The sequence below is a fragment of the Chelmon rostratus genome, chromosome 8, assembly GCF_017976325.1.
Source record: "Chelmon rostratus isolate fCheRos1 chromosome 8, fCheRos1.pri, whole genome shotgun sequence".
NCBI classification, from domain to species: Eukaryota; Metazoa; Chordata; class Actinopteri; order Chaetodontiformes; family Chaetodontidae; genus Chelmon; species Chelmon rostratus.
In genome coordinates, this window is record NC_055665.1 from 21,007,471 (window position 1) to 21,079,559 (window position 72,089).

General features: G+C 42.3%; 1 protein-coding gene across 1 annotated transcript; it reads right to left on the reverse strand.

Moving 5' to 3' along the window:
* Positions 1-20,377: 20,377 nt before the first annotated feature.
* On the reverse strand, positions 20,378-25,140 carry irx1a (iroquois homeobox 1a). The gene is made up of 4 exons (XM_041942699.1): positions 24,673-25,140; positions 22,266-23,355; positions 21,856-21,931; positions 20,378-20,843 (listed from the first exon to the last, which is right to left on the reverse strand). Exons 1-4 carry the CDS (start codon positions 24,913-24,915, stop codon positions 20,768-20,770), a joined length of 1,485 nt encoding a protein of 494 aa, XP_041798633.1. The 5' UTR covers positions 24,916-25,140; the 3' UTR covers positions 20,378-20,767.
* Between the last annotated feature and the right edge of the window lie 46,949 nt (positions 25,141-72,089).

The window sequence follows — 72,089 nt, forward strand, 5'->3', positions numbered from 1 at the left end:
TGAGGATGGGAAATACTCTTTCAAACTGTAACCTATCTGGTGTCCTTCATACTTCACCCCTGATATCGTTTTGATCCTCTCAACCTTGATCTCATTGTCAGTCTCCACCCTTGTTGCCATTATTCACAAAATCTCCTCTTTGTATAAATATGTATGGAAAGCACTCCATGAAGGACATTATCGCTCTATGAGGAAACATGAGTGTAGAGCTCACAACATTCACTCAATGTATTGATCGCTTACTTGCCACTATAACGGTTGATATCCCACGGCAAAGCTTATTCTTCCTTATCCAGTGTGGAGGGCATCAAGGCAGATATGTGGCTTAAAGTGGCACAGAAACAGTGACAACCTCTCTGTTTTTGATGGCTTGTGCCAGTCACCGGGCTCCGAACTGAGAGACACGGCCGCTGTATTGAGTTTATTACTCTTAAAGCAGCCACCAATGATCACACCCTCCATAAGCCACGTACAAGACAGTCATGGTATTTTAAGCAGATTTCCTCTTAAAGGGGAGGAGAGGCGGATATTTCTCCTTTAAAGTGGTCTTATCACTCGGGCTGTCGACTCGCTGGAAAGCCTGACAGCTACAGCCCGCTGAGGCACCGAGTGGCCTCGCTGTGTCTTCTGCTGTTAACGATAGACAGGCGGGACAGCCGTGCTGCTCTGCTATTCTTCTCCTCATAACACAGAGTGGCACGGACCTTTTCGCCTGCTTATATATGGACATAATGCCCTTTTTCACTGTAAAACTGAAATTAAATAACATTGATACATTTATGAGCGCAGCAATGAGGAAAAGCAACATGTGCAGTATTTTTCAGGATGAGTAAAAAAAACGTGCCCCACCACAGACCCTCATGACTTGTGTGAAGATTTTGTGATGTGATTGATGGAGACACTATCTACTTTTCCCCAACACAGTGAAACAGTGTTTTATGTGTGTTAAAACTCTGGCCAAGTTTTGCCAAGAATCATTACCATATTTCAAAACGTGTACCGTATATAATGTTTTACTCTATAAATGTTTTGTTCTTATCCTAAATTATATTTTCGCCTCCTGAACATGACGCTTCCCACCACCTTTACTTTGAAAAGCTGCCCGTGAGTCGCCACGTTTATCATTATGCTAATTCAGGCCTGTTATTTATGCGTAAGTGAATTCTCTTGTCTCAGCCTGGGGTCAATGTTCAGTTAAAGGCCTCAGCCATGTGTAGTAAAGTAAACCAAGCCTTGGCGTTGTATACAGAGGGGCCTGTAATATTCATTATGCTTAACAACACACTGAGTTGAGAGTTAAGCTCTCCTCACATTCCAGGCCAGTTATTAGTCAGCATTATGGTTTATTTGTCCAGAGGTAAGATAAACCAGAATGCTCTCGGCCCCCTGCTCCGGACCTGCAACACTGACTGGTTTGTTTGAACAAAGGGAAGTGCTCTCTTATGACAAATAGTCCAATAACAGAAGATAATACATACATGGCCTCAAAACCAGATAATGCCACTGTCGAACTGTGACTGGAAGTAATTTTTTCTTTCCTTTTTCTTTTTCTTTTTTTTTTTTTTTTAGCTGCACTTTGATGTTGTGTTTTTTGGCATTGGTAACAGGGCATTTATCACTGTGCTAACCAAGGACGAACTGTATCTGTGAAACTCGAGATCCCGACACAGGAGTGAGTTTGTTGTCTGGGAAATATTTGAAAGGTTTGACATTTTGGAAATGAGATAGCACTTACGAAGTTACGTGTGTCACCGCAGCTTTCCTTTAAACAAGCTGTGCCTTAAAGATATTCAGATCCATCATGTACTGCACACATCTCCCACTCTTAAACTGCCAACAGAGAAGGTTTTTGTTTTAACTTACCATTAAGAGGTAAATGTTGATTGCACAAAGTAACGCTGATAGAATAATGACACCATCTGCATTCAGATCGGTTCCCTATAAGCTTTGCTTTCACTTTGAAATTCTGTCTGCCACCGGGTACAATCTCCTGGGAAAATGAAGGCTGACTGGCGATCCAGTCCGGCTGAATGAGTGAACTCACACTTTCTCTCCTAATGTTTTCTTCTATTCCCCCCCACCCCAACTCCTAGTAGTTACTGTTTGCACAAAGCGATACTCAAACTGTGTTATTACTCCATATAAATTTATGACAATTTACCTCCTCACTGAATATGCTCCTGCGGTGTGTCCTGTGTTTTTTGTAGTTGCTGTGCTTTGAGGAAAACGGAAAGTGACCAGGTGCGACAGCGGCACCGACAGTAACGCCACTTGGAGACGCTAGGGGGGGTTGAAAAGTTGCCTGTTTCCACTTTAACTTCATGGATTTAAATTTGTTGGCAGTGGCTGGGTCCGCTGCGCTGTCTGAAAAGCGTTGTCTTCAATACGAAACCACATGTTCTTAAACTTAAAGCCACCCATACGCCAACTTTTGGCTTTGCTTGAAACAGCATATGACAGTTTCTCTGTAAGTGGGCTCCTTCTCCTGCCACATGAATACACTTAACTAATCAGAGCATGCAGTCACAGTCACATTACGTACATGTAACCTCAGTGGCTCAAATTTGTCTCGTAAGAAGTTAAATTTATAAGTGTTTATGCTGCAATATCCTGCCAGTGGTCATCTCGGCTTCAAGAAAGGTGTTTTTTTAAGCCTGCGACCTCATTGGAATAGTGTGTCGCTCTGGGGCTGTGATTCAGTTTTTACTCTTGAGTGACTGCAGTGATCACTTTGTATGAGCACTGTTATATTTATTTAATATTTCAATACAAAATCAGATATATGACATCTATCATGGAATTTGTAAGTAATGCCTTCAAAATGTGTGAATTCACTATGAGCCATTTTCACATGTAATCCCTGGATACCTACAGTAAATAAACAAGTTAAATGTAAGGTGTGACACACACATACACAAAGCCACATGGACCGTCAAACAAACCAAGCCACCCATGATTCCACCCGTTTGCTGAGTGTCTAAATGTTTTTAATTAGCCAGAAGTTGTGGTGTTCCCTCTGTGACTGCTTACTGCCTGCCCATTACAGTCACTTCCTGATGTGTCCTGAGGATGAACTTTGAGATAAACATGGATTGAAAAAAAAAAATGCATCTTCTTCTTAACCAAAACCAGCCCACAGTGAGGCGGCTCGTGGGCTGCCTGCTGCTGCACAGAACATTCCCATCACAATCATGTTCAATTGTCCCCTAATTGTCCTCCTCTCGCTCCCCAGAAGAAGTTGCTGACATGAGAAATTAGGCAATCAGGATGGCATTAGTGCATGAGCGGAGGACCGAGGCATGGTTATACTATAATGTATAGGCCCCATTGGGGGTGCAAATAAGCAGGAAAATACTCGCATCTCCCTTTGAAGTGATGGCTGCTCCCAAATTAAACTCTTAGTCACACTGCTATCAAAAGGATATGGTTGTTAGCAGTGCCCTGCTCTAATCTAAGCACACTTCTGGATCTTATTACAATGTGACTTCTGATTGATGCCCTTTAGGGTGGATCATTGTGAGTAAACATACATATTCCTGTCCTTTCCAGGAGTCTGTCACAGGAGAGTTGTGAAATTATGGGTTATTATTCCAGAATTAACACAGCTGCAGAACAGATATGGGATCACATTTTGGTCAATATTCAAGAAAGAAAAAACACACAAAAATACACGCACATTTTGTTCTTTGGTATTGTTTTGCTTTGATGCTAATGCATATTTAGGAACTACAAGGAAAAAAGGCATTGCCTCTATTCTGTCATTGTCCTCTGTTTGTCGTGTTAACATGTTCAAATTGAAATTAAGGTAGTTTAACTTAGCAGTTTCTTATGTGAGTTATTTGTATTGCTGATAGATGGTGTCATTTACTAAAATGTGTGCCCTCCATGACAGCAGTATGAAGGAAGCTAAACGGCACTCATAAAGTAAATGTATAATAAATCAAGTTACCGTAATTACAGAACTATTACAACACCTCCAGAGAAAAATGGTTTTGAGGTAATAACATGACAGAGAAACTGTATCCAAATAAACTGGGTCAGGTATAGCACTATGTGGCACAAGAAAAAAAAAAGAGGAGAAAAGTTCCCTCAAACCTCATGGGGGATTCAATGAGATTACCCCCCAAAAAGATTGAATTAGTTTGGCGAACAGAAGGAAGAAATGCTAGAAACTAATGGCAAATAACAAGCCTGTGACAATTCATCAGGCAACTTCACAGAGGGGAGGGCTTCAGTGGAATGCCTGAGACGGGACCTTTCCCCTGTGCTATGTTATTCTAACAAACAATGTCAATGAGATGGCATCCTACCTCTCACCAATTTGCATGGTTGTCAGAGGAGTGAAAGCCAGTTTAAAGGTACATCCTTTATGTGCCGGAGAAAGGATTAGGGCCAGCCCCACAAAGAGGCTTTGATTTTCTTGCAAATATGTATAAGAAGTTTGGCTGAGAAAAGTGAGTTTTCAAAGCTGCAACTTTTCCAAAGCATGAGATTTTCTTTTTGTCTTTGTGTGTGTGTGCGCGCGTGTGTGTGAGCTTGTGTGTGTTCAGAAAAGAAACTTTGGTGATGAACAAAGTTCACCCCCCTTGATTGAGAGTCCGTATAAACATAATATTACACAACGTTTCCAGATACTGTTGTAAACTTTAAATTGCAGGAAATAATGAAAGTGACCAAAAGAAAAAGTTTTAATTCAAACTGTCATTATGGAAGATAATTATGAAGTGATTATTTTAATCAGAAAATTATGGCCTGGAAATTATTTAATATTTTTAGATAGATTTTTTTTCCTTTTTTTTCTTTTACCTCCCGAAATGGGGACTCATCCTGTGAGACTTTCCATCCTGCTCCTTTTCTTTCTTTCTTTTTTTGTTTTTTGTTTTGTTTTGGGCCTCTGACTTAAAGCTCCTCACCACTCAGTTCAATGAGCGAAGCGCTGATCCCGCGTCAGCGCAAGAAGCGAGCCTGTGTGTGTGCGCCATATGCACTTAGCAATGAGGTTAGAGTGCAGCCCTCATTAGCATGTATAAACTCCCCGTGTCAAGAGGTCGCCTTTGACCCTAACACACAAAATCTTGCTCAAAACATGGCTGACACAAAGTGTATCCATGTGGGTGAGGGATGTGTGTCCTTAAGTAGCCTACGCAACATATAGGTTTAAATCCCTGCAACACCGGGCTACATAGCAACCAATAAAGACTGATATAAGCCACCTGCAGTGTAAAAAGTGTACCAGTATTTCTTGTGGTGCTGCACAAAAATAAACTGTGAAGAAGAAATCCTTTCATGACATCGCTAAACGTGCTGCGGCAAAATGGCCTCCTATGACCACTTATGGATGCATCTGCGCTCGCTTACGGCACACTTACAGAAATCCTTCACTGTCCAACAGTTGCCGCGCAACTTTAAGTCACTTAATCGATTGATGGCTACATGGCAGCAGGATTTCCAACAACTCCGGCTGACATTATGGGGTTTACACACACACACAAAAAAAAAAACACACTTCTTCATGCTTAAAAAAGATCACCGGAGAGGCGATGTCCCTTCGGTGGCAGTCCAGCACAATGTGTTCCAGTTCACTTTCATCATGTTGTACCAGCTGAACATGGTGTAGCTTTCAGCCCTGCCCTGTGGGAAACCAGCCTGCCTTTTCTCTCCCTGTGTGTGTGTGTGTGTGTGTGTGTGTGTGTGATGCTGTCGAGCTATGTTGTCCCAGGCTTTCAGCGGTGCAAACTCCCTGTCCTAGGGCCTCCAGCGTGGATTGGCCACAGAGACTCTGTGTGGCATGCTCGGATGAATGCTACCCTGATTCTCTACCAGAATGCCACCAATGCAACCCCTAAAGCACGTCTGTTGGACAGCGCTGGGCTGCCAAGAGGGGGCCACTTTCTACATTTCTTGTTCTACTTCTCCCTTTTTCGTTCTTTTCTTGTCTTTTTTTCCCCTCTCATTCTTTCTCTTTAAAGGCAAACAAAGCAAGTGTCGGCCTGAAAGCAGTGTGATGTGTCTCCAGCCCCCTCATTTTCTTTCACTGGTAAATTCTACCCCCCCTTTGCACTGTCTCCTTACTTTCTTTTGTCTCTCCTTCCATCCTTCCCTTTTTCTTTATGACCGTCACACAGTATAATTACACTCATATAAAAATGTAAATATGCCATAAAGCCTCACACTATATCTCTTACCCTCCCGTGGTTAATAAGCTATCAGCCCACATGGGAACCTTCCTCTTTAGGAGCACAGCGTAGGTCTTGTGAAAATGTTCTCCACTATGCATGTTTATAGGTCAAACCATGAAACTTGATCATATCCTCTAATAACAGTAATTGTTCTGTTTATATCACGTGTGAGAGAGTCAGCCCTGACACCAGCAGACTGGTGCAGCAGTAGTCAACCAGTAAATTGCTCCGCTGTAATTGTTTGATTACAGTTTACCGCCTGTGACACTGGGTAGTGTAATCGTACTTCATTGAGGTTTTACGCATTCATTTCTTTTTTCCCTTCCCCTTTCTGTCTTTACCCCTGAGTTCATGTCGAAACAGCTGTCTGGCATCTAATACGGTCCTCAATGACTCGTGTCAACAGGTTTACGAAAATAACAATGTCCTCATTGTTTAGACAGGCCACCGCTCCAGACGGTCTAAATCTTGACTTGTGGACGTTCTTGAATACTTTATGATATTAATTCTCTCCCTCAAGGTGACTTAGCACGACCTAATAACAAGTGCCCTTATTTTTGTAAATATACGTGACAAATTCTCACGTTAAACTCGATCCCGCTGCCTGTGCACGTTTTGCCTAGCACAATAAATCAGTGCACTAAATAATATAAATGGGAACAAGAATAATACACAAGAGGTTCTGCTCAGCGTCACGCGTAACGGGTGTAATCTAATTAGATGGATGTTTAATTCAAGTACTGGTCCTTGTCTACAGAGAGGGTTTTTTTTTTTCATAGTGTGAGTCCGATGGTCATTTCTGGCCTGGCTGCATTTCAAACCCTTATAGAGATCCATAAAGACCTGTATGTGCTTCATGTTAAACTCTACGGTCATTCTCATTTTTAGAATGAGACCAACCACAGCGTATGTTGCACCTGGCATTTAGTATTTGGCATTTTCTACAGTGGCCTTAAGCAGCTGTGGACATTTTGCCTGTTCACCAATTAATACGTACGGGCCAAATGTTACCAATCCCAGGGGAGGCAAATCTAAACAAAGTCCAGGTTTCCATTTTCAAGCAACCTTAGAGAAGAGGATGTGAAAGTTTGAATCAAATATCTTCTTTCAGATGTCTGGTTTGTTTACATTTGGTTTCCTCTTGTATTCCTTTGGGGAAGCTTGGAGATGGTAATAATGTCAAGGCGTGCTATGTCTTTAATGGCTCAGGCGAGGAGGAACTTGCCTCCAATGTCCATGTAAAACCAACACTGTGCTGTGGGTGTTTGTACGAGAGGCCCTAATCAATTCTGAAGCTGATACGTAGGTAAAATAAATGAGACTTCAAACAAAGTAAAGGAGTCCTCGAGGGATGGAAACAAGGCACAAAGGGAGACGCACTCTGTGTGACATACGCAATGTTTCATCTGCGAGGAACGCCAGTGAGCCGCGGCCTGTTTAACATAAACTCAGAGAGGTTGGATTTGTTTGGTGTCAAATGGAGTAAATAATTAGCTGATTCGGAGCAATGTGGAGTTCTTCACAAACCGAACCTCAAGGCCACAATAACATAAAGATATAAACACCTATGGCACTGGCTGGGAGGCAGGAATATGCTGGGAAACATGCGAGATGTGGTGAGGTTCAAGCGCTCCAAATAGTTTTTATTTACTTTCTGGTGATTCCCATTCACGATCTGTCCTCAGTCATTCTGCCAATGATAAGGTTGGTTACGTTTTTTTTGCTTTTGCAATTAAAAAAAAAAAAAAAGTAAAGAAAAGGTATCATCACCGGCAGGGGACAGGTGATGTGATGCCATTTGAATAAATCCCGCAATTAATTTGCTTTGTTGGACAAAAACACAATATGTCCATAACTCTTATTTAGGACATGAGATTTATGCAAACTTGAAATATTTGTGTCGGCAAGCATGAAGGAAGCCATCTGCAACTTTAAAAAAAAATAACATCCCAAGAGACTAACATTGATCTGATTGACTGACTTTTGTTAGTCACAGAAAATGTGCAGTCTGACCTCATACCCTGGCCTCTTTTCGACCTGTACACATGTTCGCCGCTGTTAATTTAATTCCTGTTAGGCTTAGGGTTAGAATGGCCAAGTCAGCTCCAGGGAAGCCACACACAGAAAAACCCATAACGCAATAGCACCGGTTCCACGTTTGTTACAACAGCATTTCCAAGCGTTTGCCAAAGCTGGTCTGAAACGCACTGCCTTCATGATCAGCGGTGAAATCAGTCCTCAGAAATGTCTGAACTAACCAAACATTATCTGTTGGTGATTATCTAGCACCACTGCTGAGGTAGTGCGATCCAGTGCACAGAAGTGGCCCCGGGGAACCCTCCCTTTTCTCGAGAACTAATGTTTACAATCATTTAGGGGCGTCCGTGGAAGGCATACAGGAGACACTGGCGTATGTTTGTCTCCGTTTTGAGGATTGTGGTTAAGCTGAAGCTCATCTGGCAACCTTATGGGCTGCTCATCCACTCTAAAGCTCCTGCCGCTCCTTCCTCCCTGTCCTCTCCCATTGTCACACTTCTTTTTTCCCCCACTTTTCTTTTTCTCCTTCCCTGTGATCTTGTGTTTATTTAATCCTTTTCTTCCTCTTATACTTTGTAATATCGCTTTGTTTCTGCGTCTGACTTTCTTCTCCCCCGTTCGGCGCCCTCAACACGTCCTCTCTGTTTTTGTGAAGCCGCTCGTCGTATCAGCTGTCTCTAGTCATACATGTCATCCACTGGTATTTGCTGATGGCTGAGTTTTAGTAGGTCTTTCATGTGTGCATCATGTGTAGCAATGGCTGGAATGGGATGTAGCTCGAGTAAATCAATTTGTCATATGAGTAAAATCTGCTGAGTGCGGAGGTTCACGAGCACGTTTTGTGGCTCATCTTCTGTTTTCTCTCCCGTCACACTCTCAGTTTGTTCCAAACGGCCCCAGAGATCCACTGCTGTAATAAATTTAGAGAAAAGAAGAATACCAACATTTGTCATATCTTTCTTTGAAACTGGGGTCAAACTTGCATTTACCCAAGGCTGACACATTACCTGAGCTGCTCTTTGAGTTAAGTTTAATCCCAGATTTACGTAACAAGTGTAATGCTCGACTGATGTAATGGTCTGACTCAGCACTGATGTCACTTCTAGAAGAAATACACGAGTGGAGCGATATTAAGTCTTTCATTCCAAATTGATACATTTCCCGTTTGGGAAAAAAATGACACCAACTCATGCAGAATGACTGCTGGCATCACTGCACTGTGTGCAATAAGCAGAAAGTGCAATAAGATGGTGATCTGAAATGAGTGCAGCAGAGAGCCGGGCTCCCTGAAGTTATTTAAAATGAACGGGTGCTGAAATGTATGTTAATTTATCATAGGCTGCGAACGCAGATACACGTCAAGGCAAGAAAACAGCACAACACAGCGTAAGAAAGTGGAGGAAACACAAGCAGGAACAGTCTGACGTTGAAAGAGTGCGTTGGAAAGTAAGGGAGCTGTGGTCGGGGTAGTGGGAAGGCAATCTACATCTGTTTTCAACTTCACAGAACTGGGATTCAGACTCGGCTCACACAAAGATGTTTTTTACGGCAAGTTATCATTTTTAGCTGAAGTTTTTCTAATTTAACCGTAACTAAAAACTTGGGGTTAGGGTGAACCAAAATTATTTCTGTTGCCTAAGTGTAACCCTGAACTTAACTCTTGCTGCTCAACAGCTTCGCGTCTAACTGTGTTAAAGTACTTGCATTTTAACCTGCTTCTGTCACAAACAGGTGAAATCGTTTGGCCAGTCCATCATATTGTCACATAATGTCCCAAACAACCAAAAACCTGGCTGCTGCTCATACATGCGTTGGCTATATCCCACAGTTCAGAAGCACTTTAAGCATCTCAAAGCCAGCCTCTGCTGGCTATTTCCATCAGTGGAATCTATCGTTTTGGTTTGACATTAAAAAATGAATTGTTTCTGACGTGAATGCCTTTCATTCTTTTCAGTTTCACCTGAAAATCGTGTCCTTCAGTGCGTCACCCTCGTGCAGTAATTGACTTGACACACACAAAAAACATGCAGAAAGTGTCGACTGGGTTAAAATCTGCTGCCTTCTGTTGCATTCAGGTGCTCTTCATAAGGTAGGAAAAATGGATACAATAATCAAAAACCAATTCATAGTTGTAGTGCCATATTGAACTACTGAATCTGAATTATCTTACATAGGAAACAGATCATATGCATGTATGTCACATTAAGTCACAAAGCTGTTATTACCAGTTGTTTTAAGCCTTCCCAGAAATTAAGTAAGAAAGATTAGGGTAACAGAAAACAGAAAAGTGCATTTGATGATTTTTAAATCCCACGTATTGCAGAGTGGAAAAAAAAGCCTGAATGTTAATTATTGTGACATAAGAACTGTTTGATCTCACTGCAGGACTTGGTAAACACTGCTAACACCAGCGCCAGGTAACACAGCAACGCTAACTGGCTAACACAAACACACAAGAGAAAACACAGCTGAGGAGGAAATGGCATCCTGGGGTCTTTTAGCTGGACCAGTGTGTTTATTTTCCTCCCATGGTGCACCGGGGCCAAGCTGCTTAACGTGAGGCCGGTGTTCCTGTGGGGCTCTGTATACTGTATGTGCATGTGCGTGTGTGTGTGGGTGTGTGTGTGGGTGTGTGTGTGTGTGTGTGTGTGTATGCATATGAGGTTGGTAGTATTATTATTATTCTAATGCATCGGCAATATGTGAATGCATGATTTTTTCTGATGCAAATGCACAGTCAAAGGCCTTGCTATTTAGCTTGTGTGTGGAAGTTACAAAGTATCTGAATGCTAAAGGAATCTTTTGTATTATTACAGTCAGTAAAGGGTGCACTGGGTCAACCTATAGCACATGAACCTATACTATAGTTGAGTAGGGGGAGCTAAACAGCTAGTTGAGTAGGGGGAGCAGAGAGTGAGCTTGGGGCCTGAGCGTTTGATAAACGTTTGGTTTTCCCCGTTGCCTCCGCCTGTGTCTGGATTATGAAGGGCAGATATACAGCACTTCAGAGTGTGCCAATTAACAGCCCCAGCAGCGGCCGCCACACAGGAGGGCCCCTCATAAAGACTCACCCTATGGTGTAAGCCCTGCCACTTCCAAGTGCTTTATCCGGGGCCGAGCCCATACACACAGCTGTTAAACTGGCAGGTTTTTAAGCAGCCCCAGCATCGCCGACAGGCCCAGGAGTTCATAAAGATTTTCTCAGCAAGCGCTTTCCCAAGGAAAGAGAGTGAGATGAGAGGAAGGGGACAGAGAGAGAGGGGAGGGTGAGCAAGGCGGCTGGGCAATCAAGGGGCAGACCTTGCTCAGAGACAAGATAGAGCCACCACGCTTCCTGCCTTCATCCCTCTCTCTGCCCCTCTATCTCTCCATCTCTCTTTCCGCTCTTGACTGCACTCTTCCCCCTCTTTTTTTTTCATGTGAAGAACCAGTGATTGCGATGGTGGGCAAGCCAACGACAGGCAGGGGGTGGCCTGCTGAGGACTTGGAAGTTGGGATAACTCCAATCGTCCAAGCCACTGCCACCCCTGCCTGCCACATACCAACTGCTGGCATTTGAACGGCTTTGATACATATTTTAAAGGCTGCAGTGCATCAGAACTGTACTAATCTTAGTTAAAAGGCGAAGCACCATATATCGTTTTTTTCCTGCATAGAGGCCCAGCGGCACACGCTGCAAATTGCTGGGATGGAAGGACACACAAGCTGTGCATGGATTGACAGGCTTATGAAATTTTTAAAATGGGGAGATATATACTCATTGGCCAATGTATACAGATTAAGCCAACAAAGAAGCCTCACTTTTTCAGTGAATGCACTGTATGCAAAAGTGGATTATTGGTATGATATTGCTCTATCCACAACAGGAATTGATTCGAAAAAAAAAAAAAGTTTTTAACTTTTCAACAAGGTGCAAGCAGTAATCTAGCAAACAACTTGCACATTCACTTTCATTTAATTACATTTTGTAAGGATTTTGTTGCCAGACACTTCTGAAGAGGCAAACCTTCAAATGAAACTTTTAGTATTTGGAAACCACGAAAAATAACATAAAACTAATCTACAATTTTATATTACACATATTTGAGATATCAGTGGCTGCGACTCTCAGCAGTAAGTGTACTCACTGCATGAAAGAGCGCAGCGTTCACTGCTGTTGTGACAGGGGAGAGATGTGGGCTGCAAGCTGACTAAACGGCACGCTAGATATTGTTTGACCAAGCCGTGTGAGTGTGTGTTGTGTGCGCGGCCACATGCAAACTGCATGTATGCACTGAGGTTCGCACACGTCCGTAAAGCGCATATTTGCGGGTATATACATTGTATGCATATCTAAGTGGCTGCATGCATTCGCGCGTGTGCATGTGCGCACTAGCAGCCAAGGGTCCGCCGCCATTGTTCCTGCAGAGTGAAGCAGAGATAAAGCAGTAGAAACTGGGCTGACCACATGCTAGACAGTATTGGCCACAGATGTGCCCAGACAGATCACAGAGAAAATGTGATGGCATTTCCTCAAGATGTGGATGTGTATTTTTAAACTTTGATGTGAACATGATTTGCCATGAAAAAATGCTTTGTTCGTGTGATTCACATGGTCTCAATAACAGAGCTCATACATATTGTATGCCTAGCCAGGACTTTTTTTTTTTGTCTCAGTGATAGTGTCTGTTGATCTCAGGACATTTAGCGGCATGCAGAATGAGCCTCCTGGAAAAGAAAAACGATGCACGTGTTTGAATATTACTTTGATGACAGGAATAACATGCTTAGCCTGTCAGAGGCTGAGACGGTTGGCATCACGGCTACAACAACTTTATGTGATATTCTTCACTTTGAGGTCATCTATGGCCACAGGTCCTTTGTGCTGATTCCTCTTTGAATACATTAGCCAAGAAGCAGTTAAAAGACATGATGTGATTTAATAAAATGTGATCAAACAAATGTTAACGTCTAAAGGCTGTCATACAGATGCGACATCTTAAGGCTGAGTGGATGGATATTTTTGTTGGCAGCCAACCAACATTTTTTGTTCTGTAATAGTGTTTTTTTCCCCATTGAAGACCATTTTGATATCCATGTTGACTTTATCTGAACTGTCACCTCTCTTGTGGCCACACTGAACATTTTCCTCTTCAAAGGTTGCCTATGTAAATTGGATGCATCTATTACTGAAGTTTAAGGAACCAGTTAGAAATCACAGAAATCTCTGTGGAACAAGAGTTGGTGCACTCTACGTTCCATGTTGAATTGTTCTAATGTCTTGACTGACTAACATTATTTTTAAATGCTGGCTTAAATTGGATCCAGACTCTTTTTTGGTGCTGCCCTTATTTCATTTCTTGCTTTAGGAATATATGCATCCTTATTAATGATTCACTACAAACAAATCATCAGCTGGACGTTTAGGAGAATAAAAACTCATCCTTTCTGACATAATTTACGTGACATGCATGAACCCCACCCTAGAGCTTGTTATGGCGGATAGCTCTGCAGTTAATATTTGACACAGTGATCTTCTGTTGAAACTCCCAGCATTCTGCGCCATGTGTCTTGGCTAACATTACACGGGGTACCGTACAGGGGAACGGCAGGCGTGAAGAAAGAGCCTCCGGTTCAGGCAGAGGGGAAAGGTATCACTGCAAGGTAGTCTGGCTGTTGACCGGCCCGCTCTGTTTAGTTCAGGTTTGCGTGCGTGTGAAGTGATAGTTCCAACACATTGTGTTCTTGTTCTGCTCTTCTTCTGTTTCAGCTCTGGCAGGTGACCCGCCATTGGATGTACTGGCTACTGTATACTAGGTGACAGCTTCTGACATTGTAATTGTCTGCTTTGGGCAAGGGGATGGAGGGTGTAATGCATCTTATGTTTCCTTTCAGTAGAAATTATTGATAACTCGAGCTGAGAGGTGGTGTTGGTATCACTAACCTGGTCTGAGCAAGTCTTGATTGATGTTCGTAATTTGGGTTTAAAGATATATTCTTGAACTATAGTTAAAATCATCTGGAAACAACTTATTATCAAATATCTGTTTCAGATGCTGTTTTAATAAAGCATCTACATATTTATTATGTCACTGGTAGTCTAAATGTAATCCTCAAAACTTACTCATGCAGACCTTATGTATTAGTAAAGAAAATAGCAACTTCATCACACAGTAGCAAGGTGCTGTTCCATCCCCACAAAACAAAATGGAAATACAGTCTGTGGAAGACGTCAGAGGGAAAAAAAAAAACTTCTGCACAATCAGGACAATGGTGTTTACGTCACATGTCAGATGGTTTACTCTAAACACTGACTTGACCCATCATGCCACAGACTTTGCAGATGTCACCTCCTTAAATGCAAAGTGAAATAATAATAATTTAACCAAACTCAAATAACACACAACTATTTTTTTGTTGTATTCGGGCTATATATAAAGAGCACGTATTGTACTTTTTACTCTCCATGCATTCTGAAAAAAATAGATAATTTGTACAACCTCAGGAAACACACATTCACACTCTACACATGGGCATTTTCCACCACAGTGAAAAGAAGGAAAACAAGTGCAACGGGTGCAGAAAGGGAGAGCTGGACAGAGAGAGAAAAGATTACGCATTAGCAGGGACGGAGATGGCGAGTTGCATTTGATATCACCTTCTGCGCTGCACATGTGCTGCGAGTGTTCAGAGACAGAGAGAGAGAGAGAAGCATCCTCTGCTAAATGGAAATTCCTGTGCTTCAGCCACAGCTGCAGTATGACACTTCAGATGGCCGCGCTTCCCTTTGTACAGCCCCCTGGAATTAGCCCAAACCACAATGGCATCACATCAGAAAAGACGGCAGGAAAATCAGACTTTATCTGTCGCTGTGGAAATATCTGTGCAGGGAGGAAAAGGGGGCACGAGGCCCTTGGCTTCCCTGCCGTGTCAACCTGCATTTTATTATTGAAAACACACACACACACACACACACACACAACCGTCTTCAAATAAGTGTCAGCTAACCCACTGTTATGATACCTGGCTTGGCACGGCACTGGAATGTAAACACTGGTACGCTTAACATTCTCCTTTTCTTATTGCTCTAATTTTGGAGGCAATAAAAACAATAATTTCAACAGATTGCTGTCAAAAGCAGGTAATCTCGTATGTATGACATGCTACAACTGTAAATTTCTTTTTGCTGCGGGAAACATAATGTCAAACTGAGGCAATACGACATCCGGACTGCAGAAACATTGTTCAAGTAGCGCCGGGAAGCAAACTCCCTGCTAACGAAGAGAAGCGCTATTGCAGAGAATAAAACTTTTCCGTCAAAATTGTGTTTCGGGGAGGGGATTTACTTCAAAGAGATCTCAACAACAGTGCTGTCTGTCTAATTTACGTTTTCAAGCACATGCCAAATGTAAAAACCCCAATTTTGAGGAGTGTGTAATTACAGGGAGAGAATGAATGACTATAAATACCCCCATCATTACTAGTCCCTCCTGAAGAACATGATCCATACTGAAGGATAATTAAGGCAAAATATTTCTGATCCTCCAACAGACTGTACCAGGAATGTGTGTGCGCGTACTCCTGCTTCTGTGTGTTCGTCGCTCATGGGTATCTGCTTTGTGTGTGTGTGAGAGAGGCAGTGTGAGCGTGCAGATGTATGTGCATGAGTGGGGGTGGGTGGGTGGGGGATCACAAGGCATTCTCCCCTAAATATAGTTCTGTTCTGGTAGAGCTGCTATGTACGGATACTCCAGGAGAAGTCAAGACAGACCGGCTTTAATTGGTTTGCAGAGTCATTAATGGAACAGAAGCACAACTCAAGTACAAGTGTGTGTGTGTGTGTGTCTGCACAAGAGCACTTATGTGTGTATATTGGACCCTGTCAATGCCCTTTAAACAACAACAGACACATGGAAATAACTTTGATCAACAAACATGTAGCAAACAAGAAGATAATAATGAACCTCCATGTTCAGCCGAGGTCTCTCAAAATAGAGCATTTCAACTAGGATACATCAGATTTGAGGATAATATTTCTAGATTAGGCCAGCTAATTAGTGCCCCAATATTTGGCACAGCGCTTTGACTGCGATCCAAATAAGCATATTGTCCTCATCGCATAGGAGTGAAAGAGCTTTTCTGTGTTCTTCGCTCAGAGTCAGAAAGAATGTTCAAGTGAGACAGAGGAAAAACTTTACTCGACGGCTCTCCCTGCCTCCCTTTGTTATCTTTCCTCTCTTTCTTGCCCGATCAAAACGTAAGAATGTCGCTTTGAGTGGCCAAATGAAAGAAAACCAGGCAAACATGAGCGAGAGACCGTGTTTATTTCGAGTGTATCTATGAGCCAGGCCAGGTTTCTGTGTCAGCAGGGGTCTGCATGGGTTGTTGAGTTGTTGTGAGTTCTTGCTGAACCGGCAGCGAGTCAGTCAACCAGCCAGTTGTCAGGCAAGTACCAGTTCCTTGTTGCTATTTGTGTTTGAGTGTAACCGTGCCGAGAGCCTCCCTCCCTCCGTTTTCCCTTTTCCGACCGAATCCTCCAACCTCTTCCTGTGGCAAGAATCGTGTCTTACAGCAGCCTATCGCTCCCGGAATGAAAAGCCCGTGACCAAGGCGTCCGTCCCTTTCACTGCCATTGTGTTGCTGAAACAAGGAGCAGGAGCAAAGTAGCCAGCTAAACGTGGTGGAGCAGGGTTCCACGGTGGCCCTGCTGTGGCCGCTGCTGCCGGGCTCCAGTGACTTGTTGTTGCTTGTTGTTGTGTGTTTCCCCCAGCTGGGGCCGGGGGCCAGGGGACGGCTTTTGTGCCGCCATCCGACCAGCGCTGCGCTCGTGAAGCTAGATAAATGGATTAAAGGGGTGCAGATATGGGCGGGCATCTTTGAGAAAAGACAACGGAGATGTTGGAGGGGAGCGGGGGCTGGAGGAGGAGGGCGAAGGGGATGGGAAGAGGCAAAGACGTTTGTGTTGTTGGACTACAAGGGGTCGAGTCGGTTGTAAGAATAGCCTGCTTCTGCCAAAAAAGACAAGACAGTGATAAACTTTCCTCCCCACGCAGTCACCTCTCTCCCCCTCGCTCTCCCTCACACACACACACACACACACAAACTGTCACCACGCACAATTCTCCAGGAAAATGAATGGATTGCCACAGTGTGACACGTCTCAGTTGCAGGGGGAGATGGTCCTTGTTCGCCAACAAAAGGCTGTGGTATTATGGGGGGCCACAGCCTGCGACAGAATGCTAAATTGTTTTAGGGTCAACAACTTATTGTCTTTGCATGAGCCACAATTTACATATCTCCCGAGTACGTCTCAGCACTCAGATGAACACAGCAGAACCTCCTCGAGCCTTTCAAAGACTTGCAGCCTTTTAAAGGTTGCTGGAAATACTTCTGATGAGTTTCTGTCTTTCTTCGAAAAACAGCAACTCTTTTTTTAGTCTCTTAATGAGTAAATGGATTTATGATAGAAATTATGGTAATTATTAATTTGAGCTATCTTGTCACTACAACCATTATAGTGCCATTACCATAATATAAGCATTGTTTACTGTCTAACAATGGCTGCGGTGTTTTAAGAAAGCAGATCATATTATGTATTTACCTCTGTAATCCCAGAGAGCATTATTCTTTAGCTCCATATTTACATTTAAGTCATTTATCTGCTCTTCTTCTTCCTCTTTTTTTTTTTTTTAATTTCATGGCCCTTATTTTCTCTCCCTCCCCTGCATCTTGGCCCAGGGCATGCGGGGAAGAAATGGCTGCAAGTGACAGCCTAATTATCAGCTCCAACTCCGCTCATTACCCATTAGACAATCCACTGTACATCCACTTACTAAATGAATAATTTTGTATATATTATGGAAACACAATATTATGGCCTGCAGCTAACGCCTTTGCGCTAACCTCACGCTGTTCCAGTACAAAAGAAATAAATGGGACACCGAGAGGTTATTTAATTTTAGCCCCAAAAGCCAGCTCATGAGAGGATGTCATGCGCAAATGGAGCGCGGAGGGAGGGAGGGTGGATGAGAAATTTACACACCTGCCTTTTTCCGCCGCAATATTACAGTCGTTATAGCGGAAAGCACGTGGTCGTCAGTTCGGGCTTCACGTGGCTTAATATCAGTCTAATTTCCACCGCGCGGTGTCTAATGGCGGCAGCTGGAGCGCGTTTCATCTCCGCACATTGTCCTGTTTTATACCCATGAGTTAGTGGCGCTACAAAAAAAAAAAAAAAAAAAAAAAAAAAAAGAAAAGAAAAAGAAAAGGAGATGAAAGAAAGCTGACTGCTCAGTTAATATTGACAGACATGTGAAGTGATCACAGTCAGATGAGGACTTTTTCACTCGGCTCTGCGGATTGTTCCTGTCTGAATATGTGCGCGTTCTGGTGCGTGAGGTGCTGTTAATGTAGGTGTAGGAGCGACCTCGCTCCGGTCAACAAAGCCTGCAGTGACCTTTGTTAATTTTTGCTCTGCTGCGTGACTGTTTAGCGAAAGGCCATTGAAGTGGCAGATTTATGCGCATGGACGTCCCCCCCTCTGTCACAGATATGCTCCAGTCAACGTTTACCAAGCATTTTAAAAAGGAAAGAAAGAAAAAAGCCCTTTTCTGTAATGCTCTACACTTGTGCAACCATTTGCATAACTATTTGTTGTAATAATTATTTATATGACCTAATTTAGAGGCGATGCAGACTTGATGTAGATGTAATGACATGTGCCTCCACACAGCAAATGCTTTATGGCAGATTACGATTTGAATTTGAAAGATGACTTTGGCCCCTAACGAAAAATAGCCATAATTTTCTTAATTCTTAATACTATTTTATGTGAACTCAGTGTCATAATATTCCCACAGATAAAGGGATTTCTACTTTCGCTATTTGTATTCTTCTGGAATGTGTGATGGCAGAATACACTGAGGTGCGCCGGGGTTTAAATCAAACTGTAAAGTATACTGCATTGTATGTGATAATGCAGTTATAGTGCACGTACTTCCGTGTGATTTATAGCTCCTCGCAGGGTGAAAGCTGTTTCGAGCTCAGGCAATATAGGACTCGCCTATAGAGGTCGCTGTGATATTGCAAAACAGATGTGCATAAGTCACTCCACAGGTTTAGGCCGCTCGAGTAATTCACCGTGTGGAACAGCTCACTTCGCAGCTCGCTGTCATTTACAGAAGAGCCCGGACGCAAACGGCGAGCGTTTCTCTCATTATACCGCAGTCGTTGTAGGACAGACTGAAAAAAAACGCATTTATGGAGTTGTTTTCAACCAGATAATAGCGTAAGAAAATAGTAAAGAGAAAAAAAAAAACACAGTCACATTTTTGCATGAGATCGTTAAAAAATGTTTTTTCTTTCCATATAATAATCCTGTTTAAAGGCTATAGGTAAATCAAAAGAAAACGAGAAGAAAAAGAAAATACAATGCTCACATCATCTCCCATCACAGCTAATTATTGCACTTCCCTCTTATTATGTTTAAACCCCATTAGGCTGCTGCGGTAAATCAATATTTGCTTTTGGTCACCGATTGAGGCGCAAAGACGCAAAGAAGCTGCTTTTATCGGCTAATGATCACTATCAGCCTCGGAACAGACAGGACCCCGAAAACACTGACCCTGCTCCACGAGGCCGACAATGTCAGCCCCCCCACCCCCTTAAAAAAAAAACAAAAAAAACCACCCCGAAAATATTAATAATTTATCTTCGAATCGACTTCTCTCTCTGACAGATTAGATTTTAACCATTTGATTTTGTTTGGACTGGGCGTTCCCATATTATTACTTAATGACCTTCCCAGCTGCTCCTGTCCATTTTCTGTCACCAGCAACCATCTGGACACTTATTAGCACCTCAATGCATCCACGCTGCTTTCCTCCCAAACTTGAATAAAATTAAGCCTGGTTGCACACTGCCAATATATTTTTTTTCCTCCCATTCCCACCCTTCTTGAAACTGGTAGTAGCCCTCCCTTTTCTTTCCAAAGAATTATTTGTCCTCCTACTACTAATTATAATTATCAGAATCATAGTAATAATAATAGTCATCATCATCATCATCGTAATTCTAATGATCTGAATCCACGTAGAAAAGAAATATAGGCTGAGGATGCTCTTGGGTTTTCTCTATAATTTCATTTAGTTTATTAGGCAAAATATACGATCTGGACAAATTCCTTCAACGCTTCCTATTTACAAATTTAAATCACGTGGTATTTACATTAAAGAAAAGACACCAAAAACACAAGATAGAGACAAACATAATAATAATTATAATTATAATAATTATAATAATAATAAAGTAAAAAGCCTACCAAAGTGTCCCAGCCTGCCTGGGCAAAGTGGAGAGAGAGAGTTACATTATAGGCGCGATTATAGGCTACACATCAATAGAGGAAGTAATCCATCCATCCACAGGATATTACCAAATTACGCCATTTGTTCTGTACCGACTGAATGCTACGCTGCATTATTATTTCTCACCGTCCTTTTTCGGGAGTGTAAAGTCTTTTTTTTTCTTTTCTTTTCTTTTTTTCTTTTTTTCAAGCACGAAAAAAAAAGTCTTGATCAAGCCGAGGAGAGCGCAGTGAGGACCCGTTGCGTGGCGTCTTGTGGACTCCTGGCGCTGGAAGGCAGAGAGGATCTGGATAAAGAATAATACAGAGAGGTGGATAAATACCCCCGCCGTGTTTGGACAGCGGGTTTCAATGTGCATCTTAAGTGTCTGGCTGAACAGTTTTGATTTGAAACAGGCTGCAGTCCCGTTTCCAACCCCCTCACATTCTATGATTAATAATAATAATAATAATAATAATAATAATAATAATAATAATAAGAAGAAGAATAAGAATAATAAGAATAAGAATAAGAATAAGAATAATAGCATGGTAAATTAATTATACAAATAATTTAACAACCTGAAAAAAAATTATTGTATGGGAAAATAAAATCCTCTTATGTAACAATTGTCACCTTTTAAAATTCACTTGTATGCTTTTTATTTCTATATGACTGCATAGCTCCCCATGCAACAGTCATATAGAAAGAAGGGGGCACTTTGTAATACTTGAAACAGAGGTAAACTCTCTTCCCCTTTTCGGTAAGAGCGCTCCCTTGGGCTCCGGGTCTCCCAGGGGTCTTTAGGGAAAGCACACAGCCCAGACAGAGCCCGTTTTACTCGGTGACTTGATAAGTAGCCACACTCTCCCCAGAGGGGAGGAATTAAAGGGGGTGTGGGATGGGAGTCAAGACCCCTGTCACTCGCAAAACAAACTGTGTTTTATTTATCTTTGTTTATTTTATTTTGTAGTGTTTTTATTGTTGTTTTATGTAGAAAAAAAGAAGAAGAAAAAAGCTGCCAGACACAAACTTTAAGCTTTATATCCTGCAATTTGTTATGTTTTGCATCCCATGTCATTGTGTTTATTTGTTGAATAATTACAGGAGGTAAAATTTCATCCTGATCTTCCGAATGTTCATGTTTGTGCTTAATTTTAGTTATGTTAAGTAGTGCTATTATAGATATATATTATAGATATATTTTAATCTAAGCAATAGTCATTGCATTCTGCATTTATAATTTATTATAAGGCTTTTCTTATGGCAGTGTGTTTCCAACAGTCGGGTAAAGCAAAACAGTAAAAAACTTGTCTCACCTGTCATGGATGGGACGAAAGGAAGACTTCAGCGTCTGTGATGGAGGCGAATCAGACCTTACACCATTTTCATGGTCTGAAAAGGAAATGAGCAAAAACACTCATGAGCCCTGCTGGATAAGTGGATAACGCATAGGCCTATATTTTTTGCTAACGTGTATGAACATATCTAACTAAAAATAAACCCGGTGTTGCTGTGCATCCAGTATGTGGACATTGTGCATTTAAGTGGAAACATATAGCCTACTCATGTCTGCATGTGTGTGCACACTGCTTTGCTATTCTAATTATACATCAAAAAGAAACACGCATTAGATGCACAGTTAATGTAATACACATAGGTTGTGTATAAAGTGCTTAGCGCCTGCATGTGACATTTGTGCGCGTGCACGCGTAGATCATCCCCTTACCTATGTGCTTGGGACTGTGGGTCTCTGACGGGGCCTTGCTGTCATTGCTGAGCGCTGCTGCAGCTGCTACCGGAGACACCACCACTGATGTCGGCTGCTGCTGCTGCTGGGACGGCAAGTGGTGGTTGTGGTGGTGGTGGTGATGGTGCTGGTTTACTCCCAGAAACGACCTCACATTCAGCAGGGAGTTCTGGCCCAGGAAAGCCCCGTTCGTCCAGTTGTGGAACTTTCCAATCTGGCAAGTGTACAGTCCATGACTGGGGAGGAAGGCCGGGTGGGTCTGGATCTGGTGGTGGGGTGCTGATGAGTGAGTGGTGGCCGCAGGGGCACAGGGGGACGTGGGTTTCTGAGATGAGCTATCGGGACTAGTAGCAGTCTCTGCTAAAGACCATATTTTAGGCTTATTGTTAGACGGGAGAGGAAAGCTCCCGGGTCTATCCGGGGACAAAACTCTGGTGTTGTTGTTGCCGTCCGAGTTCTCCTTACTCCCTGGGTGAACTGAAATTGTGCTCTTAGATTTGTCAAAGGCCTCATGGGCCTGCAGGGCGAAGGCCCGTCTTCTCTCCAAGCTGTCCAACTCTCCACCCGCACCGACACCACCCCTGTGGTCCCTGCTCCCCTCTGTTGATTTATCGTCATCATCCTCGTTGCTTTGATCCCCATCGTTGTCGTCGATTTTGTCTATGTCTATGCTCTCCAAATCAATCTCCTCCTCGTCTTCGTTTTTCTCCGCCTCGTCTCCGCTGCCGAACAAGTTACCGTCCCCGTCCTCTTTGCTCCTGCTTCCCCAGGTCACCTTGTTCTCCTTCTTGAGCCTCCTCCTGGCATTGGCAAACCAGGTGGAGACCTGCGTCAGCGTCATTTTGGTGATGATGGCCAGCATGATCTTCTCCCCCTTGGTCGGATATGGGTTCTTCCTGTGCTCATTGAGCCAGGCTTTCAGGGTGCTGGTGCTCTCCCGGGTGGCGTTTTTGGGCCTGGCCGGGTCCCCGTACTGAAACTGGCCGTATGGGTAGAAGGCCGGAGAGGTGTGTGCTGCGAAGCTGGCAGGATGGACACCAGGACTGTCCTTCAGCTCATACTGGGATCCCTTGAAAATAAAGGATAATGTTTTATAACAGTAGGACATTAAATGTGCGTAATTAGTTTGATACACTGGATTGTAAAATACTTTTTTTTTTTTAACAAAGTAGCTCAAATGCATTTTAGGAATTGCATATATCTGTAATTCAAACAGGTGAAAAAATCCAAGAGTCGCACCTGACTGAGCTTTCCACAACCATAGGCCTGCAGCACCTGCGCCTGCACAACTCCTCACTCAGAGGCAGGGACCTTTCATTAGCAAGCATGTTTCATACATGACAGTCCAATAACGGGACAAATGAAGTCAACAGCACGACAGAAAGTTCGTTGCATCATCGTGAAGGCGCATATGGCACGCAAATTGCCAGCTTTTTCACGTGTACCTGCCGAACGCCCCTCAACACTCCTCGAGTATGTCAGAGCAGTTGTGAAGGCCCGAGTTAAGTTCTCCCAGCGTGCCACACTAACACTTTTGTGCCGAGTTTAGTTCCCCGCCTCGCTTGTATTTGCTTTCGACACAACACTCAAACGCATCATCAGTTAACGCATATGCTTGGATTTTAGACAGCAGCTCTCATTTTGAAGCTTTGGCGTAATAGTCCCTGCCTGTGCCGGCCTGGTGCGCACACTGGCCAGCACAGTAACACACTGCGAGTTGATTATTTTCACTAGGTGTGAATTTTGGCCAATGAATATCTGATAATTCTTCACAAATAAAAATCCACGTGGCGTTCAAGCATGGCAGACAAAACAAAGCACTGCAGGATTAAAACTTATTATGTGTTTACAGACGAAGCTTTTGGTCTGTGGTGGAGATTATTTCTAAAGATGTGAGCAAAATAGTGTGGCCGGGAAAAGAAACCAGGAGAAACTTTTTCTTCAGGCCTACATGGTGCGGGCTGAAACGCACATCTCGGTAATGGCACGGTCTTTTTCTTCCGTCAGATGTATTTAAAATAACAATATGAGATATCCGTGCGGTTTGTGTGAATTACCTGTTTTGTTTACTTGTTTACTTTTATGGGTAAATTAAATAATTACGGGTCCGATTTTTTTTTTCCTTTTTTGTTTGTAGCAGCGAGTCAAACTTTTCACATTTGTAACTCAATCAGCCAAACAAGCCACAGAACTGAGAAAATTCCAGCAAATGTGGATCAATATTTAGCGATCGATATTTAAGAAAATCAGACGCATGCTGCATTTACATTTCTCCGCCTTTTTTTTGTTTTCGTTTTTTTTTTTTTTTTGACAGCCGTGAGGACGTCGAGCATAAACAATCGTCAGCGCACCGCCAAACAGAAACAAAACCCACCGTTCTTCTTACCATTTGTGAGAAAAGAGCCAAGTCCGCGCTGGTGTAAGGTAAGAAAGCGCTGTAGTTGTGTGCGTACGGGTTGGCGTACATGCCCAACACCGACGTGACCGCCGCTGCGGTGGCGGACGGACTTCCCCCGATTTCGGTGCTTCCTCCCCGGGACGACGGCGTAAGCACTCCCGGTCTCTCGCTCCCGTACACCGCCTGGGAGGCACTTAGGTACTGCGGGTAGCCTAGCTGGGGGAAAGACATCTCCACCGCCGAGTTGTCGCACGGCTGTATGCGTCCGACAAAACTGTGCGTAAAAAAAAGGTGTGCGAGAGAAAAAAGAAAAAGAAAAAAAGAACCCGCAGGACTAAAAGGGAAAGTGTTTAAGCCAAAGTCACAGCTACTACAGACATACACAGTGGTATGCAGTCAAAACAACCCGCTCTTAAATCTCGGCTTCCTCTCTTTTCTTGCGCAAAGTCCGCTGGATGTGATCTGATCAACAATTGCGCTCCGACTGACGCGCCTGGCCCTGAGGTCTCCAGGCTGATCTCTCAGATACAATTTGAAGTTGATGCTTTGATTGGCATCCCCTACTTGAGCCTGCAAGCTCCTCCTCGTTTGGAGCAATGTGGATAATGTGAATATAGAGTGAGCACATTGGCTGGGGCCTCTCTCTCTCTCTCTCTCTTTCCGTCTCTCCCCGCTCTGACTCTCTCTCTCTCTCTCTCCCTCTGACTCTCTCTCTCTGTCTCTCCCTCCCTCTCTCTCTCCCCGTGTTTGGACTTATTGTATGTTAAATGTTCAAGCATTAGAGTCCATTCACCGAAGGCTTTGATTGTTGTATGACAACCTGTCTACACGATTTTACAGCTGTCCGACACAGGGGGAAGTAAACCCGTCAGAAGAAGGAACTTACTTTGAATAGATTTAAATTGTAATTAAAGGGGGAAACGCCACTCCGCAGAGGAATTAGTGTTTGGTATCACGGGCTGCTGGTGCGTTTATTTAATTCATAGTGACTAATTTACTCTGAAAGTGTCTTCCTCCAAGTTGGATTTATTCTTTGTAGTGTTCTTCGTATCATGTCTTCCAAACTTATGTGCTTGTCAAATCGATATTATAGTTTAATTGGGTTTATTAGGATGAACCACGCTAAAAGAAATGTTTTAATAAGAATGACCATTTAAATGAATTATCGCGTTTTCAGCCATGTGACTGCGATATAAGTTTAAAGATTAAAAATCTAATTTCAAGACGCTTTTCCTTCAAAAGTCAGCGCAGTTACGCAAATCCATGCAAATCTCTCCATATAATTTATTAATTATGTATGTTTTTATTGACGTCTGTTTTGGTTTCCTTTGATTTATTCATAAAGGTTTAATCAGCCAAATTCTCCCTCTCTTTTTTTCCCCTCGCCCTCTTTCCATCTGCACGCGCGTGTGCGTCCGTCCGTCCGTGCGTGCGTGCGTGCGTACGTACGTGCGTGTGTGTGTATGTGTGGACTTAAACCGGATTGCTGTTGTCCTTTGTAACAACAGAGCCACTTCACGTTTCCTTGTTTTGGAGTGAAAAGGAATGAGGAAAAGCCAGGGAGACAACTCAAACACCGAGGCGTCAGGCTGGAAAGCCCGCGAGTCCCTGCGCGCGCCACAAAAATATTATCTACGCATATCCAGTCCCCAATTTTATTTAAGTGCCTTCACTTTTAGCACATTGACCAAAAAAAAAAAAAAAAAAGAAAGAAAGAAAGAAAGAAAGAAGAAAGAAAAGAAAGATGCAGAGAAATGTATCCGTCACCATACTGAAACCTGTTCACTATAACTGGTGAATTTGCATTTCTTAAACAAAAAAATAAAATAAAAAAACAACACTTAATTACCCTTCCACAAATTAATACTGTCTTTTCTCTTATAAAACTGGGTTTCCGAATATGTAATTCCGCAAGAATTGAGTTGAAGAAAAAAAACGAATGCTATAGCTTTTGGTCACCTCCTCTTGAACCGCTTATCCAATTTCCAGCTCAGAAAAAGAGACAGGGTCGGACTTTAACCTCTACTTTCTTCAGCTGTCCACTCCTGACGCAGCCGCGTGGAGGGGGGTGGTGTTCGTGTTTTAGCGCTTCTATTTTGATTTGATTTTGATTCTTATATCACCCACCTCCCGACTCAGCGGGGGGTATTCTGTAGATCTAGATTTAATGCCTTAACGACTGAAGCCCAAGAAGTCAGTAGATTTTGATCTGCGCCAGATGGCTCCGAGTGGATATTGCCGAGCGCCGAGGATCTGTTAAAAATATCTGAGGGGCACTGATGGTAATCTGGGTAACACATCAGAAAGGAGGGGAGGAATGGCAATTGTGATAACCCGCTGGAAATGTGTGCAGGGGGCTAAATATGATGGCTGTGGTGGGTTGGTGGAGGGGGGCCGGGAGTGAGGAGACAGAAAAATATCTCTAAATAGAAATCAACATGAGACATTAGAGAAAACAGAATAGGAAAGAAAAAAAACTCAATGGACTTGATGAGCAGTATTAAAACAAAGGAAGGCGGAGATTTCATAATAATGAGAAATAATAACCGGAATAAGCATGGTCGTGATTGCTACCTGAATTTTCCTTTTATCTCTTATGAAAACTTTTTTTTTTTGTGAAAAATAGAAGTTGACTCCTGGTAAACAGTGACACGTGTTGAGGGCAATAAACCATCACCGTTAACTGATTTATAGGGTCTTGTTAAACTCTCATTACCGCCGTAAGCTCTTCAGCTTCAACCCAGAGAGAGAGAGAGAGAGGGAGAGAGGAACTTCAGCTCCTCTCATCGTTCACCCCTCTTTAAAACTCCTCCACCACACGCTCGCATTGTGCTTCCTGGAAGCAGATGGGCTTTCACCATCTGCATCCGTCGCTGTCCGACGCGCACTGCGCGCACACGTGCGCGCGCACACTGGCCCACGTCATGACTTAACGATTTGTGAATACTCTCTGCCTTTGCAAATCCTCAGGCTGCTCATATTAGATAGTTTTATCATGTAAATCTACAGGAGGCTCTTCATAAGCTGTTCTGCTTTAATGGCCCCATTCTAATGAGTCACTCAGGTAGTGGATGAGTTCTTTTTATTTAACAGCCTGTTTTACGCATTTAAAATTTCCTGTCGCCAGCTTCTTCTTTACGTTTTAATTTTCTTGATGCACGCCTTCTGCAGAGAGAAAATGTGACCACATGTTGATATTGATTATGTGTTATGTGTGTATTGGTGGCTGGGCTACATCCACCCAACCTAAGATAGAGATCAAAGGGTAGTGAAGCCTCTCTGTCCAATCCAAATGTCAAATTCTCTTTATTGGCATGAATGTCACAACAGCAATACAGTCTAAACTTCAAGAGCCAATGAAACAAAAGAAATTAATACAAGACTTGCACAGTAGCATTAAAACTCAGTATCTCTCTCTCTCTCTCTCTCTCTGTGTGTGTGTGTGTGTGTGTGTGTTTGTGTGTATGCAGCTGGGTGGGTGTTTGCATTATATTGTGGTTGCATGTGTGTATTGTGTATGTGTGTGTGTGTGTGTGTGTGTGTGTGTGTGTGTACAACCTAAAATAATCATTAAAAAAACAAATAACACAAATAAACAAATAAATAGTAAACCCAGTAATAATTGGGATTATTGTCAGTTAGTTATCATTGGGTCTTGCTTTGACATACTAAATAAATGTTAACATATTTCAGTCATTAAGTTACATTTTGTTCAATAAATAAAATAATAAATACAGTGAATTAGGTATTCCAGTCAGAGGAAAAACATATGATGGTCTACTTATGAATTTAAGTTTGCATCATTTTAAGTAAGTTAAGTTGACTGTTTCAGGACAGATACTGCAGCAGTGCTTTATATATCCATATTCAAGTTTATGTTTTATAATTGTTGTCAAAGTTTGTAAAACTTTTTTTTTTTCAAGATGCTTGAGTGGTGGTCGCATGTGTAAACGAACATAAAATGTGCTGTTTTGGAGCGAATGATGCTGTAATATTTCTTTCATTGTGTTTTTTCCCTAAAAGTTAGATTTTCCTGTTTTCTGATTAAAACATGACCCACAATTAAAAAATGTGTCTCGTACTTGGATTATCAAATTTATGTCATTTATAATTTTCAAACTAAGATGTTAGTATGGGGTCATGGCTGCGTAGTCTTATAATTTAATCTAAATCTGTTTAATTTAAATCAATATATGCTTGAACTCGGGCCTTTAGAAAGTATGCCAGCACACAGACCTGAACCACTCCAGTCGAAGTCAAAGAGAGCGAACCTGCATTACAATAACACTGGTTATGTTGACTGTTGGCTACCACCGCAGAGGTCAAGGGTGCCTCTGTGAACTAATAACTGTGGTGAAAGATACTCCTTTCCTGCCTCTGGGAGTGCCAAAGTTGAGGAAAGGTTAAGAATCCGCAGAATGTCCCTTTTGTGCTTTTCTCGCAGATTATCAAATTAAGTGTTGAAACCAAAACTCCTTTTCCCCCTGAAGAGAGGAGATTAGATGAATGTCAGTGATATCAGCGGACCATCGCAACTGTTAGACCTCTTCCCTTCAACATCGCACACAAACATGTACACTCACGCACGGTTCCAACGTACTCCCTGAACTGCGTCAGAGCAACTCAGCTATTTAGCTGTGGGTTAGAGTCAGAGGACCACTGGTGTTACTGTGAGACATTTGATACGACAACTGCACCACACCTATAGGTAAGGAAACTAGGAATTTCCTGGATAATAAAAGAGGTCTATTCTGGGTATTAGAAGGTCAAGAAGTTTTGCACTTGACAGCTAAACACTTGGAGGGGTGGTGCTCCCCAGTTTTGATATGACAAAGAGCTTCTGAGATCAACTTGTTGCAACGCCGTTTCTCCAGTAAGTAATGTACATGTTGAGCCCTGCAACAGGTACGAGGTAATAAATAATTTGACTTCACATGACTAGAAGGGCCCTCTTCTTCAAAGAGACAAGCATTCCAATTCATGCACTTTTCATTCTTTTAAGTACACATCTCTGTGTTGATGAGCCCGTAATGCATCTCTTCATTATTGTATATACTGTATTTAAAGGGAAAGAGCATCATATGGCCTTTGCTTGCCCAAAATAAACTGAACTTATTCAAGATGGGATTCAAGGCAACCATGTGCAGTGCATAATTAAAAAGCAAGTCCTTGATAGGACTAACTACTACTAACCTGACTCTCTGAATGATTGTACTCCAGATTTGAGATTAAATAAACATCGAATGTGTTGTTGTTTTGATGCCTCCTTTCACTCTATTGGTAACCCTGTCCCTGAGATGACATTTATATGCTACCAGTTTGCTTTGCCAATTTTTTCAAGAAACACACAAAGCACTTGAACATCGGAGACTGGAGTTAACATTTAACCAAGTGCAGTGACAGTGCCAAAACATAACCATAAAAAACTTTTTTGTTGCTGGTATTGCAGAACAATAACAAACAAAAAATGAGTTGCATGGTGTTAGTGAACATTTAGCAGATCTGTGCAGCATCAACCTTTTATGGCTTGACAGATCTGTTTATTAACAATGTGTCCTCATTATGTGGGACACATGACATTTTGCTCAGTGTATTTTCTGTTGCAAATTCGTTGTGTGTCAATGTTTTGTTTTTTTTTTCTCTCTAGAGAGAGGGTTGGTCCGAGTGTGGGTGCATTCAAGGTAACTCCCACTCAGCAGAGTATATTGTCCTGCACTGTAATTCAATAATGATTGCTACTGCAGCAAGCACACTACTACCACCACTGCTACTGAAGCTAGAATGAATATATAAAAACGAGACCAAACACTCCGGTGTTACCTCATCACGGTTATCACGATTAAGTAACTGATCCAAATAAGTACCGCTTGCTACCACGTCGAGGCAAAGTTGTCGGGAAAACACAGCACTTCATCAATGTTGACAAGTTTCTTTTAACTCATTCTGGCTTCTAACTGCATACCATACAAAAGACAACAGCCAAGGATCTGACTTTTTTCCTCCCCAAGGGCATTCTCAGGGTGGGTAATGAACGGGTGGGCCCAGATTTTGATGTGGTTAGGGGCCAAGGGGAGAGAAATGTGAGAAGGGGTGTTAATTGTTTTGGCTCTTTGCTGGGGAAACATATCAACATTAGATCTAATGGAGGTTAAAGACTCTCATTGCCATAGGGGCTGGAGCTAATGAATAGCTATAGCTAGCCAAGGAGAGATAGAGGGAGAGAGAGATGCAGAGAGGGGGAAGAAAAAGAGGATGTAGCGTTTACTGGCCTTTTAAAGGTTTTAACTGCTTCAGCTGAGTGTTTCATTGCAATATTGACCTAAGAGGATTAACATAAAGAACTCATGAAAGTATTTTTTTTTATATTAAAAGCTCTTTTTTAAATTGTAAGCACAGCTATTTGCAGCTACAGTGAGTGACCTCAAGGACAACTTCAACCACGAGTTTGAGGAAGATTTCCCAATCTCCTAAATTGAAGTAACGTTGTCATTTTAATTTACCTTCGCTGAATGTGAACTCTTTGTATTTTCAAACCTGTTGCATTTAGTTCACAAATACTGTACAAGTCAGCATGCATTTGATCACAACAGCCACAACTGCAAGAGCCAATTAAGCATTTTGGCAATTCACAAACTAATTCCATTACTTGGTATTTAACTTCTCCATGAATAATCAACTGGATTCTAGTGAGCCAACAGGCTGCAAGCCACAGACTCCTGCTCTATACTGTATGTGCACATCTGCACAATTCAGTTGCAGATGTATGCAAAGTACAGTAAAGAGATGTACAAAAAAGACTTTGGACAAAGAGAACAGTGATATCAAAGTCCTCTTTTTGTCCTACATATAAATTTATGCTAAATCTCAATGAGGGAGACTCAAGCATTGGTTTGAAACGCTAGCTTAGAAATATTCATAAGAGTTAGTCTCCCATTTCAGATGTTTATTTGCTGCCTCAGAAATGGTGGAAAAAAAATGGGAGCATGCAAATCTGCTTTCAGATGATACAATTCCCACGTTTATTTATCAACAGAGTTAATTGAATTTTAAGGAAAGGGCCTTCTTGGGGAAAAAAGATTTTTGTACACTGAAGTATTCTTTTGAAATTACACCCTTTGATAGTGGTGTAAAGGATAGACTTATAGATAAAATGATCAACAGAAAGCATGACAAATGGAATTTTAATGAGGCCGTTTCTTTCATCTGTTATCATGTTGTGCTGCTTTCTGCTTTGGTGTGTCTTTGTACTAACTATTGATAGTAGTTGAAACCTGCTGTTTTTATGTTACTGGACATGCCTCCCCAGGATGCCTCGGCCTCTCACTCTTAACAACACTGCTATCACCTTGATCACTGATCAGACTGACTCTGTTTCAGTTGCTTTGGGGTTTAACTTCCTGGAGTGTTTAATTGGTTATGAACACACAAGCCTAAACCTAAAAAAAAAACAACTGAAGAGGAAAAAATAAGTCTGACTTTTCAGATATTGCTGTCATGGGAAGGTTGGGATGAGATGCTTTGTCCTTACGGTTATTTTAGGAAAAATATGCAACATGTACATATTGAGCTGTACTTCAGTGGACAACTAACTTTCACTGGACTGATTTATGCCACAGGATATTGTTTTTGACATCTGTCCTATTTGAATTCAGATTATCGATGTCATCATGGCTCCTGAGTAGGGTAACCACTGGTCCAACCCTCTAGCCTTGGGTGTTATGGGGTCACCGATGAAAACAGCAGTCTGTCAAATTCACTTATGCAGTAATGAGTTATAGACACAGTGATCTGGGAAGGGGAGAAGGGTGTTAGAGGGCAAACACAAACAAAAAAAAAACAAAAACAAAAAAAAAACAGGGTTCCAAAGGGGTTTACAGGCTATTGATGTATTAGATTGGCTCTTTGTGCCACAGATTAGATCTTTCCATTGCAGCTGAGCAGGGACAAACTACATGGAATCTTCTTTTTCTCTGTTTAGACAACCATGACAAACCTCGATATGAGCTGACAAAAGAATCAGGTTCAGTGCCACAGAGTACACAACCTTAGATAGATATACTATTTGGTGATGCTTTAGGCAGTGTCTTAGCTTAGAGAATTATTGTCACATAAGTTCGTCAGGAGAAATAAATGAACACGAGCCACATTGACTCAACAGTTTTATGTCTACCTGTGTATTTGTCCTCCCTTGTATTCAGCATAATGTGTTCGTCGTTCTGATGTCTCACTCAGAGCAAATAAAAATAGAAAAAAAATTCCAAAAGTTGATGCACACTTTGCACCAAACTGTTATATTTTGGTTAGTTTTCATTTGGCTCAGAAATGACCACAATGAAATGACCACATTGACCCGAACTGCACATTCTCTGTGTGTTTTGTGAACAACAAGATGAGCCGGTGTATTTTTCTGTGTCTCCAGGGTTGATTGGTTTGTTGTCTTGCACCTGCTCCTGATGACTGCCTGTAAAGGCCAGTTCCATATATGCGTGCAGTATATTATTCAGCAGCAATAGCTGATAGCCCGCTTCACGTGCAGGTGCTTTTTTTTGTTTTGCAATGGCTGATTCGTGCCAACGGCAGGTTGCACAGCGTTCCACAAAAACCAACTAATTCATGCATTAAATACAGTACTGTCAGTTGATTTGGTTTCCCAATCTGAACTTGTTTTTAACACTCTAATCCATAATTTAGTGATGCACATTCAAGACATTAAAGATGACAGAGCATCTCGTGCTGTGATTAAAATGTTTCATCCCCCTTGTTAGTGTGCAGTCACCAACCACCCCATTAACATGAATCTGACATGATAGACACGAGTCAAAAATAGTTTAGAAAACTTAGCTGCAAATGTGACTCAGGTTACATAATAATAATATTTTTTTTCCTCTTTCCAGCATAGTTTGAAAAATTAACCTAAACTATCCAAATTTTGAGTTTTTGTGTTTCATTTGTTCTGCTTTTCAAAACCTTTTTTTCATATTTCTGCCGTGCTTGTAACATATCTGACTGGGAAAAAAATGGCTGTCGACGGCATATACTGGGGAAAGGTTCACCTACACAAGGGCAAATTTAAAAAAACCCCACACCTTTAGAGGAACAAGGGTGCACTCTTCTATTTGAGGCGCGGTGCTGGTGTTACTCGGAGTGGGTGGCAGGTTGCGGCGCAGCTTTTTACATCACGCCCATGTTGAAGCATCATTGATCCCATCTGAAGAAGAAACCAATCTGGACAATGAAGTTCAATAACAACTGTCTCCCATCTCAAAAGGGGCCAGCTGATCTGGTGCAGTGTAATGCTTTAGCATTAGTGGCACTCAGCTGTTTCTGCCAAACATTGGCCCACACCATGAAATCTCTTGTTAAGAAGAGAGAAATAGTGTTCGGCTTGTAATTGAGCCACTTTATACCCCCCCCCCCTCCTCCTCCCTGCCCCTCTATCACTCTTGTTACCCCCTTTCCCACCTTCTTTCCTTCTGTCCCATCCTGCTCGTCAGTATTTGTTTTCCGCTCACCCCGTCTTCACACACACACACACGCGCACACACACACACAGACACACACTCCTTTTGTATGAGCAGCAGCACCCATCAAAATCTGGATCGATCCCCTGGTGTCATTGTGTGAGGAGGTTATTTATGTGGGCATCCAATCTGCACCTGCCGTTGTGTTTGAGCAAGAGGGGAACACGGGCAGAGTTTGTTAACAGTGAAAGGGGAAACATCAAAGCTGGGGGGGTGGAGAGAGAGAGAGAGAGAGAGAGAGAGAGAGAGAGAGAGGAGAGAGAGTAATGGAGGAGGGGGGGGCAGCCACCTCGGAGCCCCATGAGTACCCGCCAGCTCACTGCCTCGTCTCTCGTGAAATGAGCACTTTCACAGTCAGTTAGTCTTTAAGTAATAGATATATTGAGTTCATCCCTTGTAACGTTAGACAACTAATTTATTATTATTTTTTTCCTTTCCCCCCCACCCTTTGCAGCCCTCCCCTTCCCCTTGTCCCCTTCCATCTCGTCCCCCGCTTTCCCTCCGTGTCCCTTTTCCCTCCGTTCCCCATCAACACAGGATTATGAAGGTTAAATAAACTCTGTGAAAATGAATGAATATTGCCACCAACCTCCTCCCCTCCTACCCCTTCTGCAATCAAACCTGCACCACCACCACCACCCTCTTTCTCTCTACCCTCAACCCATGTTGCATAAAAAAAAAAAAAAAAAAACCTCCAGCCCAGGCTATCTGGCGGCAGAATGAATGATCCTATTTATGTTAATGCATACATGAACGTTACACAGGTTTTTCCCCTGATAAGGCGATAGGTTAATGAAATGCTCATTTCATTTTACCAGTTGTTTTCTCTGTGAAGTTCCGATAAGTAGCAAACCAATGAAGCTTGTAATTACAATCTTACAGAAACCCGGCCAATCTGTGTATAAATCTCACCATCCAATTACAAGATGTAATAATTTTGCAGTCAAGCTGGTAATGAGGTCTAATACTCATGCATGTGATAATCCCCCCTGGATGCTGACTCTATCAGATGTTAGCTTTGTAATTATATGAGCTTGAGAAAAAAAAAATCATTATTTCATGTTCAAGTAGAAAATGAGGTTGGTGGGAAGTTAATTTTCTCTATGCTCTGTGAAGCGTAGACAAGAATTTAATGATTTAATTACAGTTGTTAGCCCTTTTTTGCGAGAGGCTTAAATTGAGCTAAGCATTTTTCATAGCCCCCGACATCAAGAGTCGGGGAACATCAAAGATTTTGACAGCATACAAAGTGATGAGCAGGCCCAGTGGCCCTGAGATTTTTTTTTTTCTTTTTTCACTCTTCTTGGTAGCCAGAAAATACGGTTTCCTTTCCTCTCCGTTTGGTTCCCTTTCCCTTCCATTCCTTTCCTTTCCTTTTGGTCCCCGTCCTTTTCCTTTTTATCCTTTCCTTTTGGTCCGTCTCTTTTCCTTTTCCTTTCCCTTCCTCTTTCCTTTCTCTTTCCTCTCCCCATCGTCAGGGTAACCACAGCCCAGGGACACCAGACCTGCTGGATAAAAGCAACATCAACAAATATTAACCGCTCTGGCTTTCACCACCGGCAGCTAATCCACTGTATGTGAATTTGTCATATCAGATTACTATGACAGTCATGGTGCAGCGCAGAATGGAAAGCATCCTCCTGCATCCTCAAAAGGACAATATAGTTTTACTCCCCACCTTCTTTGAATTTCAAAACAGCCCATGAGTGGTGTCTGTAGTCCTCTGATTTCCATACAGCCTTTATATGAGAGAAAGAAACTGTAAATACATTCCTCAGAGTAATCCCTAGAAAGAGGAATGGCTGCTTTTGGCACTTTAAAAAAGTGCTTTGAGCAATGTAATTCAACTTCATAGTAACAGTAGCTACTTGGTTATGCAGGGTGGCAGTGCGGGTGTGTGTGTGTGTATTGCTGTCATCCATGCTTTTATCAGGTTTTTGGAACCTGGCATCTGGGGAGTTATTGATTCAGATTTTAATAACTTATTTAAAACTCTGAAACTTGACATGAGAAAATATTGAATTTATGAATAATTTCTGACAATGTAATCGTTTATTCTCCTATTTATTGACTCTTGAGATGTTTGTAAATCACAGACCATGATCCCAGGAAATGCAGTATTCATGTATGCATTTATGTGTACATTTTAGAAAATGTATGTAGTCGGTGTATGTTTGTTTGTCAGGTGCAGCTTGTTAGGAACGTTGCAAATACACCAATACACATCCCTGAGCAGCCAGAGCAATCGGCATAGGTTCAACAGTTTTGTTAGAGGTGAAACCCAACTACTTTTATCTTAGACTTTAATTTAAAGTTAAGTGTCCGTGTTCGATGTGGACCATCTCTTGTAATGTCTTCTTAAAAAGTTTTTGGTGTAAACTCCATTTAGCACTCTGGCAAAACACATCTCCCTGTCGTCGCTCCAGTTTTTAGAAAATCATGTCAGAGCTTCCTGAAATATTATATATGATGAATGAACACTTTACATCCTCAATCACAGCACTTTCAGGAAGTTAGCGTATTTATATTTTTAAGGTTTTGTAACTCTGGAAAGTAGATCAATCCTCCTCCTCTTTCTAAAACATGCACATATAATACCAATGTAAACATCTGTCTTACAGCTTCAAATACATGCAAAGGTTCGAGAGTGAACAAAGCAAAGTAAACAAACAAACAAGCATCATGAACTGTGACTACTCCTGCAATTTTGAAACAAAGACGGCAGCTTCAACAGATGCATCTGTTGAACCCTTTACTGTGTGGCCTACAAAAAGCCCAGAAATGGTTAAACATGCAAGTTTACCTGCAGATATTAAGTGTACTATCCTAAAACAGGAAGCAAACCAACACAACTTTACATTTGAGGAGCTGGAACTGGTGATTTTTCGAGAAATTAGCTTAAAATCCTCAATCGAGCTGTTGCTTGAAAAATCAATTAATTGACTAATGGTTTAGATTCTGGTTTTAGTCTGTTTTCTGCCACAGTGCATTCATAGCATTTGCTCATATTTACCCTGAAATGCTTCAAATGCATGGTCCTTTTCTACATATTTCATTTACATATTTAATCCATGATTTGGGGAGCTGCCTTTAAAATTGCACATTACACTTCCAGCCTTAGGATTCATAAAATAATAATAGCTTCCCTGATTCCTCACACCCCTCCCACCCCCCGTCCAGTAGTCTCAACCTCCTCTTTTGACCTTTTTTAATCCCCCCAGCCCTCTCACTCCTTTCTCCGTGCTTGGCCATGTCCTGTTAAACAAGGAACGTGTTGCGGTGTTGTGACCCACAATTGTGGGCAGCTTCACGGCAGGTTTTGCAGGCCTTTTTTCTGCTCTGGTGTCCAGTCTGCCTCCATCTGCCACTGCCTCACCACAGTCCCACTGGGGGAGATGGGGCTAATTCTGCAGTCAATTAGCAGAAGGGCCGCTTTTGTTCTCTCGCTGGCTCCCATGGGCCCTATCTGCTTCACTGCTCTCTCACTCTCGCTCCATTTCGATGGTTCTCACTTTCTGTCTCATTTATTTGTTCATGGTTCTCCATCTCTCTCTGGTTGTGTCATTTCTCTTTTTTCATTCGGCTCCGCTCTCTTCCTGTTCTCTCTCTTTGTACCTTGACTTTGTCCATCGCGTTCTCCTCATCTCTCTGTCTTTCCTGCTGGTCTCTCTGACATAGATTCTTTGAGGTATTGAGTGTCTGCTTGCCATATTTCTCCTCCCAGCCCACCCTTGCTAGGTGACCTTTGTGACATTGTTGGCCAAACGCTGTCTCTGGCAATCATGAGCCATAAAAAGAGATGGAATTATAGGCGAATTTTCCCAGACAGATTTTGATGCATTGTACCATAAACATTAGCCATCAGTCTAAATGACAAACAGTAAACAGTAGGTTACAAATTAACAACATGCAGTGTGTGTGTGTTTGTGTGCTTAATTTCCTCTGTTGTTTTGTTTTTCATACTATGAGTTATATATTATTCATATCACTTCAACATTATTCTCAGTATCTTCTTAAAGTATGCCCTGTTGAAAGTAAGTTTATGCTCTTACTCTGTCAAATAGGTTTAAATCATGCAAGCTGTCGTGCCGAGCTATAGAATGAATTTAGAAGCAGAGGAAAAGTAGGAATGGAGTTTAAAATGTGCATTTTGAGAGAACCCTTCATTGTTTTATTTTCAAAAATACTTGTTTTTTTCCTCTTTCACAAGAATTTTCTTTAAAAATTTCTTCCATTACTTTGATTAGGGGACATGTATGCATGTCTACCTCCTCTCCCTTCACTTGCTTCCATTAGAGAGAAAAGGAAGCATGATTGAAAAAATATCCACTATAAAATAGGGTGGAAATCATTCTTTTCCCTCTGTCTTTTGATCGATGCGGCACCCTGTGGGTCTTACCACGCTGTTGTCCCTGTGGCTCTACCTGGCCCTACTGAGCTGTACCTGTCTCAAGTTAATAAATCATTTTGGCATTATAAAATATTCAAAGGAGGGGGGGAGATCAGGCAAGGCCAGGTTAAAGAATTTCTTAAATTTTCATGGCATGACAGCCTGTTCCACATACGCTCCCCCTTCAGCTGCTCCGTGTTCAGGGTTGTGTGTGTGAGTGTGTGTGTGTTTGTGTGTGCGTGCGTGCTTATGCGTGCGTGTGTGTGTGTGTGTCTGGCTGGCTAAGGGTTGGGAGGATCTCCTGTGTCACTCTAATAGTCTAGAATTACACTTGTATCAGTGTCACTAGCATATGGGGTCTATGTATACCCTTAGGCCCATCACACTTCCTTCCACCTTCCACTGTCATGGCATTTAAAATGATACCATTTGGGCAAAGCTAGTTTTGACAGAAAAAGTGAAAAGCTGTGTGTTTCCCTCCTTAGCCCGACGACAGAGCTGCAGCCACCAGGGGCCCCTGCCACTGAGCAGCCAATCAAATGATATTTTACAGGATAATGATGGAAAGTAGGTTTTCCTCCCTCTCTCTCTCTCTCTCTCTCTCTCTCCCCTGATCTTTTCCCTCACCCTCTCTTTCTCCCCTCCCTGCATCCTATGCTGTGGGATGTAAGAATCCAATGGGGAGGATGACATCCTTAAAGCAATCATCATTATTCATATAGTATAGTGTAGTGTAATTGAGTGAGGTTTATATTCTATTCGTACCACCAGAGCAATGGTTTCAGGAGGAATTGCATCAGATTCTGTGTTGTTTTTTTTTGGTTTTTTTTTTTTTGGTAACATCTTTGTTAACAAGTGGTTACTGCAGTACTTCTCAGAGATAACTTGTCAGTCAAACTTTGTTGCTACTACTGTGTGCGTCTTTGGATCTTTAAATTTTCTTTCAGGGCTAACGCAGCTCTGTCATTCATTTCAATGAGGCTATATGCACAGAGGGTACAGGCGCAGCGCGTTCCGGCAAAAACACGCAGGGTGGTCTTGCAAAAAAGTTGAACCTGTCTCAATTTCTGCTGCAATGCAGTGCAGCAAAGCAAAGCGCTGGCGATATATTTGGCTAAATACTGTATGTTTATAATGTGAATGCTGTAAATTCTTTTGTTTATTCAGAAATAGTTGCAGCAGAGGATGAAATAATTGCCCCTGTGATGACTTTTCCGGGAGAAATCTTCCATCATAATGCAAACCTCTGTGCACAGTTTTGGTCAGCCTTCAAACTCATGACTCTATTACTCAAACCAGCCTTCCTGTATCATATTTAATCTGAGGCAATACTCCCCAAAGTAGCCCCTTGTGTTTTTTTAACTCTGATGTTTTTGGCCAGAACACCTTGTAAATCCAATTTTCTCAGTTTCATTAAATCTGTGTTTCTTTTGTTTGTTTAGCCACGGTGGCTATCAATGCTCATACCAGCCTTCTAGGTTATTTTCTCTTCTACCCACGATTAAACAAAAGCCTTCATTAACTGGGCGTACGGTATGTCGAATCGCTAATAAATCACTTGTGTGTCATATCATTTATCAGAGCCAGAGTTTAAGAAAATGGTCATTTCCTTCTGATTTTTTTTTAATCTCACCATTTTCTCCATACACAACACATATGATGAAAACAACAAACCCTCACAGATGATCACAACACTTCATTTGCCTTGTTCAAATCTGTCTTGTGTGTTGTGAGCACTCTGTGTTTGGAGATCAGGCAGTAAAACAAGAGTGCTGTGAAATGAATCATTCAGTTCTTGCTGTATCAAACAGCTGTAGAAGCCTGGAGTAAGTTAGCCCCACAAAGGTTAAACAGCACATGAAATAGTGATGAATCCATGGATAGAGGGGACCAATTAAAGCTTCCTGCACTGCCCCCCCCCCCCCCACGCCCTTTCCCCCGTTCCATTCATCCATCCATCTATCCATCCTTACATCCTCTCAAAGACAGACAGTGCTTTGGCTGGCTGTGTCGCTTAATTCCCTCTGGATAGAGACTTCACAGTTGGTAATGTGGGAACCTTGGCAGGTGAAAGGCTTGTTATGCTACCACATAAAGAACAGCAGAATGTGTAGGAGACAGTGTGGAAGAGAGGGTAAAAGCTAGGGAGGTTGGTTTGAAAAGGGCCCCCTTGGTGCAAACTGAAGCACTGACATTAGAGGTTTACAAGAGGCCAGGGTGCAGAAATAGCTGGGGCCACCCTTCCCTGTAACATAGAGCGTCTCAACATGAAATGCAATGCAGTGAGTGGGCTGCTAATTCTGCTCTATGCTTTCCTGTAAATGTTCAGATTTAAAGCTGTGAGAAAAACAGAGTTTCACCCTTAATAATACCTTAAATAAGACTAATGTCTGGTGGTCCAGGAGGCAGATGGAGAGGTGATGCTTGCAGCGGCAGAGCTAGCTGTTAGCATCAGAACGGCTCAGCTGCTCCTTCCCAGCAACAGGTGACTCTTACAAAGTCCTCTAAGTGAATTTGTTGAACTTAAGCAGGTTTATAACCTCCTTCTTCTTCACTGGTACCATATTTGTGACATCAAATCTCAACTAAGTTGATTTTCCTTACATCTAATACACGCTTGGTGACATTATGTTTAAGTATGACAAGTCAGCAGCGAAGTTATACTGGCCCTCACTGCTTTACTGACATTGGCAAACTCTCTCACACACACACACACACACACTTGCAATATTGATATGTTTGTCCTTTTTTTATCTCCTGATATCTCGTCACCCCCCTATATAGCTTGACCTTTCTGAAATCCCTTATAAATGGCAGTAATTGCGCATCAAACCTCCATGCATTCTTTCAACTCCAAACTCTCCACTATCCACCAGACACTCTCTGACACACACATGCCTGCACTAATGCATTCACACACACCCTCACACGCGAACACTTATATATAAATCTGTAATTGCATGTGCATATAAGCACACATGCATACATTCACACACAAGCTTGCAGGCCCCCTTTTCATGTATACACACACACACACACAAACATGGCTTGCTGGCCTGCTGATGGTGTAGGACTCATGTATTTTGATGATATGAAAGTTGACCACATTTACATGCAAATCGAAGTTCCAGATTAATAGGGTCCACGTATGAGGGCGAAGGAAGACTGCATGGTAATATGCTATTATGGCTTTTAAATACATTTACCGATGTTTTGACGCAGAATTAGCATGGTCCTAGCACAAGGAAATCATGTCGGTCTGATAGCAATTTGGTTTTCCAATTGGGAATACAATTTCATCAGGTTCAACTGTCCTTTCTAATAATGACTCAGGTTGTGCTCGCTAAATTGAAGATTCTTTTCCACACCTTTTTTTTTCTACTCCAACCTTGGTGGATGAAAGAACAAGCATTGTGTTAACAGAAGCTCTTGCAGCTCAGAAATTGCTGTTACCTAATACAGCCTCACTGGAGATAAGATATGTACAAGAAAAAAAAAACTGAATGACAAGTGTCTCTGCATTCATGAATGTGTATTAGGAGTTTCACGTTTAGAAAATCACTAAATTGCGATAAGTTCTTTCTTTCGTCACGGGGGAGAAAAGTCTGTGTTGTGATTGGGCTACAACGTAAAGGTGAAAGCGACTCCTTGGCACTGGCGACAGTCCTGTTCCTCTTTACAGCAAAAGAGTACATTTGCATATTCCACATAAAGCATAATCTAGTCCACACTCTGGTGACGGAGTAAATATGACTAGTCAAATCACTTCTTGTCAGCCACGGCAAAATGTCAATCATCCCTCACCCAAAATGGTCCTGACAGCTAAATACAGATCTCAATTTTTCCTGCAGAGAATTCATTACTTCAGAATAATAAATGGCAAAATAGATTGTTTAATCTTTGCATTTCTTTGCTCCATATTTTGTCCTCAGAATGATGAATTTCAATCCGAAGGCTGCCGACAAAACTCAGAGTTCTCGTTGTCGACAAATGATTCTGTAGCCTGACCTAAAAGGATAAACTGAATGCTCTCTGCTGTTATAAGCCTTGTTTATCAACTTTGAGTTTAATTAATGCATTCAACTGTATCATGGTTTGATTTCCTTTGAGCACATGCAAACATGAGAGACCTAAGGAAAGGGAAGCATAAAGGGAGGCACCCCCACCCACCCCTCCAAAAAATAAAAAAAATAAAAAAAACAGACATCATCCTCGGGTGTTAGACTTGTGATGTATTTCCTTTAAGTTTTCCCACTCAAGAAAAACAAATAATTAACAGCCCCATGGGACATAACACACAAATAGAATAATGTATTTGTGTCAGTCAAATGCTTTTCCATAGCTGGGCAAAGAAAACATAATAAATGAATATGAAATACATAAACAGAGCCCGGATACTATCCAATTAATAAATACCATTTTTATCGTGTCTTCTGGGGGCTAAAATGCTTTTGAAAAATCGCAGCATGCCTTTTGGCATCCTTGTCAATTTATGTAAACAGCCTGCAACCATTCTAGGGGCGAGGAGCACAAGGAGATCATAGATTATTAATGGAGTTTGAAAATAACAAAGGCTGTGTCAGCTGCATCCTGTGCACCGGTATCAATGGCACCCGGTTGCTAAATGGCACAGAATGGTTCCTTGTTGTACACCCCAGGTTCAGTATCAAGTATTCCTTGGAGTTAGTTATACTCCTTTAAAAGCTACGAAATAGGTGGTCTGACCAAGAAGTACAAGGGTTAAAATGGCCTTAGAATAATCTTTATCTGAGTCAGGCTCTGATGTGCTGAGGGTCTGCTAATAGGGGGTGGGGGAGTGGGTGCCGGACTCCTGGCTGAGTAGGCCAGAAATGTTAGGCCTTTGACATCGAGGATCGATTCCACTCTGAGAGGGCTGAGCGAGGGAGAGAGAAAGGAGGATTGTGGCGATGCGTGCCCCTTCTCATTAGCTGACCGCGGGGGAGCGGAGGCGTTAACTTGGCTTCTCCTTTGGGACTCCAAATGGGTCTAGGGCCACTGCTGATGGGGGGAAAGTTCACAACCACAAAACTGGGTCCAATATTGAGTTAAGCTAACTTTGTTTTTCCTCGTCAGACCAGCTGGCCTCCTAAGTACCTCGTGTAGAATGGCCCGGGAGACAAAGTGGTGATACATGAAACGAACACTGCCGCTATGCAAATGAACGCGCGCTCAAGAACACCAAGAAGTGCACACGTACACACGTCACCAAGAAAGAAAAAAAAACACAGACAACACCTCTTTAAGAACAAGACATCATAGCAGTTCAGTAAACGAGATTACTCTCTTTAGTTAATTAATCTCACACACCCTGTCATTAAACTACCAGGTAGCCGGGAAATGTTAGTCGACAAATAGGCCGCTTTGACTAGCACGGTTGAGATAAAGGGTTTAGATAATGAGGGACTAATCATCTGCATCAGTTAAGTCCACCAGGCCTAATTTCCCTAAAAACAAAATACCGTGCACATGGAACTAATCTCCACCGTTTATTTATTAATTTCCCATCCAGAGGTTCACTACCACACTAATAAGGCATACTCATACAGCCGTGCAAGCATGCACGCTAGCCCCCTCCTTTCACACACGTGGAGATTAAAAGGTGTTATGAGCCATGGACTGCAGAACAAAGAGGAAGAGATTCTGAGCAGATAAAGAGTGTACTCATAAGGAGATGCAGCTCTTAGGATAATGAGGCATTTGAGGCTTCGCTGAGGGAGCCTCTCCTTATTCCTCACCCTCTTCTTTCACCTTTCTGCTGATTTTGTGTGTCTCTTTGTCTCTATCTCTCCGCGCCCTCCACCCCCAACCCTGTTTTTTTATTTACACGCTGAAAGGAAATATGGGATGCCTCTATAATATGCATATCATATTTGTGCAAACATGAATGTGGATGTATGGTTGTATAGCTCTCTGTCTCGTTGCTCAGCTGTAAATGACGAGCACAACACTCTTTTCCTCTATAGAATAAAAAATTAATTGCGCTTTAACAGCTGTAGGTTGAGTTTGACGTCTTGCTGACTGACACCTGAAGCTCTCAACCCCCCACTGTAGCGTATAATGCTTATAACCAGCTGCAAATTAGACAGATTCTCATACATGCTTATATACTTGCAAATCTGTGTTGTCCGAGTTGTCCATTGTATTAGTAACCAATTATTTGCACTGGTAGCATAACTGTAAACCCAAGTTATAAAGCAGAGAGGCATTTGCCTGTCTCAAGTGCTCTAATTGGCTAAGCTTGTCGTCCTCTGAGGTCTGCTCCGTCTTTGTTAAACTGACGGATTTAAAGAGATAGAGGGTCGGAGGGAGCAAGATGGAGAAAGAGCAACAGCCCTCCACTGGAATGAGACGTCTACAGTCTATCTCAACACATTTTTTAAACTTTCATGGCCTCCTGTTTGGCCTCTTTGCCAGCTACGTCCCAGAGCACTCAACTGTCAACGTAAGAGAACACTCAAGATAGTGTTGGTCTTAAATAAATAATATGACATTAATTAGTGAAGACACAACAGTCCCTAAACATAGTGTACATCAGAGAAGAAAAGCAAGCAAGACCTGGGAAATGAACTAAGTGTTGTGTCGTTTGTTGGCAAGCATCGTCAGAGTTGAAGTGGACTTTTTTTTTTCCTTTATCAAAATGCATCTCACTTCATACATCAAATGAGTCGTGCAATCTCGTATTAAAATGCGTGCACGGGGCAGCTTATTCTGTGAAAGATGAGAGGGGTTTTCTCTAACTTGAAACAGATGTTATGCATCACAAGTCATACCTTGCGTCTTTAAAGAAGGGGATGGGGGATATTTAACTCTCAGAGCCTTTCTAATCCAGTTGTACAATGTGATGCAAGATAGTATTCCACAACATGGAGAAGAGAAGAGAAGAGAAGAACAAGCAGTAACACACAGCGCAAGCACCATAAGAGAGCTGGATGGACCACCAAAGGCCCAGAGACACAGCTAATATGACACCCAAAGGCCTAATCTTCTTAGTGGGGTGGGATAAATAAGAGTATCCATTACGGAATCAACCTTCATCCCAACCCTCTCTTCCCCATATTACGACCACTACTGCTCCGTCCCTCTTCCGTCTACTCGCCTCCATCCACCCACTCCCCGCCCTCCCTCTGCAGCCAGTGCTAGCATTGATAGCCAGCACTGAGACAATTGGCCGACTCGGGGCCCTAATCAGGTATTAGCCACTAAAGCTGTAAGGGAAGGCTGCTAATCTCCATACTCACTTCATATGTAGAGGCAAGGCCCCAGCAGCTTGCTTTCCTCTGGCACGAGCCGAGATCAAAGATGCCTGCTAGAAATCAGATTAGAGTAAAGAAGAGAGGACAGGGCGAGAGGGAGCAGGGTGCGAAGGCCACAGATCTCTCAAACCTCCCGCCACCTTGCCTCTTTTAAAAGCTTTTTGCATAATCAGGGAGGGGAGTAGGTGACTTTAGCCCCCCCAAAAGCCTCTTAGCTGAGATGAAACAAAAACATGAAGGGGTTGAAGGATAGGTAATGTGAAGGGAAATGTCCACAATGGCTTGCAGCTGTATAATCATGTTAATTTGTCATTTGAACTTACTACAATGACTCATTTAAATATGCAGTGAAGTGTTGTACAATGCAGAAGCAGAACTAAACAATGGAGGTTGTGTAGTATGAGTCAACCTGTTCTCATTCCCAGAGCGTCAAAAACTAGTTTCTGGCGAGACTCGAAGACTCTTGTAAACTTTTGTAATGACTGACATTCCCATTCACTGCACAAAGATATGTTTCTCGCTAACGTTAAAACACATTTTTATGCAGAAACTGTCGTAAAATACTGCATCTTCCACAGAGACAGCCGGAAATTTCTCCCACACAAAAGTATCTCACGAATTTAGCGTCATTCTTAAGACTGGGTTGTGTGATTTGAGGTTTCTGTTTTATCCGTCATACAAAAAATGAATAATTTAAGCAGTACATTAGAAAAAAGTGTTGTTGAGATTCCTTAATTTGATCTATAAATCAAACACGTCATACTGCTCTTAGCTTTCAAACCTCGTCTCTTGATCGTCCCGGTACCCACGTCCACCCAGCAGTGTGAGACAAGCCGGCTCATTTTACACCTGTTGTTGCTGAAAGTGAATGTGACTCTCATACATAGATTACTGTATGTCTCCTAACAAAGTCCCCACAGGCACATGTACAAATCTTGAATGTTGACCAATAGTAAACTGTCTTGGCAGTGCTGACCTCACAGGGAATGTACAGCCAGAGAGTCCAGAATAGAGGAAGCCATAATAGATTATTAACTGTACCATCCACATTTTCTAACCCTCCTTCTTAAGAGTCAGTGAACACTGTGAACCAACCAATCTATCCTGGAGTGCTGTTGCGTCAGCTGCAGTGCGTCAGCTGCCCCGCGAATAGGCAAATAGCTTCACTGACCAGGGCTTCAGAGAAGACAGCTTATCAGATCACATGGCTCCCACCGAAGGGCCACGCTGAGCAAGGAAAGACAACTTCACTGGGATGCTTGAAATCCAATTCTCAACTCAGGTAGTTTGTAGCTTCAAATAAAGAAATGCTTTCACTTCTATAACGTGTCATGTTTTTTCATTGGCCACTGCAGGGCACCGATTCACCTTGCTTTGACAATTTTTAAGGTTGCTAGTTTATACTCACACTTCACTCGGCCTCACACACACACACCCATGCGGTCTTGTAAAGTGCATGGCTATTGTTATTGACTGGAGAACATTGGGATCACACTTGTCCATGATGGATTCTGAGGTGGAGGTGGTCCTTTAATTGTGAAGGCAGCTGCCCGAGTGGAGCAGAAGGTGTCAGGGGAGTTCTGCTGTGTCGCCTCGCCTCTTGAGGATGGTCAAGGGCAAGCTGATGCTGGAACCCCACACACACCCAGACACACACATACACACACACATTAATTCTATGTATATTATTGATTTTGCACATATCAGTTATAGCTAGTTTCAGTTAATTGTGACAAAATGTAACTGTGGTTTGCAGTGGTAGGGTGATATTTGTGCATGCTGCTTCCTCTCTTTTTCTGCCATTTTATTTCCCTTCCATTTTCAGAATTAGGATAAACCCTCTTAAAATTCAGCATCTCATTTCCATGCACAGTTTATACAGTTTGGGCTTGCACAAAATTGACATGCACAGTATCTTTAAACCAACTGCATAACACAACATTAACTGCACAGAAATGAAAAGAGGCTGAAGCTCACCAATCTGCGCACAGCTCCTGCATTCTCCATGGGGGACAGCCTGTCCTTAGCGAAGCAGACAAATGTTAATTCCCTTCAGTGAGCACAGGTCTGACCTCCAGACTTCTTGAGGAGAGCACACACACATACACGCGCACACACACAGTCTTCTCTGAAGGTCACAGAGCAGATGACACCAGCCTGTTCCCTGTTTCACTTCGATTGGCCCATCTTTTCTCCTTCATTACCGCACACAGCTGTGAATAAGAGAGTCTGTGTGTGTATGTGTGTGTGTGTGTGTGTGTGTGTGTGTATGTCTGTTTCCCCGGTCTCTGAAATGGCTAAGTGCTGTTAGTGCAGTTTTTATCAGCGAGGCCACTGGCGAGGCTCAGGGGAACAGACCAGGGCTATCTCTCTCTGCCGGCCCTGAAAATTGATATTGAACACGGAGGAGGAGTAGGGGAGAAATCTCACATGCTGGTAGCAATTAGCTAAAAAGGGATTTGCAACTCTGTGATTCATCACACCAGAGATCGAAGTCATTTAAAGACATTGTTTTTTTTCTCCCCCTTTCCCTCACTCCTTCCTCACCTCCTCTCTGGCTGCGCCTCCTTTCGCCCACTTACAAGACAGTGTGAGATTTCCTATTTAAGGTTTATTTCTCCCCGCTGAAAACCTGCACTGTGCTGAAGCACAAGCAAGGTCTTTGATTTGACTTGCCATGTGTACATACCTAACACCAGGGTGCTAAACTGATGCAAGGCCGCTGTTGGTTTGCTTTCAGAGTTGGCAACGCAGCGTGACACACTGTCAACAGCATGGCGAGGGAAACACACCATCGCTGAAGGGAGGGGAAAGGCTACAGGATGAACAAATATCTAGCACAGACTCGAGGCTTCTTATGTATGGCATTCAGAGCCTGTTAAGCTTTGTTTACACTGTGTGCTTCACAAATACTCTGGCCAAACTTCCAACTTCAGGATATGAGGTTGAAGTAGTAAAGCACACGCTTGCCGCTGCATTGGCGAAGTTCATGTTACAGTGAGAAAGAAGAGGCGCATTCACCTCATTTTGTTATCTTAACAGCTTAATGTTTTGAGTGATGGAAAAAAGTCTATTTTGCCTATTCAAACACAGACTTAATGAAACTCACACACCCCGCACTGAGAGAATGTGCGCAATGCGGCCTCGTTTGGGCTCTGTGTTTATGCAAGTGGTGGGGATGAGGTCAAAAAAAGCCTCAGGGTAAGGGCAAAACTCATTGGACGGCAGGTATGTGTTTTTTCATTTGCACGACAATATTCGTGTTGCTTGAGAGAGAAAAGTGCAGCTTCTTAGAATAAAACGCTCATATATCCACGGCCTCTCCTGACAACTTCACATAAGTTTTCAAGTAATTTTAAAAATGTTTGTCAGTAAATTAAAGTATATTGATCAGGATTCTTGTGGAATTTTGTTTAATGTAATGGAAAAATCTGATCCGCTTTTGCAAGAGGAGCTTGTTACATGTACAAGAAATTGATTTTAAAAAGAAACAGTTGACATACATACACTGTTACATACAGTAAATAAAAAAAAAAACAATTTCAGGCGCTACAATGAAGATGCAAACATCATGCAGTGCATATGTTAAAATAAAGACATGTTTACTAAACATGCCAAAAGGTAAAGTGGTTATATATTGTGACAGCAGTTGAATGAACACATTCAAAGCCTTCTGATGGGGCTCTAAAGACACTGACAGAGACGGACATAAAAGCCTTCAGTGCCAAATTCAACAGCAGGTTTACTTGTTGTTGTGAACCTTGCACCTGTAGAGCTCGCATGTGTGCGAACAGTACTGCATAGTAACTGTAATTCCACGCTAATTCCATGAGAACATGATGTTAAAATGTTGAACAGTGACCGGTGTAAACTGATACAGACTGTAGAACAGATGCAGTAGTAGAAAGGACCTCAGTGGACAGTGGATGTGGGCAGTGTTAATGTGAAAGGATCCACTTCCAGATGTGACTCACGATGACGGGGTGAAATGGAAAGCATCCTCGCAGTGGCTGTTCTCTGAAGTCCAGCGCCGGCCCCAGCGCCATATGTTCTGTAGTGTACGGAACATATAGTGTAGTCTGGAGTGTGTCTCTGAGCGTGCAGTGTCCAAATGCCCCGGTAGGGTTAGTGTTGGCTGGACCGACGTGAACTTTTCTTCTAGTTAATCATAAATCCTTTTGAGTCAGGTGGTATGAAATGTGGCCTATTTATTAGACCAGGCCGTGAAAACGAGACGTGAGGCTCCAGTACAGTGTCTGCAGAGTTTGGAGGGACAAACATGATTCTGTTTCACCAGCTGGTACTTGGTTGGATGAAATCACTTAATAAGTAGATCACTGGTTATATTAGACAGCTTTTGTAAAGGAAAAAAAAAAAAAAAAAAAAAAAAATCACAAGTGAAAACTTCTTCTTCGCCGTAATCACAGCATGAGTTAAAAAAACAGTAACTCTGGTGTTTACCTCTCACACAACTTTCATTTTGAACTTAATTTGAAGAATTTCATGCTCTTACACAGATTAAGAAAACTCACAAAACCCATTAGACACGATCCGAAAAATATTTTTGAGACATCTTGGTGGTTTTATTTTTTTCTAAAATGACCGCCAATAAATTTTTTTTAGTAGAAAGCAAGGTACACATCCACACTGTTTCCCTAACCACAGGCCTCACCCAACACCAATCTCACTTACTCACTTCCCCACGCACATACACGTCCAATCCACAAAATGACACATTCCTCATAAAGCATATACAGGCAGCAGGGGAGCCTTACCCGGCCAGTAAACCTCTGCAGTTTAAAACCTGAGCTGCAGCCATTAATAGAGCTGGAGATGACGGATGAGTTCATATGCCATGCAAGCAGCCCTAGACAATGGCTTTAGCCTGATGACAGATTGCCTGACCGTAACCCAGTTTATGTTAAACTCATTCTTGCTGTTCAATTTCACAAGTGTAATTTTGTTGGGCTGTGCTGCATTGTCCTCGGCTGTGGGTGAGGTGTTGGGGTGTGCTCTCGAGCTCACAGTCCTACCTCCCGTAATGATTCCCCTGCTCTATTCTATTGTATTGTTTTCTGCATAATCAGGTTGGTAGTCAAGGGTTTGGGTGACACAGCCATCTGTCAAGTTCATTTGCTCGGCGAAATGCAAAGGAATAATGGCCGATCCTACGGGAGCCTATCTGTTATCAAATAGGAGAGGTGCCCCCTGTTCATGGCGCTGATCCACTGTACAGCGCAATGGGATCGTGTTAGCACGCACGCACACATAAATGCGAGTACTAGCAGATGTATGTGAGCTCGCACAAGCCCGTGCAGACACACAGGACACACACGGTATGTGCCTGCCACATACTGATTTGTACTGTTTTGCATGCCTGGCTTGATCAGCTCATCTTACTTTAGTATAGTCGTATAGGCATCCTGTGGTATGAAATCTATAATTCAGTTAACACTGTGAGCTGTTGTCCATCTGGAGCTCTGCGCCAGCTGTTTGTCTGAGGACTTGTGTGCTCAATGTGTATGTTTGTACGTGCACTGTGTGTGTGTGTGTGTGTGTGTGTGTGACGGGAGAGTGGCATGTGTTTGTTGGCGTCCAGTGCTTAGACACATGTAATAGTCATTTGCAGTTGTGTATGCATGCGTGTGTTGTGATGTCATGTCTGCTTACATACTGTATGCAGTACGCCTTTGTTGTCACTTTTAACCTGTTACCTTATTACCGTGGTAACCATGCATCTTTAATTGTGCGCTACACACACTGTTCCCATTGTAAACCCTTCTCCTTGTGGAGAAAAATAGGTTGTTTTATCGGGAAATACAGAATACAAAAATAAAAGCAAAACAGAAGAGTCCTTTAAACATACACTAACAACAACAACAAACATTAAAGCACCACTGCATCTTTTCATGCATCATGGCTGCAGAAGCTTCCTCCTTGTTTCCCGTGTTTAACATTACAGCAAATGGGAGCAAGCACGATTAAATGACTCATCAGTGGTCATTGTGAATCCTTACTGTTAAATTGAGATGAAGCTGAGAAGCAGATTACCGTTATTAACAGAAATACTACATGTAATGTCCAGGAAATCCATGTTAATCAGAACTGCCAGAACGATAAGGATTTTAATGAACAACACGTTAAAATCCCACAACGCTAATTATGATTCCCAGGAAAACTATAGGCAGCAATTCAACAATTCAGTTTAAGTCAGAGAGCTTGTTCTTAAAAAGTCAGCCCACATGTATTCAACAAATGATATAAGTATGCTTTCTGACATCTCTGTGGAGAGGAATTTAGAGTTTTAACGGCATAATTGCATGTTAGAACAAGAACACTTTAATCACTCCACAGCTTGATTCAGAAGTTGAAGCTACGCCAGACTTATGGTGCAAAAACTGTGTATAAAAACGCCTAGTTTGCTGTGAATGCTCGAGGCTGTAAAAAGTGAATAGCGTAGTCATGTCGACAAATGCCTTAGCAACAAGTGCTGTGTAGGTAAAACCATCAGAGGCAAAAAAATAAAGATCTTTCATGCGAAACAAAGACAAAAACAATGACAACAGTAACAACCTAAAACAGCATTTCACATTGTAAGGCAGACAGGAAGATTAAAGCAAAGTGTGTAGGTTTGAGATCACGTCAGTGTTTACTTCGACTGAGCGAGCAACCCCAGAGGAGCAACACGTGAAAGAAGCACAGAACCTGCACAGTACGCCCTCTGATCGGAGGGCAGCTTCTCGTCAGCACCTCGGCTCTGTTTGCTTTCTCTGGCAAAGTATTGATTCAACTCTGCTCTCTGAAGTCAGTGATCAGACGCAACCACCTCCAGTGTAGGCGCGTACAGCCGACGCTTGAGTGAGTGGTCACGTGAAAATAGTTAATGCAGTTATTTCGGCCGTGAGGAGTAAAAAATGAACGATGAGCTGCTTTTATAGAGCTGTATTTGGCAGGTCTGAAACGGTGCACACGATAATACACGGTGCTTTGCTTAAACACGCTTCATTCATAAAGTGTCATACAGGTGACTCCTTACATTGACAGCGAGCTGAGATTGTGATGATTGTTTTGCAAATGTACACATGTCACTTTCTCTTGTGGCATATGATATGCTTCCAAACACAGTCCAACCCCCTCCCCCAAAAGGAAATAATTGAATTAAGATAAAAGACACCCCCCTCAAAACTCACTTTCAGCAACATAGTTGTTTTTGGTAGCACGTTATGTTGCAGTTTGGTAATTTCTTCAAATAATATTCCAACAGCAATGCTCTGTTACTGCTAAATTTAGCTATAATTTCTCTTTGTATGCTCAGAAGCCTGTATTTGATGCTATTTTTATAAAGATCAACATTAAAATAAATTCACTGAATTTCAATGATGGTATCAAAAACAATAATTGCTCTCTGACTTAAAATGACACATGAACCCCTTTTCATTCGGATCTATCCTCGCTGTTTCTCTCTCTCTTCCCTCCATGTCTCTCTTTTCCACGCTCCCACTCGCTTTACTCTCCGCTCCCTCACCGAACCCATTATTCCGTAGCTTGTGTGAAAAGGGTAATCGCTCAAATCATTCAAAGGCAACTATCTGTGTGTGACACAGGGGAGCATAGCCATCATCACAAGCAGCCGCTAATGGCTCTCTCTGGATCCAGCAAAAATGCTCCGCAGCCCGGCCTAGCGCAGCGCAGGGCAGCAGGGCCAAATGCTGTGGGCACTACAGCGCTGCGGCCGGGGCCAAATTTTACCCTAATGAATTTGGACCTTGCCAGGTTATTGCAAAAGGCAGCCACGGCCATCCAATACCCTCCTAGATGATCTGAAGCGACTCCCGTGGCCGCCGTTCATGCCAGGGAGCCCAGTGCCATGTGGAAATGGAGGGAAGGGGCGGGGGGACTGTAGCTGTTTTTGTCTTTGGCACCCGTCTGCTCAGCTCAAGCTAGCGTTCATTCCTGCACACACAGACACACACACACACACACACACAGACACACACAGGGGCCTGCAAGCAAACGCAGGCATGCACGTGTCCACACTCACCGACGCACGCATGCATCTCGTACAGCCAAACAAAAGGGAACAATTTCACGTGCGCGAGCTCTCGTGCACATACACACACATCCAAACACTGCCGCACTAGCAGTAATGAAGCCTGAAGAGAATGGACGATATCCTATTATTTCCAGTGTTCAAATTTGGAGAGAATGTGTTTTTTCCCCCACAATGAACATATTGATTTTTGCCTCTGAATGGCTTGGAAGCTTTTGCGTATTGTATATTGAGCACTGCTTCAGTCCACATTGAAATGTACTCGTTTTTATGGGTTTGGGGAGCGATTTAAAAGGCTGTGAGATCTGGCTGGAAATCTTTCTGCAAGCACTAATTTTTGCATTCGTTTTCCTTGTTAAAAGCAGATTTTAAGCGGATGTATATTTAGAGACCAAATGTGTGCAACTACCCAATTGCTGAAAGCTAAACATCCACAGGCCTTACATAAAAGAAGAGTGCTGGTTGTTCTTCATTAGTGGGCCACCGTGACTTTATTAAAATGTATTAACCATGTACAAATTCCACCTCCTAATTTATTACAGCAATCTCGCTTTTTTCAGCCGAAATTATTTCTGTCTTTTATCTATCATCCACCTCCTCTTCCTTCCTCTGTAACCTATCTCCTTCCCTCCACAATCTCCTGTAACACACACTCTGCTCTTTTCTCCCTGCCTGTTTTCCTCTGTCCAATATGCTCAAGGCCCCCCAGCTGTGTTACAGGTAGCGAAAGTCTCCTTCAATTAGACATAATCATCACTCACGGTCAATGATTGCGCTAAAGGCTAACTTCCAGTCTATGAGGGGGCCTTCGCATCTAATGCACTGATTCAGCTTGTCTCGGCCAACTTCTCTGTCTGCTGAAACCAAAGCAATTTATTCGTCGCCCAAGGCTCTTTTGGCAACAGCCAGTTGAGCAAGCTAACAGAGAGACAGATAGAGAGACATGAGGAGAGGTGAGAGAGAGAGAGAGGGAGCATGAAGGAGGGGAAAGAGGACTCTCTCTTTTTCTCTCTCTGAGATACAATTTAATCAGAGACATCTGTGCGCAGGCAGGCAGCTTTTCCTTGGAGGAGACTTAAGCAGAGTCTTAGTTAGGGGGCTGTGTTTGAAGTGCCGGGGAATTATCACTTTCTTCCAATAACAGTGCCAGGGATGGAGAGAGAAAGAGAGAGCATAGAAAAACAGAAAATCTAGTTAATCTGCTTCATCCCGGTGTGCCGGGGTGTGCTCCGGACACATGAGAACCAAATCCAATCATCAGACAGGAAAGGCACACAGCTGACCAATCAAGTTACTACCTCGCTGGCCAAATAGACAAGGCCGGAGGAAATTAAATACTGTAGGTTTTAAAGCAGCGGGCGGAGCAGGGAATGTGTGTGTGTGTGTGTGTTAATGTGTTTGCTCATCGGTAATGCTTCAAAAAAGGTACGATGTCATCCTCGAGCATTACAGCTCAACAGTAGGCTACATTACAGGCAGGAGTAATAAATCCAAAAGGGTTCAGTGTAACACTAAACTATCAGATTACTAATAGTAGTCATACGCACCCCTTTAAATGTCCCATTTTATTTCCTGAAGTCGTTACTCAAGCCTGTGATCTTAATTGCCATGAGTCACAACTCAGAAATACAACGTGACGTTTCCTGTTGGTTCGTTGCTTCCTTTCCTTGAGCCGACACCCTGCTCGGAGTGGCCAAGCTGTGAAGAGACATAATTTGGGTGAAGTCTGAGAGGGAAGCGATAACCGCGTAAGAGCGGGGCGAGAAGGTTAAAAAGAAAGATAGTTCTTGCCGTCGCGTGCTTTGCTAAAGGGCAATAGCGGCGTGGGAGCTCTGTGTATGTGTGTGCACGTGCTTTTAGGCAGGAGGCGAGTGCACGTGTAACGTTCGTAATTGTCCTGTGTGCGTGCGTGTGTGTGTGTCGGTATCTTAAAATAGTCAAGTGATGGAAGCTCGACAGAGATAGAGACCTTGAGCAGTTTGAAGTCACAGTTCAACAAGGCTGAGTGTCGCCAGACAGCGCCGTCATCGCTGTCACATCAAAGGAACGGAGGCTTTTTTTAAAGCAGTGACTGCTCTTTGCCCTCTTTGATGAATCTTGTATGATAAACCTCGTGATAACTGTAAGAATTACGCACCCGATGCAAACTCAGCACCTACAGCAGCACAAAGATCCAAACATTGGGAATTTTCTTCTCTCGAGTGTGGTCTTTGACAGAGTTTGATCTCCGGTGTGGCAGTAACTGGCAAACAAAGAAAGCGCTACCCTCTGCCTTTAGGCCGTATGCAGGTAGCTTATGATCTCAATACCAAAGTACCACTGACTTAATGACAAACCAAACAGTTTTTACAAAGGTAAAGCGACAACTTAAACACCTTCCAGCATTTATACCAAGCTGAAAACGAGCAAAGCCGTGTAGGATGTAGAGTATAATCCTGTGAAAGTGAAGGCTGCGTGGGGACGCAGATGAGTTACAAAGTGAGTGGTAAATCAATCAGGCAGATTGTTACATTCGCTGGAATCATAACAGACACATGCCAAACAATGATGAGGTTCTCTGTCTGTCTCACACACACACACAAGTATACACACACACGGTCTGTGATTACAGCTTGGGAAAGTAGTAATTTAGTCCATGATTACAATCTATCAGGCTGCCTGGGGCCAGACTCTGAGAAGTGTCTGTCTAAATGACACTTTAATAAGACGCCGTCAAACACACAAAAGGTACAGGCACACATGCAGGCACACGCTCATGCAGGCTCACTGGTAGCCACGATACACACACGCACAAGCACACACACACACACACACACACACTCATGCACATTTCAGCATGCATACGCAATAATGTATGCAGGCATTAATGCCCTCACACAGAAATGAACAAACTTGCAGCAAAAGCATGTACACTTTACGCACTCTAGCATGCATGACTGCACACACACACACACACACACACACGCAGACACACACTCCAAAGATGGCATCTAGAGTGATTACTTTTATCACTCACAGTGTGTCAGCCATGCATCATTTCAGATGAACGCTCCTCTCTCTCTGTCTCCCTCTCTCGCTGCCTGACTCCGGATAAATGCAAATGAAGTTGTTGTGGAGCAGATCTCATGCAGCAAAATGAATAATGCCTCTTTGTTTTGTCGAATTTTTGTTTTTTCACGAGAGAGTTCCAGCCGTGTAAGCAAGGCGATTGAATTCTGTGTGTTCAACTGCCTTGATTAAATAAGTAGTTGTTACTTGAGCTACTTAACCTCTTTTGAGGAGCAAAGGTCATCTGCACTCTTCATCAAGAGTGAAGACATTCTGAAATGTTATTAATCATTGGTCTCAGTTCTTAGTTTGTGCTCACTGCTCATGTTGTTGCAGCTGAGTGTGAACATGGCGCTACATATAAATACCAAGAGATGCGTTTGCCACCGGGGCCTTTTCTGTATGCACTTAATTTTATGCTTAAAAGATGCACATCCAGTGGACCTCAGTAAACAAAAGGGAAAAAAAAAACTTTTTAAGTGAAAAAGCAAAACAAAACAAAACATCCGCAGCAATTACTGTGAAGGACAATTCATCAAGCAGCCATCGCAGATTTCAAAGGTGTTCCTTCGCCTACACCAGCACGTTTTACATATTTTACCTTGCCTAACAACCAGTTGTTTGATTTGTAATGTTAATGTGAGTCATTTCAATTCAATCACTCTTACACATAGCATAGCTGACAGTGCCAAAGAGGCATGCGGTTCAAAATCAGTGCTGCATTTCTTGTGTCTCGACGTGAATGGCACATATTCTCTGATTACTGAGTAAGAAACTTAAGAACAGAACACCTGAGCAAAGAAGTACATGAATAAGTTTCTAATGCCGGCAAAAATACAAGAACTTTCTTATCTTATCATGCAAGCCGTGTGTCCACTTTCTGTGCTTCAGTAAGGCTCCAGCAAGTGAAATCAATTCAACCTCAAGAAGTTCAAATATTTGCCCCAGAGGGATAGACACACCGAAACAGATCAAATGAAAACATGCTAATGACTAAAAGAATACACAAACACATGCAAAATAAAGTCAGGTTTGGTATGATTTAAGAATTTTTTCCCCCCTTGCAGCTGACATTTACAATGCCATAAATCAAACCTAATCTAAACCCCACAATTTATCAAGATGAAACTTTTTCGGTTCAGTATAAACACCTGTGTGAAGAAGTCTGACTCAGCTGGGAGCTTCAAACAGAAAGAAATGCAAATAACCATTCCCAAAATCCAACTTTTGTTTCACCCTACAGATGTGTAATCAACCTGGTAGTCTTTTTTTTTTTTCACGTCAGCAGGGCGGTGAAGTGATACTAGGCTTACTGAATCATTACTTGAGGCAACAAGCATTTGTCCTGACCCTCAGTGTGGCCAAACTCTGCGTTCAGGGAGGTTTTCTAGTTAATCAATTAAGGATCATGATAATAGTAATATTTTTAGATTTTTTAATAAAAATATTACAATATAACATCTTTCAAACCTACGGTAAGGTGCCTCACATGGATACATTTAGGACTACAAATGCTTACAAAGCAAGTAAAGTAAGGCAGATGAAAGTACAGGCATGGATACAGCACAACAGATAGATAAAATGTACAGTAATTGCACTCAGTTATCACAATGAAGCAACAGAAGCTAAAATAGAAAAAGTGTTTTGTTTTCATTTGGCTGGTACTGAGTAATTCAACTCGGACGTGTTTATAATGAATCTTAATCAACTTGAAATAGAATATAAATCACTCCGGATAAGTCAGGATGATCCATACTGTGAGGCACGGGTTTCCCATGAAGCACTCACACACACACGTCCTCTCTTTCCTCGCACACACACACACGCACACACACTCTGACGCAAGCGTTCCCACTCGGCGTGCGCACAGCTAAGAACACGTACAGTATACAGATGCACGCACACTCCTTCACCACGTACATTTTCCTTCTTCCACAGTCTTCTTCTGCTGTCAGCAGGATGCAGGGAGGCCTGGACTCTCTCTCTTTCTCTGTCTCTTTATCTCTCTCTCTCGCTTCTCCTCTGTGTCTCCCCACCGCTCAGATATTCATGGCCACATCTGGGACAGTTTAATGAGTTAATGCCAGTTAATTACTCACTCCGGTGCGGCTGACCGACCAAACTCTGCAGCTCTCTCTCTTTCTCACTCCCTCTCTCTCCTTCACCGCTGATTAATGGCAGAGAGAGAATAAGAGGAAGGGAAAGAGGAGCAATCAGCATCTACTGCCATCATCAACATTACTGGTGTCTGGCTGCATTAAGGCTGGCGGAGGGAAAAGGCTGGGGATCGTGTGTGTGCGTGTGTGTGTGTGTGTTTTGGGCTGCTGAGACAAAAGACTGTTAGGCCACTAATTGAATAGAGATGATTCCATTATCAAGCAGTTTGTTTGAGTGAGGAAGCCAGTTAGTTATCTCTGCTGTGGAAAAGACAGAGAGAGAAAGAGACACAGATGGCAGCACTTTCCTTTCCCTCGGCCTGCCCAGTGAAGAGAGAGAAAAAGGAAAAGAAAGTAGAAACTGAGAAACGAAACGAGTGAGGAAGACGGAGAGGTGTGCATGTGTCTGTGAAGGGGAAAGGTTTTGACATGCAGTAAAGCCAGTCTTCATTATGGGATCACTCACTGACCAAAACTAATCTCACCCATGGCTCATAGAGATCCATACACACACACACACGCACACACACTCATACACACACAAACACTGAGAGAGGAAGTGAGAGAGGTATCTACAGTTTCATCAGAAGTCAGTGTGGAAAGTACACATTCTCAAATCACACAAATTGATTAGTCATTATCATCTTAATTGCGTCTAAACTATAACAGCACCTGGCATAAAAGCACACAGTTCATTCTTATCTATTGCACTCTCATCACAGAGAGAAAAAAAACAAAAACAAAAACAAGGACCGCTATTAAAGTTCGGATGGAATTTTCCGCTACACTTAACAGACGCTTTTGGTATCTTGCGGTAACTCCGGTTCCTGCACGCACAAATGAAACTGTATTAAGATTTACGATAAGAAAACAAAAGACAGAGTGCAGGGGAGATGGATAAAACTTGCTTTGTTCCTTTCTATTTTTCTTGTCTTGCAATTTGTCTGTGGGCCCCAGACCCAATAATTTATCACCTTTGGTTTTACAGCCATCGATTTCACCCCTGGTGACCTCTTGCACCCAGCAGTAGCCTTTTAGTCTGTGTGTGTGTGTGTGTGTGTGTGTGTGTGTGTGTGTGTGTTTGTGTGTGTGTGTGTGTGTGTGTGTGTGTGTGTACATGTACCGTGTAGCCGACTGTGTTTAGCAATTGGTGCATGAGTATAGGAAGGTGTGTATGCATTTGTGTACAGATGCAAGTGTGTTGTGCAGGTTGTAGTGTGAACTATTCAGGGCACAGGCTGTTTTTCCTTTGAGCGCTGAAAGGTCAGTTGCAGTGTAAGAAGGATGGCCTGAGGTCAGAACAATACACCAGGAGACTCTCTCTGCACGTGTGTGTGTGTGTGTGTGTGTGTGTGTGTGTGTGTGTGTGTGTGTGTGTGTGTGAAAGAAAAGATAGAAAGATTGTAGTGATGCCTCTGCAGCATTATCCATCCAAAATGCACACAAGTACCTGCATATTTTTTTAAATCTTGCACTTTTAAAAAGAATTATGAATTCGTAGTGCATTTGTATGAAACAGCAAGCAAAGAAAGGTTAATTTATTAGACATACCATACCAGAGAGCAATAAGTGCATCCTCTAAGTACAAAAAACAAAGAAAAAACTCATTGATTTGCTTTGCAAAAACCAGGTTTATTTGAGCCGACAGACAGGATATATAGCACTTGGATGCCACCTTGATTATGTGACTTGTGGTCTGTGTGTATGTGTGTGTGTGTGTATGTGTAGGTATCTGTGCTGTGTGTTTTTGTACCCAGTGAGTGGTATGGGCTGAGTCATAGTTTGTTTGTTGTTGCAGCGGTTGCTACTCTCAATTTACTTGACGCTGGTGGGTTTATGGTTGGGGTTTAAAGTTGACACTCTCATTTTACCGCTGAGGAAAAGTTGCCGGGCTAAGAAAGGGGCGGGGAAATGAGCGAGACGGCGAGGTGGTGAGACTGGAGAAGAAGGACAGGAAAAGAAAGAGGCACATGGAAGTAAAGGGCTGGTGTCAGAGGCTGCAGCAGTGTCATTCAAATAATTGAATTTATGATCTTGCATTTTGGCTCATGACTTTGTGGTTTATTGTGTTGTTCACATCATGTTTCCTCTGTCTTCTGCGCACTTCCAAAATAGTTGAGTTGGCTTGCTGAGGCTCTGTACACACTGATATGAACCTGTAAGCAGGGACTGTAAATAACAGAAGTGACACCTCTTTTCTGTAGTTAATCTGTGCATGGCTAATTCATCCACTATAGAGTGTCATCAACTCAAGAGACCTCAAGCTGGTATGTATAATGTATATATAGCAAGTATAAAGTGCACAGTATCTGGGTGTGATGCCAGGCATGTTTGACAGGTGTTTGAATTTGTGGAAGCGTGGGTTTGTTTCTAGTGCACTGCTGCTTTAAGAGAGAGTGAGGACAAAGAGTAAGACAGAAAAGAGGCTGAAAAACAAAACAGACAAAGACAAAGAGAGTGGAAATTAATGACCCTTCATATATTGTCTCCTTTGTGCTTTGGGAGAACAAAAGAATGCCAAGTTAAAATACAATGTACAAAGAAAAATAGATGAAAACAGACGAGGAGGAAACTGCAATAACAAAAAGAGAGACCATGACCATAAATACAAGGTTGTAAATTCCACAAAACATTAGCTTCATTACATGGCAATTACTCGCTGCGAGTGACAAAACAGGAAATTTCACTCTGTCCTAGCTGTTTAGCCGTCCACCTCTCAGCACATATTTGCGTCTTCTGTTGGGGGAAGGTCAAGCCATTATTTCAAAATTAAACAAGCCTTGTGCCACTTAGGCCAGAGCACCAAAAGCTTTACTCACACTGTTGGAATATGCAAGCTGCATGACAAGGAGAGGCTGAACTCCCAAGAATGTGACACAGATCAGCGTCAGATTTAATGTTTTCATTTCATAATGACCTGAAATGCAATTTGTGGCCAGTCGGAGAACTCTTTTTCTCCCTGTAATGCTTTTGGATTGATTTGCATCAGATCGACAATCACTGCCTGCTCTTTCTCCCTCCTCAATTTTCTCTTTAAGTCTCTTCACTCTCCTTAATCTTCACTCCTCTGCTTATATACTTTATACTGTCTCTGTGCTACCTCCACATCATATTAGACTATTAGACTCAGTTAAAAAAAAGAAATCTGATATCTGGCCATTGTTAGAAAATAATCACCAGTTTTAAAAATATGGTGCAGCACAGGCGTTGCAGTCATGGAAAGCTTCATGCAGCCTTTTAACAAAACAATTAAAGCTCTGTTAGCAAGCTGTGAGCTGAAGTAGAGCGGCCCAGCAGTGACCTCTCCCCAATATTTATCAAAGATAAGCAGGGAGTGTCGGGATAAGACAGCAGTGAGCGTTCAGATCTGATACACTTGTTATTATGTTTAACGCTAATGCTATAACTCAATGATAAACACAAGTTGTACAATAGCTGCTTAAACACTGACACGGACAAGTGGCACTCTCTCTGCTCTTTGATGGTGAAACCGGCGCTTTGATGTGTCATGCTGTATATGTTGTGTGCAGGTGTACAGCAGCAAAGCCAAATGTCAACAGAAAAGCCAGACCAATGTCGATTCTGTATTTTCTAATGCAGCTATCAAGCGTGGATTAACAGTAGCGTTCAGAAGTTGTAAACTAACCTCATTCTGCAGCAGGCCTGGTTTGTGTGCTCAGCAGAGTTTCATTGGTCACTTTACGTAATAGTGTTAAAAAAGTGGAATTGAACTATGTTTACTCAAGTACAGTACCGAATTATGATTTTTAGATACTTGAGTTTTTCCATTGTCTACTACTTTCTACTCCACCACCTTTCAGAGGAAAATATTAAACCTTTTATTCCAGTATACTTATTTAATGGTTTTAGCTTCTACTTACTTTTTAATTAATAATACAAAATATAATAAACAAATGCAATTTATTATTACATACTAAGGTAATATTTGATTTTATTAATCTCTGGAGGCAATTTCCAAAGCTGCCCAGCAGTATATAAATTAATTAAACCTACCCCCATCTTCACCAGCTGCATCTGTAAAGGTTTGTGCACATTAATTAAAATCCAATAATATTGTATAATGTACATTATTCTGAACTGGACCATTCTGTATAGCGAGTACTTCTATTTTCGGCACCTTAAAGGGCCAGTGTGTAGGATTTTGGGGGATCTATGACAAAAGAGCTCCACCAGCTCCATCAGTGGTGGCTGGTGTGAGTAATGGAAAGTGTGAACTCATCATAGCGTCACCCACTGGCATGTGGACCTTTGAGTTTGGCATCATGGCCGTCACCATCTTTGTTTTGTTGGACCCAGAAGTGACGATATTCGGATGAGAGGATGGAGCTGCCATGGATACGCATTGCTACGCCCCCTATGCTGATTGAATATGAATATGTTACTTACACACTCTAAAGTATGCCCTGCTTTATTGTTTATTTTACTCTAAATGGGACTTGAAAGTAGTAATTTAGAGCCTGAACTCATAGTGATGAGTGCGGTCATTTTCTCATAAATTTGCGTACAGTCACTCTTTATTTTGTGGCCAGTGGAGTGCTGGCCATTAGACAGAATGCAGGTTTAAGCCACTTCCACGCTGGCTTCACTTTTCAGGCCCGGAAACTCTGTCCACTGTTGATGCAGTCCAGACCCACACATCAAGAGAGGGTTAATGATGGGTTGAACAAACAGCCGGCCTTCAGTTTGGAGATGTTAACTGACCATGAACAGATAGCTAATTGGCCCTCTAATTCTGAATAAAACCTGTGAGGTTTCTGAAGGGAGCTAGCCATGCAGCTAATAGCATGAAACAACTGGAAACTAGCTGAAAATGTATTCCTCATATTTTGAGGTTAGCTTCTTGCCCCCACTTCCACCCCCTGTGCCAAGCTACCACATCCTGGACCAAGCTTTTCACTGAACACAGAAAAGAACATTGATATCCTAAACATACATCTTTTCAGTTCATTTATTCCTGATCTAGGCTGTATACGACATAGATATAACATAATTTGGTATGGTTAAATTTGAATGATCTGACCAAACATTTGTCCCTTTTGGAACAATTAGAACCTCAGCTGTCTCTGAGCTGAAACATCTCTCCCTAACATGCCTGTTTCTCCTTATCCACAGACAGACTATGTAATTTATATAATTTTTTTATAAGGAATCATAGTTTTACATGGATTCACCTAATCTCTTTATTTTAATCAAAGCAGTCAGTGTCCACCATATTTTGAATCTTCCTCGGTTTCATATATATCTTCAAAGTGGTTTTGTAGCGTTGAGAAGGCCTCGTGACCACTAAGAATGATCACTTTTGAAAACAAGATAAAATAAAATGTCGGATGTATATGGCAGAAAAAAGTTAGATTTTTTTATTCTGACAAACACATTGCTTCACCTCAAAATATCCCCCGAAAACCTCTTTAATACACTCTGTAGCCTTCGGCTCAACACTTTTCAACAATTCCAAATGGGCTGAAGATGAAGGCGCTTGTTAGACATAAACAAAACCTGTTAATCCTGAACCCATGAGCTAATGTCAGGTGTTTTTGTCTGATTAATCAGAAAAGCAGACCTACCAGCTTCTACGTAAGCTGGCGGAAGGCATGTGGAATCCCCACTGCATGTAGGTTAAACAATACACTGTCAAATACTGAGACAAGATAATTATAGCTGTGAGACAGTGTGAACTCAGGGCACACACAGAGAGAACCCCTTATTAAGAGCTGCGTAATTAGGTGTCAAATAGCCGCGATGTGTGAATGCTGCCTTATCTGTCAACTTTGCCGCTTCCTGAAAGAACGGGGGAATTACATTTTTGGAAGACAAATCATTCAGAAAGCACCCCAGCTGCGGCAATAAAACCTTCAACCAAAGTCATTTGCCAATTTCTGTGGAAGCTTACGGTTAAATGCTGCTCAGGACTGCTTTCCAGTCTGGTTGGCCTTCAGGTTTTCTACTGTGCGTCATCAGTCAACATAAAGTATCCCTGACATCAACATTGTCAAAAGTAATCCACTAATCAATCACTTAATTCATTATTTTGGTGAATAATTGATCACATTTCACAACACACTTCTTCTCTGATGTTTTTTGAAACATGCCATTGGGGGAAAACCACGGGGCACTAATATATACATTGCTTTAATCAGGCTTTTGATCTTCAGTACAATTCTGCGATAAGTCAATTAAAACTAGGCCTGCCAAAAATGAATTATGCAATAAGTTTATTAAAACATTTATCAGCTAGGCTTATTATAAATGGATGACTTCCAATGGAAGACAGGCAGATGAGATGAACAAGTCATCAGATTGGCTTCTTCTCCATCTCTCTTATTCAACTTGGTTGTTTACCATTTTGCATGCAGATTGTTTTTGATTATGGAGTCCTATATAATCTGCTGTTTTTTGTCTTATTAAACTGCAGCCAGTTCAGCCGGCGAGTAGGCTGTGGTGGTTTCTGACATCATGAAATGGCAGCCAGAGATTTGAAAAGTCATCCTGTCCTTCATCGTCTGCTTTTATCTCCATTTATATATATATATATATATATATATATATATGTGTGTGTGTGTGTGTGTGTGTGTGTGTGTTTACTTATCAGTAACCGACAAATCCAGATTTGGCCCTAACAGACTGCGAGGCTTGGTTCTGTCCTTGGGGCATGTAGGGTGTCAGGGAGCACGCAAATGCCCCCCTGCCTTGAGGAATTGTCAGTGAAAATGCTACCACCAAATCAATCTCTCATGGGCCTCATGAGACATGGGTTTGGGTGTGAGAATAAACACGGGGAAGAAATATATAACACTAGACAGCTCTGACTGGGCTTTGGCTGGGCTCTGGTGCAGGTTGGGCAGTTGCATGATAAGACAGACCCTACTGCCAACCAGAACAATAATGGAACATGACGACAGATCCTTGAATCCCCCTAAATTAGTTTTGAAATCGATACTGTGCTGCAGGACTATTGTCACTACATTTGTTTTGATATTTCATATCTTAAACCATTTAGCTTTGCTTCTTGGTTCGTTCCCTATCTTCAATGTTTTGTCTTTTTGTTGATAAGAGGCAAAATTTAAAAAAAAAACCAAAGATGACTCCCCCAGCAAGCAACACATAGTCCTCAATGCTCAAGGTACAACAGAAATTTTTGGGGTTGGGGGCTGCTGGTACTTAATTAGAAGGTTCAAGTGAAGACAAAAAATAGAGGGGAAGACAAAAACAAAACGAAGGGACAATTATTTTGTAAGTGTTTTTCTCTGTCTCTGTTTATGTGATTCTTCTGGGCATTTTGGAACCTGTTGACACAGATTATTCAGGTGGAGGCCTGAGGGGCTGGCTGAGGGCGCTAAGCTGGGCCAGTGTGCACATCTCAGCGCTTCTCTGGAATGGCTGCCAGCTCCGTCTGCTCGGCTGTGATAATGGAGCCTCCATTCCCCTCTCTGTGTTGTGTGGAAATGTTTCCATTAGCCTTTGACAAGAAAAGTCCTCTCTGCAATTTAGTCCATCTTTTATGTCCATCTTGTTTCTTCCAGCATGCAGATTTTATGCCTGCCTCCCTTGCTTGCTAGTTTGCTGCCTGCTACACCCCTCAAGCGCTGCTGGAATGCTGGGGTGAGATAAAGAAAAGGCCCCGCTCTGAGCAGGTTCGAGTGTTTTGCTTTTTTATATCAATGACCTTTTTTTTGTGGGTTGTAAACACAAGGGATAAACTACGGTTTGACAGAGGCTATTCCAATTCAAATCCCGGCCTCTCTCAGTGGCCATTTAAAAACATGCGCTTTGACAGATGAGTTTAGTATGACAGAATCATAACACATTGCCGTTTGAATGGTATCCTTGTTTTCCAAATGCGCTCACGTCCATTGACACAAGCACATCTGGAAATTCTGATGTGACCTTTATTTGCATTACTAAGCTCATCAAATTTGAACAATAATTCACACATCCAGCTGAAACTAATGTGAAATATTTTGGCAAGCGGCTGAAATGAGTGTAATGCAAATCTCATGTCTTTTTGTAGCACAAATAGGAACGGCAGCCAAAAGACTAACAGCTAGGCAATAATTCAGTCAGATGTGGAACACACTTACAGCACAGTGGAGAGAGACAGCACGAGATGGAGAGGGAGAGAGAGAGATGTGAGGAGGCCATACAAAGGCTAAAGCCTTTTGGCCTGGCACAAGAATCTGGACCAGCTCTCCAATATGAGACAAATTGTGGACCTCAGTGCCTGTGAATGAAGTTGCTTACAGTGGATGGCTTCCTGAGCCTCCGTCTGTCTTCAAGAACTAGTGGAAATACTGTAAATGATTGTTAAAACCTAATGTCATATGAGATTGAGATTATACGTATGGTTTGGTGGCAAGGATGCTTGCAAATATGGATTTTGAACTTTCTAATAGAGCATGGAAAGTGCTGGAAAAGTGGTTCTGTGTTTGGCAGAGAACCTTTGGGTTGATGCCCATATGAGGATGTAGTTTGGTCTTCATGCTAACAGCTGCTGAGAAATCAGCAATTTTTCAGCCAGTTTTCCACCTTTATACCTGTAGTTAGTTACCTTCCTGTAGTTTTTAATAAACTGACGAGCTGTTGGGTCCTTTAAACACAGTCCTTGCTTGATTGTGATAACAGAGCACCCTTCTGCCATCGGTCTGTATAAAAATGTGTCCAACTGAGCATGAGATGTGTTTTCATACTGTTTAAGAAGCCAAGTGTAAGGTAGAGGATGCATCCAGTTGTGGCAGCTCAGCACTCTTGGATGAAAGCACAGAGTTAAGATCAGTGGGAATGAGTGATTCTCTAGAACAGAACAGAGAAAAGACCTGAGCCAGTACGTCTCAGTCCACGTTCTGTGCCTGAAACAGACCATGATAAGTGGCAGTACCACAGTTGCAGTTGATGTGAAGACTTGGATCAACAATTAGGGTGCAAAAATGACTCTCCTGGTCATCATGAATTTTGTGTGGATTTACCCCTATGCCATTTTTTTTCATGCAAACCTGTCCTGAGCTCAAACTTCTGATTAGGTATTGTGTGTATTTCTTCATCAGCATGCAGAATGTCCTCCATACATTTGCATTATGATACAAACGACTGAATTCCCGAGGCAAGCACACACAATACAGACATTACATGTCATCATAAGCACTCACGCTTTTATCCCTTCATGTTAAATACACTCAGCTGTTAGCCATTGATTTCCCCTCAAAAGGGAAGAGGACAGCACAGCGTGCAGCAGTCACTTCATCAGTACTCGACCCCAAATTCCAAAGGTTTCTCCCTGCTCATTGCTGATGCTTTGAAACTCAATACAGTTCACAGTTGTGTGTCAAATTATTAGCAGTGAGCTGTGGGAAGATTTGTGAAGGCACATTATGTCAAGAAATCCGCCTCAAATTACATATTGAATGTTAATCAATCACTGTGAGAAATGAGTGTAATTATAACACCCTTGTAAGGCTTCATTCAGGAAATGAAGTCACTACTACTACTACTACTACTACTGACCACTACTAATAATGTTTTTAATATGCTTGTCATTGTAGTATTGCTTGGTGGCTGTGGCTAAATTAAAATAAAATTAGCTTCAAGCAGGCTACGATTCATTCATACAATAGGTCTTCATTTTCATCTGTGACTAAACTGTACAGCAGTAATTGTCAGTTCATAAATTACTAATGCGACATGCAGCCAGTAGCAAGGACTGCAAGGCTGTGAGCCACAGTACTATTCCACCTCATGCAACAAACAAGAAATGCTCAACAGCACTAAATCTACTGATATGCCCTAATGTAACAAGTGTGCACCCATAATGAAATTAGCCCCCAATGGGAGGCCTGATTATTCAATTAGGGTCCCTGCTGGAAGATTTTAAAGAGCAGCCACTCTGCCTCAGTGGACAAATAAACATCAGCAGTGATGAACCTTTTGATGGTTTTGACTAAAGAACTTAAGGATCTTCACCAAACCAATCAAGAAAGTGTGTGAAGGTCCTGGTTGTATGGATGGAGGCTCTTTATTTAAATGTGTGTGCCTATGCATGCATTTGTGTGTGTCTATATGTATCTAGACCTAGCAGCAGGAAGCACTGGGTGATTGACAGACTTCTCTCATTTCCTCGAGGGCAAGGTTGCATGTACTGTTGCATCAGGTGACTGCAGCAGTGAGACTGAAGAGCATATGAAATCCATTAACCCTTGGTGTGATTATTTACCAGCCCTCTGAAACCCCAAATGAAGGTCACATATCTACAAATGCAGCCAGCATGTCCTATGCGCCATATCTCTCTGTATCACTAATGTTTGTGCATCATCCCTCATCAAAGGGAGTGTGATATCAATGTGGCTCAGAGCGCGTGATAAAATATGCAGGAATGAGAGTGACAAACATACAAAGCTGCCCCTGATTGTTGTGGTACATTAAAACTGCTTTCAACATGGGAAGTGAGCTCAGAATATCAGTTTACACGACTTTGAACAAATAAGTGGTCTCTGGGATTACATTAGCGAAGGGCTAAATTCTCAACACTACCTCAAGATGATTGAGGTAATATGCTGATTTACTGCTCTACCACAAATGCGCTTCTGTTGGGACTGTTGCAGGAAACGATTCTTAAAATTTGAAACTGGTCATTTACTGGCCATTTGTCATTGAAAACCAAAGTGTGTGAGAATTGTTCAAAGTTATCACGCCAGGGAACAGATGTGCTGCCTTTTCCGGTCTTGTGGAGCCTGCCCAGTCACACTTAATATAGATCCACTGTCACATACACTTCACAAGTGTTTGTGGGATAAGTGCTGGATTTCAGCAAGTGTTAAAAGCTTAATCCATCCAAATGTGTGAAACTGAGAAGTATTTTGTTCACACCAGAAGGAGTAAATTGACTGAGGTTTGGTGTCGAGCACTTCGCTCTGCCATGAGAGGTTGGGATCAATAGTGTGACCCTTCATAATGATTCAACTTTCAGCCAACTGTTTAGGAGAGGCCCACGTATACTGTAAACGGCTGAACTGACGTATTAGATTACCACGTGATGCGGTAAACAATGAACACTGTTCGATCACGATATGCCTGACTGACAGCAATGACTTTGAAACAAAAACTGCGATGGCGCTTGGCGGTTGCCGACCTAATTGTTGTGAGCATACTGTAGATTTACTGCTGTAAGCTCAGTTGATACAGTGGCTTCCATAGCTTGAATGAGCATCGCGATTGGAAGCACAGTACAGCATGGCCAAGGCGGCTGGGATTTCAACAGTAGGAGCATGTTTGCTGGAGAGTTTGTGGATTTGTCATTGGAATGGACCAGATCTCCATGTTCCAGACTCTATAACGCATCAATTTGATTCCAAATAACACTCCCGCACAGGCCCCCGTTCCTTATCAGCGAACATGTCCACGTCAGTCTCCAAGATTTAGCCACGGCTAAATTCCTCCGTATTTAGGCTGGCTGAATGATATGGACATCTACGCAGTTCCAATAGCTGCAGGCGGTGCCTCTTGAATAGCATTTTGTACATAAGCTTTAGCTTACTAGCCTAGGATACCAGGCCAATGCCTTATCCCTGTTAACAGAGACCCTTCTAAGACAGGATTAGTGGGGAAGATAGTCAGCGACAAGGGGGGACGGTCCATCTCCTGGGAAGCACCACCGCTAACCCAACCGTAATTGCATTTGTTTAGATAAGGAGATCACAGCAAAATCAAGTGCTATGTAAGTCCAGCAATGCAATTTTGAATTCATAGCCCAACAATAAATAGAAAGCAGATGTCTGTTATTCTACTGTTTGTCTCTATTCTAGCCTGACCGTCATTCTCTTTTATTTTCCTTCAGCCGTTGAAAATCGTGTTTATTCCTTCCCTGTACACTGTATCATACAAAATCCTGATTCAGTCAAATCATGTGGAAATGAATTAACTCTGATTTTATAGCCATGCCGTATATATCATGTATTGTGGACAATGACATGTGCAGGTCAGTGAGCTAGTTTTCCCTATGAAATAACATGAACACAGGCAGTGGGTGAGATACTGTAGAGGGAGAAAAAAAACAAAAAGCAACCTGACTTTCAGGTGTGACCTTCCACTCTTCGCCTAGTCTCCCATTCCTTTATGGGTTAACCATCCTAAATGCTTTATGTATGCCTTGTGTGACACTCTTTGCATAAATGATACCAAATAATTGGGATTTATAAATTATTCATTGTGTATTAATGCAGGTGAAATGGCTTTTTGGCTTGGACTGCTGTCTGTCGTTCAGAAAATAAAAGAGGAGGAGGTGGGGTATCATAGATACTTCACCGGGGGAAAAATAAATACCCCCACAGAAATATATGCAATCAAAATGCATGAGCCACGCATGGTCAGTGCAGCAATCTTAGTGATATCCTCCTAGTATTTTCCCTTCTCATAAACAATAGCCAATAAAAATCATTTTAACTTTTAAGTTAACGCATGGATCCTCTGCAAATACTGTTTATATATCAAATGACATAAATCCACATAACACCACATACCATACTGTATATGGTATGCCCAGAAAAATGTGCTTCCGATGGAAACATTAGATATGATGTGAACCATAGTGTAGGCGTTACTGTGCTGCCTATGTGCAGCTCCAGAGATGATCCCTCTGGCATTTTACTAAGCACATAAACTAAAACAAGAAAAGCCACAAACAGACTTAACCTGATGCTAACAGGTTTGCCCTGTTTCAAGGCCTCTAACAAGTGATTCTGTGCTCCATCTAGCACTGTTGTCTCCACTCGCTTTTACTAATAAAGGTTCTGAACGTGTCAAGATCCGTCAGAGCTGTGCATTATTGTTCCCAGCTGCTGCAGTTTGCGCAATTTGTGTTGGTAAATTCATAAAACCACAGCATATAATACAGGAAAAGGTGTGAGAGAAGTCTGAGTAGTAATAGATGCAAATCAAACAAGACACAAAAAAAGGTCATTC

What these genes read in the sequence shown, in the direction of transcription:
- irx1a (XM_041942699.1), bottom strand. Translation starts at nt 24,915, where the DNA reads ATGTCTTTCCCCCAGCTAGGCTACCCGCAGTACCTAAGTGCCTCCCAG. An exon ending in TGGCTCTTTTCTCACAAATG is followed by an intron (nt 23,356 to 24,672) that starts GTAAGAAGAACG and finishes TTTATTTTCAAG; the next exon opens with GGATCCCAGTATGAGCTGAA. An exon ending in CCACAGTCCCAAGCACATAG is followed by an intron (nt 21,932 to 22,265) that starts GTAAGGGGATGA and finishes TTTCCTTTTCAG; the next exon opens with ACCATGAAAATGGTGTAAGG.